Raw genomic sequence first — 72,089 nt, 5'->3', positions numbered from 1 at the left:
ATAACTCTATAAAAAGAGGGAAATAAATTAGTTTCAGCCTTATTCTTTGTAGTTGACTCTAGAGCTCTTCACATTCTGTCAAAACAGATTAATGTTGCAGCTTCACAACATTGAATAAAGCAAATTATACACTTTATAAAGAATATATTATGAAGTAGTCTTATTAAAACTGCAGGAAGCCTCAAGACAAGATAAAGAGCTCAGTACAATGACTTTAACCTGCTCCTCTAATACACAAAAGATGTTCCTGGGTTGATTTAAATGGATTTGGAATCAATAAATGTCATTACAGACAGAAAAAATGTTTACCCCATATTTGTCCTCCAGTTGTTCATATTGATCTCTCTCTCTTGATCTCATATGTAATGTTTTTTGGATTTCCTGCTTTTGCTCATCTGCTCTTCTTTTAAAGATTATTTCTTTCTGTTTTCCTGCTTCAAGCTATCAGACTCACATTTACCATTTAGCTTTCAAAAGTGTAATTTGGTGAAATACACGACCAACCCACTCTGCTCCTTGTCCCCACAGGTCATTGCTATTGTGATGGACGTGTTCACTGATGTGGATATATTCAAAGAAGTTGTGGATGCTTCTATACGAGGAGTCCCAGTCTATGTGCTTTTGGATCATTTTCATTTGAAAAGTTTCCTTAAAATGGCTGAAAACCAAGATGTCAAACTTCAGCAGCTTAGAGTAAGTTTAATATGTGAAACATTCATTTAATTTTCTTCACGTATATCTTTTTGTTCCTCATACAAGTTGTATCTTGATGGTGCTTCTATAAATGGAATATCCAAGGATAACAATTAACCAATGAAGCAAAAAATGTTATTTTCTTTACCATTTACAATTATAATTATTCACATTTCCAGATCAGTCGACATACTCTGCTACTCTGGTGTAAATGCTCTGTCTTTTGTAATGTATTAGGGCATCAGAGAACTCTGATTATGTGAAGACCTGTGTCATAGGTGTTCATGGGTGGAGTAAATTTCTGGCAAGGGATTTAAAAAAAAGTGAAACATACCTTTTTAGATTGTCCTTAATTGCATTTTACATGCCAACAACAACACTATGACTCACCAATTTCTTGGCATGACATCTATGAAGAGCACTGGCATACTTTTAACATACTGTGAAATTTAATGACCTGTTCCTTTCACTACTCCGGCAACAGAACATGAGGGTGCGCACTGTGAAAGGTCAGGATTACCTCTGTCGATCAGGAGATAAATTTCATGGAGCCATGGAGCAGAAGTTTGTTTTAGTCGACTGCTGCACAGCAATTTATGGATCATACAGGTAAAATAATGCACTACAACAGGAGATGTGTTTGAGAGCACTGAAGCGCACTAAGTGCACAAAGTGCTTGAGAAAACAATTGCATTTACTCAGACACAAACTGCAGACACAATTTCTTACTGACATTTTGTAATGAAACTTATGACAAAAGCTTTTAAGTCCAACAGTTATTTACAAAAATAACAGTGTTAGGAAAATCATATGATTCATCACAGTTTGTTTTCCATATAAAATTAATATTTGTGCTATCATGTGGTTTTTAGCTTCACTTGGTCTTTTGAGAAGATCAACCTGAGCATGGTTCAGGTCATCACAGGCCACCTTGTGAAATCATACGATGAGGAGTTTCGAACGCTTTACGCTCGGTCAACAGCACCAGCTGACCTGAGTCCCCCAGAAGGTTTATTTCAACACAACAGACGTCATGGGCAACAAAGTTTGCCAAAATCTTATTCTGCTGGTCCCTTTGCCAAAACTGAGCAAAGGGACCAGCTCAAAGAATCCTTGGACACTGTCTATAAAAAAACCTGTGAGAGAAAACTTGGCACATGGGACTTGAAAGAGAGGCTTCTCGAGGAGGAAAGTAACACATTTGAGCCCTTGATTGGGAATGACATTAGTCTTCGAGGTCAGATACCCCAATTCCACCAGTTTCAATCTGCAGAAGCAATGAATTTTTTGAAAAGACACAGCTATGCTGGGGAGGCACAAAATACATACACCCCAAGAAACATCAGACAAAGAGCAAGCAACTGGAATGTCTCTAGAGATGCAGGACATGGACAAAGCAACTATAATACGGATTGCTATTTGCAAGTGCCCCAAATGTACAGAGGTCAAAACATGCGTCAGTCTTACAACGGCAATGACAAACAGTTCCTCTCCATGCAGCAGGACATACCAACATTGGAGAATACATCCAAGTCATTCATGCGCACATGGAGGATAGAATCTTACCTTAAAAACCCAGATGCTCCACTAGCAGAGTCTTGTGACTATTTGGACCAGTTCGAATCCCAGGATAAACCTAACTCCTTCATGCAGGGAAGGATGAGGAACTCTTTTGTGTTCAGGTCCACTATACCAGAACAAATAGAACCACATGGTCACGCAAACACCTCCACAGTTGTTGGCCCCTTAGCAGCACCCAACGCACCTTTGCACTACTCATCGATGCAGTGGAATCCTGCAGTCAGTGCTGAGAACAGAGCAAATACTGATGAGTTCATGTTAAAGAGGCAAAGTCTACAGATTTTGGATGACATTCACAGTAACACGGGCTTTGGTTCTGGTAGAAACTCTTACCACCTTGGATATGCCAGTTTAGGCAGAGCTAAACGTGGACAGGTAATCACAAACCCTGATATGCTGACAGACAGCTGGCACAAAAGGCATAGTGTGGCAGACCCACACTCAAACAATGAGCTGACACATGACTCCTTAGGACACATGTCTGGACCTTTTGCACAAGTAAACAGAAGCACAGCAGAGACCAGTGCACAGAATGGAGGATATGGATTGAATCTGAATGAAGATCAGAGATCTGTCTCCCATTATGATGTAAAGAGCATTGCAGACACTACTAGAACGCACATTTGGCAGAAGCCTCCTTCGAGGACTGTTTCTGCAGCAGCCCTGGACTTAAATAGCAAGGATTTGAAAAATAAAACTAACAGCACAGGCTCTCAGCATTTTCTCAAAAAGAGCTCAAACAAAATAAAATCGTTGTTAAACATACCAGAGAAGAAAGAGGACTCCATCAGAACCACACAGTCACCAAGTCTCACTTCAGCTGGAAGCACGGACACCATAACGGCTGAGGAGGAGGAGGAGAAACCAGCATATGGGGGGCAAAAACTTCACCAAAACAAAACCAGCTCCAGGTTTTCATCAGAGCGGCACAAAAGCAGTGCAGAGGAAGACCATCTAAAATCTTCAAAACCGCGATTCAAAACTGAGGAACTTCCACATTCACTGTCAAGCTCTCCCCCGAAGACCACCACGCCCAAAAAACCCTCCATTCATGACAAAAGCTTGAGATCTGGAGCCGAGAATCGCCTGTACAGCAGATTTGAGCCTTTCTGCTCCTTTGAACGGAAACAGCCTCCACTCACAAATTCAGCACACTTACATTCTCAGGAGAAAACCAAAAGCCTTCCGAAAGGTGAAGCTACTGTTCAGCACAGCGCTGCCCGGGCTGCACGAGGGCACCATGAGAACAAGCTGGAGAAATTCATTCACAGAGTGGGAAACTTGATCCACAAGAACAAGTAGTGATTGCTGCATCACCAGGACACATAAGCTGCACAGGTCATGTATTACTAATGCACATTTGAGTGGCGTAGTGGTGGTCTTTTATGTATTAACTTTGCCAACAGAGTTTACATTTTTAACTTCTACATTTTTATAGCTTTAATCTTAAAAGGAGATCTGGACTTTATGAAAAGTAAAGATAGATGTAAAGTTATTATCACTTTGTCCCTGTAAAGATATTGTGATGGTAAACATAATCAGTGGATGTGTTATCTTATGAACAAATGTTTTGAATAAATATACCAAAGTGTGAATCAAGAAAGTTGATGTGGTTGAGTGTTAGCAGACAACTAATTTGTCACTATAATAGACATAGACTATATATAGAAGATGGGCACATGAAAAGTACAGCCTGTAAGTGCCAAAACATTGGACTGTATCTGATAGGAACCTATTTGGATAGAAAATACAAGCCAGGTTGCATATAATTCTGTGAGAAAATATATAAATTGATTTAGTATGCATATTCCTAAGGAGTCTATGTTATGGTTTATTGTATTTTAATACAGTATAATATTTATTCTAAACTATGGTCCCACTTTGTTTTACATAGATAATACATGAGTGTATGCTTCAGGGCAGTGGTTCTTTACCTTTATTCATGGAGACCCCCAAACTGCATGTATAAAAATAACCTTTCCAGCCTGATATTATGGGGATGTCAGGTGTGATGTTTCTAAAATTCTACTTAATTTATTCTTTAATATTAAAAGTGCTAAAGTCTGCCTATGTAGTACTAGGTCACAGAATAAACTGGAACTGCTTGATCAATCTTTGTGTAACAGCACACTGTGAGAAACATATTACTTATTGTTACATTGAGGACACTTGTTTGTCTCCTGAAGTGAATGTGTTTGTGAAATACACTTTTAATAAGAAAATGCATCTGTCAGCTGTTTGTACAAAGCTGTAGATGTGCTCATGCGGTGGAAACAATCTTGCATCTCCTTTGCATAAAAACCATTTGCATGTAGACATCAACTCTTATAATGTTCTAAATTAATTTGAATAAAACTTTGATCACATTCATTAAATAGTTGTTTTCTATTCTGCAATACCTTAAAACACACAATCAACATATAGCAATACGGCGAGGCTTCATCTTCAGGCTTTAGATAATCCAGTAAATGTGCTAAGATTGTGTACATATGCAAATCTAATTTTTACAAACCTTGTAAAGTGAGGGTCTCCCACACCCCCTGTGGTCTTTGGCGCCCCCTTAGGGTGCAAGGAACTCAGATTAAGAACCACTGTGCTAAGGCATGGCAAATTTGTCAAACTTTGAATACACTTTACCAATAAATTCATTGGGAAATTCTGTTTAAACTTTACACTGGTAGTGCATCTCATACTAATTCTGTGTAGGATCTATATACAATTTTTATTCATTTTAATCATAAGATCAGGCCATTGACAGATTTATGGGTCATTTCTACTGATCCAGGGGTCCACATGCTCACGTAGTTGCACCTTTAACATTGAAATTTGGATTTGAGCCATGTCTGGCTTTGGTAAATGTACCGTCAAGCAACTAAAAATCTTTTTTAGGTCACCTTAAGGTCACCCAAAATCTTAAAAAAAAAAAAAAAAAAAAAGACATAGATAAAAAATAGCATTTGGATTTACATTGATACTTATTTGCTGTGGACACTAGAGGTGTCTAAAGTTCTCAATCAGATCCACAACTTCCGCTAAAATTTTAATTTGTATTCCACAAGTCAGACCTAGATAACACGTCTTTAGTTGGTTAGATTTAATCATTACGATCACAATTTCTTAAAATTAAAGCTTTTGCCTCCTTCCTCGTGCACTGGGTCTGTCTGTGTTTCTAATAAAAATAATTTTTTTTTTAAACATCTATTACGTTCAAAACAAAATGATTTAAAGCAAAATAATGGACTTATGTCAAAATTCCCAAATGTTTAGAGCCTATCAGATTACACATTTGTTCTCTGGTCTGCGGCAGACGGAAATGCAGTATATAACCTGGTTTCTGTGTATAATTCTCATACATAAAAACTATTAATGATGATTATTAATGTCTAGTGAATCCGATTAAGAAATGCACGTTATGAAAATAAATTCACCAGCACAAGAGCAAAGAAAAAGTGATTTCCTTTAGCCAGCCTAATTTGTTAACTGCTTAAACCTTTAATAGTAATAATTAGCTAAACACATATCTTCTGCTGCAACTCATTATTGAAAAAGTAGTAACAAAGTCAGAGTAATTTCATTAAAGACAAAGACTATAATGGAGTAATACAGGTAAAACAAGTGAATAGATTAAAAGTAGAAGACTCAAAATTAGACGTCAACTTAAACGTATATATATACATACTCACATCTTTTTTGTCAATGATAAACCCTTTGAGCTTTCTTACAGCCTCAGTTTTCTATTCTAATATCTCTGAAGTGATTACAGACCTGCAATTTGTGAAGATTAGTTTGAATCCCTGTAGAAATTTAATCCTTCAGAGCTAGAAAAGTGCTTCACAACATGGGTAGATAATAGCAGTGTTTCTATGTCTCTATGTAAATAACATAAATATTCAATAATGCTGTGTGAACAAATTCATTTTTAACATGTGTTCTGTATGAACAAGATAAACAACAATCCTGTATTCTTCAGAGTAAGGTTGGTTGAGTTTTGTCTGTTTCTGATCCTGCAGTTCAAAGCACATGCAGTGTTTATAACAACTGTGGAAATAATAGTGACTACAAATCTTTAGTGGTTAAAACACACACACACACACACACACACACACACACACACACACGCAAGCACGCAAGAACGCAAGATTTTTAATTAAGATTTTACTAAAACAAATGTAACTGAAAAACTAACTTTCAGTGGTTTTCTGCAACAAAATAATGATTCATCCTTTTATATAAGAAAGTCCCAAAATCCCCTTTTTTTCTTTAAAGCAATACATTTTAGCTAAGCCTGCCCTACTTAATAATAATAATAATAATAAAAATAAATAATAATAAAATAATAAAATAATTCAAAACAAATCAAATTAAATTGCTTTTATTTGTCACATCCACATCATGGTATAATGAGCAGTAAAAGGCTTTGTGCACCTGGTCCAGATGCATGAACGCAACAACAGGAAAAAAACAAAAACAAGAAAACAAACAGAATCAGACGTGCAGTGCAAATATAAATATGAATATAAATATGTGCATGTCAGTGTCCATTGAGAATACAGATAGCCTGAGGAAAGAAACTCTTCTTCATCCTTCCTTAACCACTAGTTGAGTTAACTACTAACGATGCAATATATAATCAGGTTCTTGCACAGATCCATACCTGCTGTGTAACTAAACTTCGCGATGGCCAAAATATTATAAAAATATTACCCAAATTGATTGGTGTCATGGTGGCTATGCACATCAGAGTGTTATGTTATTTATAAAACATCTGGTGTCATCCCCACAGTGAGTTAGGAAGGTGGAAGATTTTAGTTTTGTTGCTTAACATATCCACAGGGTGAGTGAGCCTAAAAGATCCTGTGACTTACTCGCTGCCATGTCTGACCTGTCTGCTGGTGACTGAGATATTTCTTCTTGCAGTTTGAGGAAGGATTTCCTGTTAAATGTTAATTTTAAGTATCAGTTTTCTGAAACTCTAATATGGAAACTTGTGCAATGTACCAAATCCTTTTTCACACATTTGCATGATCATCATACATATTCATACCTCATCTGAAGTATCCACTGATGAAAATGGAAAATGGATGCAGCTATTTATTAAAGGCCCCATATTATACATTTTTTAAAAGAATTTCATATGGGTGTCAGAGGTCCAGCAACATTGTTTTCAAAGTATATTACCCCAAATTTAGTCTTGCTCCTTAATTTTAGTTGGTTCACAACTATTAGACAAAAACTGCAGGATTTTAAGGGGTTAAAACATCTCACAAATCTGCTCCTGCTTCGTCTCCTCTATCTTAATACAAGAAGAAATGCATAAGCAATAAACTCTTGAACAAAAGCACTGTCATGTGATACAATGCAGCCTATAAGAAATCATTCTCTTCACTACAGATACTTTTGCTTCAAGAGCATTCTTGGCTGGTGAGACCAAACTGTAGACACACCAGAAGTACATCATCTGCTTCTGTTGGTATGCAAATGTGCCTAATTGCGATGCAGTGCAGCTGTAAAATTCCCTAAAGGGGTGAATAAATGAAACCTGATTGCATTACTATGTAAGAATAGGGCAGGAAAGAGTAAACAGGGCAGGCTGACTATCCCTTGACCACAGAATGTTTTGGAAAATATAGCAGGCAGCTGTTTTGGCAGCAGAGATTAGTTTGAATAGACAATTAATAAAGAGGTCTGCAATAGTCATACAAAGATTAATGTTGTGTTATGAATCCATTTAGAATTAAGATATGAGGAATAAAAATAACAAGAAAATACGTATTCAGTCTTTCATGGCGCTTAAACCAGTTAATTTCAAATAAAACTGGTTCAGCAGACATTTAGACTTCGAAATTGTGCACTCAGTATACCTAAAATATTAAATTCCAATTGCCCACTAAATGTTTTCTCTTTCTTTTTTAATCACTGTCAAACAAATCTGCAAGAAAAACTTGAGGCCCAAAGTTGAGCTTAAAGACCATATTTCTATATTCTGACATGAAACCCCAATCACCCATACAATTATGATCACCACTAAGTAGGTCATCTAATCAAGATAATCTTAGAGCATCCTGGATTTTCTGGTACCAGGACAATAGCAACAGATCACTTAGACTCTAGGATGTGTGATGTGGCCTTTGTGGATCAGGCTTGCTTCCCACAGAATGTATGAGACTAATATCTGGGGAGTTTGGAAGCTGGGTGTTGTTTTTAGCCCTTCTTCAGCAGGTTTTGATAAGTCTGCTGCTAATTTGCTGCTGTAGAACAATGTTGTAGCTGAGAGGTGGGTAAGTATAGTGTCACTCACTTTATCTGACAGTGGTAGATGCATCTCTATTGACAGCTGCTCATTTTGAATGACAGCCACTTGTTTCTCTGCTGTCAGTGTTTTCAAGGCTTCCTTCTTATCTAAAACATCACATCTGAGGTGAAGCCATCAGGTAGAATTTTTTTTTTTTAACCAAGATATGGAACATGCAATTGGACTTATTGGACTTTTAAGTTGCAGTTCTATTTAGATTTTTAATCTGACTACCACACTATAGCATGTTTGGCCCCTGGCTCCACTTAAAGTTTTCTCTGGCACTATTTTGCAAGGATACTGCTGCTGTGCCCGAGACTTAGCACTGCTCACAATGACTGTGATGCACAAAAGACAAATTTATATGTGCAACAAAACAATCCTTTATTACTTTGACATAATTCTGCAAACTAATGTCAAACACCTTGGAAATGCCAGCTTAACACATCTCACATCTGAGTAAATATGTGTCGGCATTCCAACAGCTTTTATTTACAATACTACTGAACCTCACCCGTATCATGTAGCTTGTTTATTTGAATTAGCTGTAGCACACTTCCCAGTATCTAATACAATATGTCATACATGTGGTGCTCTGCAGCAAAGCTCTAAACATCTAACCTAGAACATACTGTGTATCACAAGAACTTAATTTGTCTTCACTGCTATCTCAACAGAAGTGATCATTTTATCAGCTATATCACTTGTGGTCAGGCTACCACAGTAATACTTCAACAAACAAGAGTTGTTGTAGTAATGATGCAGGAAATAATTAAACAATTAAACATGCATATGCAATTTAACCATAAGGTTTTAAGTAGTTGGAATCAAAAGGTTTTAGAATGCAACATTGAGCAACAATACAACAAGCCCATATCTCTTCAACAATTTCTGTTTTAAAATAATTAGACAGTGGAGTTGTGTGGTCAGTTTTTGGCATGGTGGAGGAACAGTTCAAGATGAGATCAAACTAAAACATCTTGAAAGATATTCTTGAAATGTGCACACATAAGATTACATATGGACCACAATATATTACTCAACTGGTGAACTGGATCGGCCTATCTGACACTTCACTAAACTGGTTCAAAATGTACTTAGAGAACAGGAAGTACTTTGTGTCAATAAGCTACTTTATATATGAGCAAACAAGAATTAAATGTGTAGTTTCTCAGAGTTCCATCCTGGGGCCTCTTCTGTTTAACATGTAAAGTTAAAGGAGTCTTTGTGTCATGGTAGACAACCAGCTGACCTTTAAGGACCATGTTGCCGATTTGCTCTCTACAACATCAGGAGGATCAGACCTGACCAAACACACGGCACAGCTCTTGGTCCAGGCTCTGGTCATTTCATGCACTGACTACTGCAACTCCTTACTGGCAGGCCTGCCTGCTTGCTCAAACCTCTGCAGATGATTCAGGATGCAGTCTTCAACCAAAGATCTCACGTCACTCCGCTGCAAATCGCTCTTCACTGGCTTCCTGTTGCAGTGTGCATCGAATTTAAAGCTCTTCTTCTGTCTTACAAAACAATAACCCAACGCTACACTCCCACAAACCATTAGATCAGCTGAAACACTTTATTTAAATAAAGATTAAAGACTAACCTGTTCTCAGCTGCATTTGAGTTTAAATCTGTAGTTTCTTGTAAGTTGGAATTTTAAACTTTTTAATGTTTTTATCTAATGTTCTTTGTCTCTTTTGTTTTTAATTTTAAATTATGCTCATTATTTTCTGATTCAAAATCTCTGAAAAGCAATTTGAATCACCCTGTTGTTGAACTGTGCTATACAATATGCTTACCTTGCCTACTAACACGTATGTTATACTAAATCTGACAAGTGAGGTGTCAAATACAGTATGTGTCAATCAACTTTTAATGTCTATAGCAGCTGCCTGAAGACAAGTTATAGTAAGTCAAAGACACTAAGATATGTTTGTAAAATATGTTTTGAATGGTCAAATTTGACAAAAAGCACATTGTAACAATTGTAATCCCAAAAACTTCTGTACATGATCAATATTGCTCAGACAACAGAAAAAGGCTTCAGACAACTGTGTGAATTTTCACATAAAAAAGGAGGGAAAAAAGAAAAAAAAGGGCTTTAAAATAATTGATTCATGTTGATGTGTTATTCGTGTCTTGTGATAAAAGCAGGGTTGCTGCTGTGAAAATGGGTGTAAGGGTATAACACTAACAAGGATGGAGTAAGACATTTTCCAGGACTTAGTGTAGTTATTAATTATACTATCAGACTGTAAGCCATGCTAGAAAAGCACAGATGTGTAATCAAAAGAAATCTCTTCTTAATTGTTATATGAGCTTAGCTCTAACTTTTAAATATCTCCAAAAAAGCTACAGGAGCCAGTTTGGTTCAACATATCATTAAAACTAAACTCTGGATTGAAAATGACAACAGAAAGCTAAAAGGTCTCTGTGTTTAAAGAAAGTGCTGTTGTGGATTAGTATAGTGGGTTTGCTCGATTTAGAACCTGAAGGTATTATTAATGCTGATTGATGGTGATTATAATTAAAACTGGAGTTGGTATGATTGGCAAGGAAGAGCCCAAAAGGCCGTGTGCTTTAGCACGCTGCTCAATCAGTTATCCTCTTATCATAGTCACTTTAGTTAGGGCGGGCTATAAATCCATAATGGGCACATTGGTAAGCTTCATAAGTCTGAGTGATTATATCACAAGCAACAGTAGATAAAGAAACCCAATCATGCACAGAGGAACAGACTATGAGCCGAGTCTTACAAAGGGTAGATAAATTCCACAGTAAATACGGATAATTAGCAATCTGTGGTTATTAATAATATCAGCATTTCATTATAATATTGTATTTATTCTGTCTAAACTTGTGTTATTTTACAAATGTCATGGTTTTCCTTTCAGTTTTCACTGCCACGCATCAAGCGATGCTTTTTGTGTAACTTCATTGCAGGAATTCAGTAAGTTTGACATAGTTACACAACACAATGAAAAATAAATAGTTAAAGGTGTTAAATGTTACACAGGAAATTAAATAAAACTAGACTCCACCTTATTTTCTCAAAAATCTTACTTTCTGTTATATTTTCCAAAAGAGTATTTAATCTAACATTAATATATAAGTATGTAGAAAAGAATAAATCAGGTTTCTCATTGTGGTGCCTGCCTCTTTTATAGCAACCAATCTATTTTATAACAAAAATAAAATTGTGATGAATTGTGATTTCATAGCTAGAGCTGATCATAAATGCAAATCATTTTTCTACATTTGGTTGCACAAGACTTGAAATCATTTTGTCTCCTGTCTCCATTTGAGTGTGTTGAAGGGAAGCTTATCTGTATTGTGGTGAATACCAATCTTTGGTTGAGGGCTTGTTTCCCAAAAATAATGAATTCTATGGCTTTGTGCTGAGAATGAATTGTATAAAAAGAACAAAGATCTGAAAGATCACAGTTAATTTATCCTCTTTCTCTTATTGAAAATGTTGAGAATACCACAAAGACTTAATTATCTGTTGAATTATAAAAGCAGTAAGAGAACTGAAATCTCTTTTTTGCTGGCTCCCACATAGTGTGACACAAACTCCAGGGTTTACTTCTGGTGCTGCTAGGTTGTGCAAAGAAAAACACTATCATGCAAACTAGCTTTTTCAATAAAATAAAGATTGATTCAAAAATGCAAATATAAAGCATGGTTTTAAATATACACATTTTAGGATTAAGATGGACAACTATTGTTTTCAAACTAAGAAGCTAAAACATGAACAGCATGAAACGGGATATCTCCATCACGGCATCACACTTACAAACAAACAAATTGCACCAAGCAGATGACCACCTTTGTGCCTACTGACGCACAGGGATTCCTTTTAGGGATACAATAACTGAAAAAATACAGTTCTTGGCTTTCCATCAGAAAAATTACCCTGTAAACTATAGCCTAACATTCTAACAACAATGGCAACTAATTTCTTCAGTTCATTATTAACTTTTGTATGAGGGTGAACAAAAGTCAGCCTGAAAAAATAAAACATATGAATTCATTTAAGGTGAACTTCCGCATCTGTCATGGCCTCACTATAAGCTGATTTAGCAGAGCATGTCTCTGGAGGTAAAATCACTTCCCAAATTAAAAAAAATTTAGATCCCAGACTTGTGTAACAATGATGGGGGATTCTAGAGTTTAAGACATTGTGAAAGGAGCTGGTTAGAAGACTTTTATGAGTTTCTTTATGTCCAGTGCACCTGAAGACTTATTTGATACATTAAGGGTCAATTTCTTTGTCTTTCCTGATGTCAAGAACATCCCTTTAAAGACATTTGTATAATTTACAACATGCAACAATTCATTCATTAAAAAGAAAGAACCTGATGTACTGTGACTGCAACTGAGTGATATTTTTAGGCTGTTAAATGGAAGGCTTGAGCTGTTAAACTTCCAGAGATATGCTCCCAAGTTCCTCTCCTTAAGTTCTTGTCAAGTCAGTAATCCATTTTCACCCACAGGTTTAGCAACAAAATTTGCATTTGGAGGTGGAAAGATGTTGGTGGCACAAACCCTTTTTGAAAAAAAAACAAAAAAAAAAAAAAAACTTGGACTTTAACTCCTGCATTGGACTGTGCTTTGGATATTTTTTACTATCATTCAGTTTTCTGTTATTGCATGGCTCCCATGGGGAGACCAGAGTTCAAATCGCACAGGGGACAAATATTAACACCTTCTAGTTAGTCCATAGGCAAGACCCTTAATGCTTCTGCCTATCCACCTTCAGATGTAAGTCGCTTTGGAGAAAAGTGTCTGCTGAATGAACTTGATTAAAGGCAACTGGACTTCAATTTCTTGATTCATGAAGACATTTTACCTATCATCTGAAAGATTTAATTATTTTTAACTTGTGTGAATGTTTCTTTAATACTTATAAATTAAACCCCCCCCAACTGAAGAAGCCTTCAGTTCAGTGGTCCATTCAAGCCAGGTTGGCAAATGACATCTGGTCTACTCCTGGCCCACACTTGTCAGTGCTGTGGTGTTAATTAATTAATCTTCAATAGAATGAAGAAAGGACTTCCGTATCCTATAGAACTAAATTTGAGGGTGTTTTTAAGAAGTAGGCCTAGTTTAATAATTCATTATCTCAGCCTTTTGTGACATCAGTTATGTTTCATAGCCAGCTTACACAGACAGCTGATTCTTGGTGTTATCTGGCTGTGGATAGTGAAAATTATCGGCCGAATTAATCACAGGAATGTTTTAAAAATAAAAAATGTCATAGCTTCGAGAGCTGGAAAATGTAAAAGAACCAATGTGAATTTGCTCTGATTAACAAAATTGTAGTTAACTCTTAAACTTGCCCCGTTATTAATGTGGAGAACAGCAGTGCAACTTAACTGAAGCGGCAGAGGTTAAACTTTGTTACTAAAATAAAACAAAAGATGAAGATGAATACAATCCATTCATTTCTGCTTCTCATTTCGAGCAACTCTCTTAGTTCTATATTATTGCTCTTTCTTCTGTTTTCAGCATTCAAGTAAATATGGGCCACCTATTGGATATATACAATACCCATAGGATATTTTGATGATGGTCATTATGTTCTTGACCAACAGCCGGCTTCTGCACAAACTTCCGCTTGATCAACAATACTAAAGACACAGGACACAGTGGAAAAGATGGCAATGGGCAGTTCATTCACCATCAAAAGAGACTAAATCATGACTCAAGATAAATCCGGATGCAACATTGGCTTTCAGTGAGCATACAAAGAATTATAATGATCCACATGAGATGAATGAAGAGAGTATCAAAGGACTGATTTCAGTCCAGGGATATTGTATATTACACCACACTCTGATCTCATCAAAAAGATAACCTAGTTGTAATACAAACAATATTCAGGGCAGTGCCTATATTGTTTAGGAAGTGTAATGTAATGCAATGAACCTCTTTGAAATTGTGTTGCGCCCTTGAAAGGGATAGCAGAGAAAAGGGAAGAAATTATTATGAAAGTGATAAGGTGATGTTTCCTCAGTGATGGACTTTACTTGAATGAAACATAACTAAAAACTGAGCACACTGCACAACAGGTTAGTTATGCTAGGACACTTACCCTCTTTGCTACATACAGCATTTCCTTCAGACAGTTCTTCTTTGCTTATACATATTTAGTTGCTATCTGACATATAATGGCATTTCCACCATAAACTGATGCATAAAAGGCACATTTGTTATGCATAAAAATTCTGCATAATTCAGAATTTTAAGTGCATGCTTATATTTTCTTGGGGGATGGTCACTCTACTTGAGTATCCCACTAGAAGCATATAATAAGAATTGACACACTATAGATCCCATGCCACATGTCAGTAGTGAGTGACCACAAAATGTTATCGAATGGCTATTCCTTATTAAGTCATGGCCATGGATAACTTGCACAAGGGAACAAGATAATTACTTTGTGGTCGTGTGTTAGTTATCCATGAGACTTTATGTCTATAGCATGCATGTTTATGAGTAATAATGATTAAACTGTAGTTGATTTTAATGTTGGTATGAATTATAATGTTGTAACTCAGCTTACTGGGTATACCTAGATGAATAGTTTACTACAAAACGACAAACCAAAACAGAAGGTACGCCATTCATTGGCAGCTCGACAGTGACAATAGTCAAGCTCGTGGTCCATCAGTAACCAGTGGTTATCTTGTAATCTTAGTTGTTTCCTCGCATTAATAATCTGTGGCCACAGTTTATTTCTTCTTCCACTGCATGAGTAATCCATAGCCACAACTTGGTTTTCTCGTTCCCTCGTCCCCAGTAATCTGTGACCATGAGTTAATATTTTTTTCTATCAATTTCACCAGAGGGGCTCCATATTTGATCATTTTCAGCTCTAAACCTACTTTATATCTTTGAGTATCCAAATTGCAGTAGTGGAATCAGGTGTACTTGAGCTGAACCAAATCTCCACCAGCTGGAACCAGCAAGACTTACACAGTTACACTTACCTTCCGCATGCTGTCAGATCATAGACTCTATGGCTTGTATGCAATACTGTGCTCAGTTAGAGCTTTTTCCTCATAATTTCTCTACTTAATTATTTTCCTCTTCAAATCCTGAGCTTCTTTATCCTTGTAGATCTGCCTAGTGAAACTCCAAAACCTGGCTTTGTCTCTCTAGAGTAGGGGTGGCCAAAGTCGGTCCTCGAGAGCCACAATCCTGCAGAGAGAATCACAGCCAATTTGCTCTGGCATCCTGCTTTTTCTTCCTTCATCAGATCTCTGTCCTTCTCTTAGTTCTGAAGCCCCAGCTTCTTCCACTGCATTACTTGCCATTCACTGCAACAGCTCAGCTAAAGTCAACTCACCTCTGCAGTACCCAGACTCTAGCCTGAACCCAGCCTGCTCAACGCTGTGCTTGCTGCAATAAATCACTACTGTGTGCAACCAGTCTTTTCCCCTGCTGACTACAACTGCTGCTTAAATATACCATTATTATCTATAAACAGCACATTTGGTGTTAGTAGTGTTTGAAAAATTGATTCCTTGTTGATAATAAACAACAGTCATTAACCTAAAAAAGAAACAAAGAGGAAATACAGACTGCTTCCTGTGAAAGACATTTGAGGCAGAAACACCATTTACCACAGACAAAGGAATCCATTGGCAACAATGCTGACAGGCACAAAAAAAGGCAAGTGAATTTGTTTTAGAAAAAATAAATATGAATAGTGAATACTCACATCCCCTCACATTTAGCTTTACAACATTGCAGTCATGACTATTTTGGGGCTTTTTCTAGTACATTTAGTGAGTAATTTGCTGTCAGGGCTGCTAAAGTACATCAGACCAAAGTAGTCAGAAGACCTCTGAGACATCACTGAGACAAAACACAGAATAACAGAATACATTGACATGGCGCAAGTTTTTTGTTGTTGATATAAATTTTTGGCAGGTTCTCCATGGGCCCACTTTTTCTCAGAACTGCTGTCTTGATGTAGATGATCAGCTCCAGGTTATATTCCATAACCAACTGATGAACAGATGGAAGCACATGAGCCATTTCCCTGCAACACAAAGCTGTTAGCTGTCAAGTGAATTTAGATAATGCCTCTCGATGACAAGAAAAATAGCAGTTATCTTGCATAGTAAAATAAATGCAGCATTTTCATAAACAAAGCTTAGACTGTTCAGAAGTCTTTTCACTCTAGCCCATACTTAGAAAATATTGGTGCAGATGGAATAGTTTAATTTATTTGAGTGATGTGCAATCTCTCTGCAAAAGCTGCAGCAAAGGTTTATTTAGTGTATTTGCATTGGCCTTTGTGGTGATAGTTGCATTAATCACTCAGCTGGAAGAAGGAGTAGACCGGTTTTTGATGCAGTTCAAATAATAAGCAGATATCTTCCTTTCCTTTGAGTGAGATTCAAATGTCTTACAATAAGCATATATATATATATATATATATATATATATATATATATATATATTACGATGCAAGTAAACCTGAAGCAAGCAACCCTGCAGCATGGGCTCAACACGCGGTAAATCTGTGCAATCAGCCCGCCACACGTGCATAATTATGAAACCTGAGCCTGTAGTCGACGTAAGTTGCTACCTGTTGAGAAAACAGCATAACTCCTGCAACTGGCACAGAATTTTTGTACCTGCTGTCTTAAATGATCCAAGGCTGACAAATGCAAGTGCTTCGGCTCAGTTTAACACAACAAAATAAAAATCTTTAAAATAACTTAAGAAAAAAACTTTTTATTTTGTTCATGCTGTTAAGTAAAATTATTTCTACACATAATTTCACCTGTTCACCTTAAAAACAAACACACAGAAACCGTAAAGCAGACACACACATCCAGCTGTAAGCGCCAGCTCCTTGGGGGTGTGGGGGTCTGCAGGCACATCAGCTGCGTTGCTTTGACCCTGCAGTGGCGGGAGGCAGAGGGGAAATCTTCAAGTTGACGAGGTTTGTGGGGCGCGTTATTTCCATTCACGGTGTTCGCTCTGGTCGGTAATAAGCGCAACCAGCTGTCTGCGGTTACTGCAAATATAAGATTAAGGACAGTAGTTGTGCAACCAGCCACCACATCGCAGCATGTCAGGGACCACTGGGAATTTGGATTGCGACGACTGTTCATCAGCTGGACATGTGGCCAATATCACGGACCTAAACGCGCACTCCATGGACGCGGACGACGAACTTCTGAGATACATCTGGGGAGAATACTTACACCCCAAGCAGTATGAATGGGTTCTAATTGTGGCTTACATTATTGTCTTTTTTGTCTCACTCATCGGAAACTCGCTTGGTAAGTTACTTTTTTTTTCTTCTTTTTTATTTCAAAGGAATAAAAATAAATAAATAAATAAATGGGTTCAATTTAAAGAACGTTTTGGGAGAATTAGTTGATATATTGTCATAGAGGGTGATGGAAAATTGGGAGGGAGTGCAGATTTTCTTTGATGTCAAAATCTCAGCAGTGTGTCTCGCATTGGAGAGGCATCAAGGAGGACACATAGAGCAGCACAGATGTGTCTAAACATGCCATGTGTACTATACAAATCACTGTACTTAGCTTAGTTTGCACCGTGAGCATACACCAGCTTCCTGTCACTAAGACTTTTTTTGTTTTGTTTTGTTTTGTTTTTAATAATAATAACGTCTTCCACTTTGCTCTTCCTCTCCTTAACTGCTCCATTTCCTTGCTCCTAATACTTGGTTTAACAGAGAATCTGGGGAGACTTCTGACTTATTTAAATGAACTAAAGAATTATCTATTCTTTATCTGCAAGGTGAGTCAAAGTGTCCATGGAGCTTCGATTTTAATAGACAGTGTTGTTGTCAAGCAGTTGTTAAATATTTGACTTGCCCCTCTTCTTTTTTGTACCTGTGGGGATTACCACTTTATGATCTGAGTCCGCAACACTGCATGCAGAATTTTTCTCCTTCTGGTACGTGTGAAGGAGTAAAACATGCTGAAAAATATCCTCAAATAATTCTTCTCAAACATTTAATTGATCTTTTTCATAAGATTGAGTGATTGTTCAATCAATGACAATCCTTCTTGTCAGAATTTTTTCAGCTCATTATTCAAAGATTCTTATCACTTTTAATGTGTGGAAACCGGCTTTTGACCTAAAACAGAGTCAATAATTCAATTTAATTATAGATGTTTTTGCATCTTCTCTTTTATAAAAGAAGAACTGCAGTCATAAACAGGAGTCATGGAGAATATGTTTCATTCTTTTTCCATCTCCTTTATGTCACACACATTGTGTTGTCTAAATGATGTTTGTACAACTCTATGCAATAATTTACCTCACTCTTGATGCTGCTGTATGTTCAGCAAATCTTACCAATGAAAAAAGTGTCCAAAATAGCATGGGCATGAAAAAGTTGTGATTGCAACAATCAGATACTGTCAGTCTCCTGTAATTTCCAGTCTGAATTTCTAGAGTTTGATGTCTCAGTGAAATAAGCAGTTAAGATCTTTCAGATTTAGTCTTCAAAACGCAGAACACATGTAATACAGGCTTGATATTTATACTTAAATCTGAGTAACTTACAAAACTGCTTTGCATAGAGCATGTAATAGATAATTAGAAAATGGGCTAAGTAATTAGAACAATTCAGATGTTGTCCAGACCAACTTTTCTTTGTATTTGCTGGTGACTTTTGCATTTAAAAGACATTGAGGGATTTAGAATGGCCATTACTGCCAGGGTTGACAGTTTGTCATTATAACTGTCTCTTGTCAGGGAGGAAGCATAGTGGAAAAAATTGCAAATGGCAACTGGAGGACTTTTAAAATAATCTTAGCTTCTCTTTGTCCTTGGGTTTCATATTTGTCTTGGCTCTTGAAGACATATAGAAAAAATCAAAACTGACATTAGAGATTCAACTCAGTCTTTAATACAAGTTTTCACTGAACTTCATCCAATAAGGTCTACAACACGGTCCTTAATTCAACCATTAAAAATTATTTTTAAAATCCATTCTTGAGATCTTTGCTTAGAAATCTATTGATACCTGCAAAACATTTACTAAGTCAATGCAGCCTCAATGGGGGAACAAGCCAGTATCCTTCTTGTGCCTGTTTCAAGCCTGTAGGTAAATACCTAGTGTTGCATCGGGAAGGATATATGGCATAAAACTTATGCAAAATCAATATGTGAATCATGGGATAAAACTTGTGCATCACTGTGTATACCGAATGACCTCAAGCCTATAAAACAGAGACGATGCTTTTGATCAGGGAGTGATACAGGCGTGTAAAGATTTGCTTTAGATTACTTCAAATTAAATTAATGTATAAAATGAGGTACACTTCTTCGCATCTTCTTACATTTCAGTGCAAAATAAATAAATAATAATAATAATTTTTTGAAAACCAACCATATAAAGTAAAAGGGAATTGAGATTTAAAAACAAATTAAGTCCAATCACTTAACCTCATGGTGAGTTGATAATTATTCCATGGTGACAAACTTGAATTCATGATAAATCATGCATTAATTCATATTTGAGCTATGCATGACTTATTGACTTATGAGATTTATTATTAGGTGTTACTGTGTGAGGAAGCTGTGAATAGAATAGAATAGAATTGAATAGAATAGAATAGACTTTTATTGTCATTGTAACATGTGACATATACAGTGAAATTAAAGAGTGCCCATCAGTCAAAGTGCAGAGCAGCAACATAAAATTTAACATTTAACCCAAAAATTTTGAATAAAAACAGCTAATTAAAAAAAACATAACAAAAACAACTAATTTTCCAAGCTGTGGTTAGTTACTTACATTTTCCTCTTGATTTTTTTTCAGCTGCTTCTCTGCTCAAAAAGCACCACTTGTCAGTGGGTGACAGGTCTGAACTACAAGCAGCTCAGTTTGGTACTGGGACGCTTTCACTCTGTGAAAAATGTGCAGAATGTGGTTCTTTAAAAAACAAACACCAAACAAAAAAAGCCTGTCCTTTGAAAGGTTTTCTTTGAACAATAAGATATGTGGCTCTGAAACTTGTTTGAGATGTTTGGCGGTAGTGATGCTGTCCTTTACTGAAACTGAATGCTGAAAAACCTGATTGTTCCTCTGTTTTATAGCATGAAAAATTTGGCCAAGTATTATTTCCACAAAAACTAAAACTGATTTTTTTCAGACCACATACTGCAAGTTTTCCACCTTTCCTGTGATTGAAGTATTGATATGAGCAGTGCATGAAATGACTGTCAATGTGAAATGAGTGTTTTGTGAGACAACTGAGCCTTATCTGCTTTAGTAGAAAACCTGGTGAATATAATGGAGCTTTTAGCAGCTCAGGAACCAACCATTTCTCTCAGGAATGGTGGGGGCAGAGCACAGATCTAAAAATGTCAGTGTACAAAAATGTACAATATCATCCTTTTTTTTTTTTTTTTTTTTAAACTTTATCCAGTATTTTATAATTTCTAGTGTCAGTCGAGAGAGAAGGTACACCATGGACCTGTAGCCATGCCACCAGGGACAAAGGACACAAGGAACACTCACACCTATGGCCAATTTAAAATCAGCAGTCAACCTAATATACATGTTTTTGGACTGTGGGAATAATTCAGAGCATTTAGAAATTCCAAAATGGTCACAGGGAGAACATGCACACTCCATACAGAGAAGTGCCAGCCAAGGCTAAAATGAGGAATCTTATTGCTGAGGGGCAACAGTGCTAACCACCTCATCTCATGCAGATGACACCAATGAATACATAGAAAATAACACTTACTGTACAGCTTCATTAATAAATAATGGATAGAACTTTACTTTGTTACATGGACTTAACTTCACAAAATATTTCCTGACATTTAATTTATTAGGCAGAAGGTACTGTTTTGCTTTGTCTTTGTGGAGACATGCAGTAATGATCATGCTTGTTTTATTAACTGGAACAGTGGCTGCCATCTTTTATCAGAAGGCTTTGTGTTTCATACATATCCCATCAAGCATTTCTTTGGGTCATGGGACACAATCTGCATTTACAAGCTACCTGAGTTGAAATTCAGGTGCAATACATAAAACCTATTTCAAAATATTGCAGATGCAAAGGAAAGATTTATAAGACTCATAGCACCTCAAGATTCGTGCCTCGAGTTGTTAGTAATGATTTTGTATCTCTAACGTCAAAGAAAGAGACAGTAACCGTAATAAAGATTTCTTACCTTACTGGGACTCTTCTGTTAACTGTACCTTTGGCTACAGACATACAGATATGAGACCCATATTTTTTCTGATGACTTCGGATAAATGCTGCTGCTACCTTAATTATATGTGATGGATATGAAAGTGCTCATGTTAGTCACAAAGTTGAGTTACAAGCTTTTAAGCTTATGCTCATATTTACACATTGTTTCCAATTATTAGGATCTCCTGAGGTACAAACCAAGCCAACAGAAAGACAATCTCCAGGAATTCCCACAAGGTCTCCAGAAAGACAAATTCAATTACAGCAGGACTCTCAGTGCTCACCAAACAGGATTTTCTTTTTTTTTTTCTTTAGATGGAAGAGAAAATTAACAAGAAAAAGTAGTGAAAACTGGTGAAAGCAGCTTTTATGAATTTAGCATCTTTCATGTATTTTATTTCTCTGTGCTCATTTGTTCATTCATTCATTATCTGTACCAGTTCGTTTATTACAAGTCGCGGGTAAGCTGGAGCCTGTCCCAGCATTTTTTTAGGTGAGGGGCAGGGTACACCCTGGAAAGGTCACAGTCCATCACAGGACAAACAAAGACAAAGATTTTAAATGCAAAATAGTCAGAATTTTTTTGACACTGTAAATCCATGTTGTGTACTTGTTTCTTCTTAGAATTGAAAGGGGAATCGATAAAGAACCTGATTGATAGGCAGACAAATGCCAGTGGCATCAATGAAATGGGAGGGGGAAGAGTAACTGATAACAAATAGATAGATAAATAGATAATGTGGTTTTCCATCTGTCTTAGACTCTGTTAGGGTACAGAGAGATTTTAGAGAGGTTTAGATGTTTTATTTAGGTCAGTCATGCATATTAACTGAAATCTGAGGGGACTTTTTAAGAAAAAAAAAAAAAAAATGCAATGGACAGAGAGAAGGGAAGTGGAAAGTATGCTTTTACTGTGAGTGTTTTATAGGTCTGTCAAATTTTCACAGCCAAGTGTGAAGCAGCTGAGATGAGAACCAGCACCTCCAAATCCAAGACCATGGTTCTCAGCTAGAAAAGGGTGGAGTGCTTCCTCCAGGTCAGGAAGGAAGTCTTGCCCCAAGTGGAGGAGTATCTCGGGGTCTTGTTCACGAGTGAGGGAAGGATGGAGCGAGACAGCAACAGGCGAGCTGGTGCAGCATCTGCAGTGATGCGAACTCTTATTTACCGGTTGATCTACATTCCTACCCTCACCCTCACACCTATGAGCTGTGGGTAGTGACTGAAAAAACAAGATTGTGAATACAAGGGGCCAAAATGAGTTTTTTTCTACAGGGTGGCCGGGCTCTCCCTTACAGATAAGTTGAGAAGCTTGGTGAGCCAGGGGCGATTCAGAGTAAAGTCGCTGCATTGAATTTACTCCCAGCCTCTGCACCGAGAGGAGCCAGATGACGTGGCTCAGATATATGGTCAGGATGCCTCCTGGACGCCTCCATGGTGAGGTGTTCCCGGGTGAGGTGACCCCGGACAATCTCCAGTGTCCGGAGAGACCCCGGGGAAGACCCAGGACACACCGGAGGGCCTACATCTCGGCTGGCCTGGGAATGCCTCGGGATCACCCTGGATGGGCTGTTGAAAGTCTGGGCTTCCCTGCTTAGGCAGCTGCCCCCTTGACCTCCCGTGGTAGAAAATGGATGGATGGATCCATCTATGCATGGATGAGTTGTGGGGCGAAAGTCTTGGCTTTCACTTAAAATGCCTTAACCCTTATATAATGTCTGTGTACATTGCAAAAGTGGTCTTTTTCTTGATCTCCTACCATCTTTATCTTATTCTTCCCAACTTTAGCTGGGGAGTCTGGCTCAGAGTCAGACATTGAGAATAATTCACGAGTCTTGTTTTGCTGAACCATTTAATAAATTAAATAATAAGGAAGAATAGGGAAGAACATGCATGCTTCCTATTCAGAAAGCAAATTTATTTATTTATTTTTTTGTAATTTAAAATCCCCTTGGAGCTTGGAGCTATGGCTTCCTGCTCAATGTCAGCAACAGAAGATATTCGAAAGTCACAGGAAATCATAAGTTAATTTTTTATACCAATATATGTAATATAAGATTTTAGACTTACACTTTATCATCCCTGAAGGGAATTTTATTTCCCACAGACTAAGCCTCTGAACTCCCATCACCAAATAAGCAATACTGCACAGAGCACAATATAACAAAACCAACCCATGGCATCCTCAGTGGGGCCTTGTTTAGAGCAGCTATGACTGCAGGCATGAGGCTTTTTTTGAAAGGAGCCTTCCTGCACCACAATGTCCTATATTTACACCCCGAAGGCAATGGGTTAAGGTATTCATTTAGTGGTAGAGTCCTCTATTATTGCAATGAGATTGCAATCGGTGTAGTAGCCTTTTTCCTTACAGTTTTGTGATCTTTTGGAACTTGTACAAATACCGGTTTCTGACAAGTATTGTTGCAACACTGCCTCATATACTGGCAGTATCAAGTAGGATTGAGTAATTGCTGCTAACCAGAAGCAGACAAATTTAATACTAGATCATTGCATTGCCTTTGTTATTGTTGTAACAAAACAAATTATAATGTAATTTGTCTTAAAGAAATTACAGTTGAAAAATAGTTTAAAACAGCTTCAAGGACTGAAACATAAATGTGCTTTTCACAGATGAGCTTTTAGAGGTGTCCTGTATTGCATATATTTATGATCTGAATATCTTTTGAGAAATGTGATGTCCCTTAAGTTTACACAAAGCAAATAAATATTTCCTGAAGAAGAGAGGACACAGAGGGGAAGTTAGTCTGTGACATTTACCTTCAATATAACATTGCAACAGGTTATTTGGAAATGATGGTGCTGTTTTTTTTTTTTTTTTTGGACTTGTTGAATGCACAATACTTATAGGAATCGAAACACATGTAAAAAGACTAGTCAAACTTAAATAATAAATAAATAAATACAGTTATAGTACAGTCTTAATATATCATCATATGACAAAGGGTTGTGCTAAATGCTGAGATAAGTTGTATATTTATTGTCATAACTATATATCTAGATTCTTCTATTTATATTTTTTGCTTGTTGCACTCGACCATTGCTGAATAACCTTCCACAAGCCACATCTGTCACCCAAACCCACTCTTGAGATTCCTCTGCTTTTGCTGCTTTTGATACAGTGGACCAAAACATCCTATTAGACCAACTGGAAAATTGGGTGTGAATTTCAGGTCCAGTTCTGAACTGGTTTGAATCCTCCTTGAAACACAGGGACTACTTTGTATAACTTGCTAACTATAAATCTACTCAAACAGAGATGAACGGTAGAGGTAACCTAGTGGTTACAGAGGTGGGGCTTGGGTCTGAAGGATTACTGATGCAGCCCCATAGTGGAAAGTCTTTAGGTCATTTTGTATTTGAATTATTTTTAATGAATGGATATGGATCTGTTTGTACTAATTAATTCTTAACATGCTTTTTTCAACCAATGTTGCTCAAAATGAAAATTGTTTTTGTTTCCTTCTACATCCCCAGAGCAGCTATCCTGTTTTGGAATTAGGTCTTTGATACATAGAAGCTTTGGTGAGATCTCTCAGGAGCTGCTGCTTTTGTGTTAAGAGACAAGTGAAAGTTCAGACACAAAAGAAAAGTAAGATATGTTTTATTTATTTATTTATTTGTGTGTGTGTGTGTGTGTGTGTGTGTGTGTGTGTGTGTGTGTGTGTGTGTGTGTGTGATCTTAAATTGTTAAAATGTTGTGGTTGAGGGAGGTCAGTCCAGCATTCTGGTCAGGTCACAAATGTAAGTCGCTTTGGATAAAAGCGTCTGCTAAATGACTGTGGAATAGGTCTGAGTATTACAAAATACCTTTTCTGATTATTTTACAATGCTGATCTTCTGTAGAACAAATACACAGCTCCACATAACCTTGCAGCTGTGTGAAACATGAACCTGATGGTTTCAACTGAGGTCTAAAGGTTGCTCAATAGCACCCTTGACTCAGAAAGCTTTCTAGTAGTCTGAACACATATACATATATATTTCTAAGTTGTTTATGTGAGGTAATTTCATGATTTATAAGATGTAAATGCAAAAAAAAGAGCACATATCATGAATGACCTGAAAACTGCTTCCCTATAATTTAGAAGGATGACCGACTTCTTGTAACACTCATCAAAGCACGTGGGCCCATATTATTTAGGATAATTGCTCTTTCGAAGATATCTTAGTTTAAAAATCAACATTTGCATGAAGCAGTTTATTGTGTTGACTTGTAGTAGTACACTACCAGTCTGAACACACTTACCCACTGGATTGATTTGGTAAGTGTGCCCAAACCTTTGACTGGTCGCAGATATGTATTATTATAAGCATTATAAGAATGACAAATACAATGTAGACCAAATGTAAACTGTCCACAATGAACAGGTCTGGAACAGCTTTTAGTTTTAAGAATCTGGATCAGATGGCAAAAAAAAAAAAATAAATAAAAAATACTCTGTAAAGTGTGAAGATGGCTAGTGACTTAAATGTGTCACCATTTTAAATCATGGATGTATGGAGCTTCTCATGCTGCACATGTGTTAAATGCATTAAAAATATTGATGCAATTAATTGCATAAATGAGTTACCAACGTTAATGCATTTTTTTTTGGCAGCCCTAGTTATAATATAAATATTTTTGCCTTCATATAGCTGATTTCCTGATTTCTGTTTTTGTATTCTTTTTCAATGTATTCCATTCCTGTTGATATTATACGTTACGTTCTAAAAATAACCCACAATAGGCGAAATCCATAAAGTAGTCAGCCTTTTTTTTTTTTTTTAACAATTATTAAAGATGTTTTAAGACTGTAAAACCCCTCACTACACACATTATACATTTTTCTCTCTTGTTTAAACACACTCAAAGTTTGTAGAAAAATAAGTCCAGTATTATAGAATGAGAACTGGGGACACAGAAAACAATCCGGTGTAAAAAAAAAAAAAAAAAAAAAAAGCAAAGCAAAGAAATCCGCGAAACCGCGAGGCTGTGAAAGGCGAACTGTGTTGTAGCGAGGGACCATTGTATTGTGAAAAAAATATTTTCAGGATCAGTATTGTATTCTGAACTGTGTGGCCTTTGCTCAGTGTATTCAAATCCTTAAAAACAGAAATCTTTCACTGTTGTGAAGGTTAGTGAGTGATTAGCTCCGGTCATCATAAGAAATTGACATTGACATCAGTTCATGATTATGCATCTATTTCATTGTAGAGTTAGTAGTTATAGATGGTTAATTCATTTAATTTTCTATGTTGTACTGCTGTAAGCTGATCCTGGTAATCAGTTTTTCATACCTTAGAGAAGCAATGTCAATGACATTATGTTTTTTCTTTTCCATTTCACCACATTAATAAAGTCCTCTTTAATGTTAGCGCAAACTGTTGGAGACTTCTATAACATCTGACTGCTTGAAATTGTTGTGCTCTTTTGTATAAATACATCAGCCTTTATGTCGCCCACATCCTTTTGTGTGAATTGTGGACTTAATTTGATTTCTTGCAGCTCCCTTATCAATGCATTCACTTTTGCATTGAGTCCATGATTATTTTAAAAAACCTTTGAAGGTTTCCTGTTGTTGATTTAGACATGCAGAAATCTTGTCTCTTTGTTGCTGTTCACCTGTATATTGTTCTTCCAATTTGATCTCCTTGGTTTTCATGGAATATTTCTCATTTGAAAGAGGGCTGTGATTGGCTGTGAATATGCACCGGACCTGCCTAGAGCCTCCTGGTGCCATGGGGCAGGGGCGCTGAGCAACACAGGATGATTACAAGCAGACCTTTGCTGGCACTGCTGCCAAAGCGCAGGCTGCACAGAGGGCCAGCGCCCACAGGTCCAACCAGAGAAATAATTAAATTTTCTAGATATCAGAAGATTATCTAGCAACAACCATATAGCATCATATATGTTTTCCCCCACTAATCTAATGCCTTCACCTGTGAGTCTAAAGATCTGGAGATAAATTAAACTTCATGTGTTGCTACACGAGGGAGACAATGACGTGGAGTATTGGTAGTCAAATCAATTTCTCTTGATATTGTTGGGTGAAATCACTGAAATCACCTTTAAGTAAAACAAAATAGAGGGAGGCCACCAGAAATAATGATTGTGATGTTATTACAAATGACATTACATGATTGGAGATACTATACAACAGAATAGCTGGATAGAATAGAAAGCTGGACTTCAAGGACTTGATAAGTGATCTTGCCAGGTAGAAAACTCCACGTTGGGCTCTTGGTGAAAAAGGCTGAGCAAGGGCCAGTGATTGTGAATGGGTTTGCAAGAGCTTGACTCAGCAATAATGTACCTTTACTACTCCTTGATATCATATTACACAAAGTTCTACCTTTTAAAATGTTATTATTTAATTTTAAAGACGGCTCCCAGCCATTGTTTGGCTGCAAATCTCCATAGTAGTTTGCTTGTGACCATATTATATTCAGTTCATATAATACAATATACCATGTGAGGTCCTGGTATTTTCTGTTTCTGAGCCTTTCTGAGATGAATGTTTTAGATATTTTTTTATTTTTATTCATTATTTTTTTTGTTGCCTCTTATTCAGTGATAATGTTCAATGATAATGTTCACAATACAATGAATCATAAAAAAAAAAAAAAAAATGAGCTGTCATTTAATTTTTGATGGTGTTTTAGCTAAGATTTGATTTGTTGCTCCACAGATTATAATGCATTTTATTTTCATTGAAAAAGAGGTTATTTTGTATTTAAGTTTTGTATTTTAAGTAATTGATCTTGAGATAATTTCTGTTTAAGTATTTAAAAAAGAGAGAGATAGGTTTTAGAATATTTTAGAGTATTCATCTTGCAGCAAATAACTGAATCTAAATGAACTTCATTGTATTTTTTGTGCTTCCCCTACCAAGTAGCCTGTCATGTTTTTCTTTTCATGAATATAGGTATGTTTGATGGTCAAAATATCATTAAAATGGCTAATGTTATGTTTACCACTATCAACATTTTTAGGAGAGGGCCAACTTAAGTTTCTTTTCATGGGGCCCAAAATCTCTGGCAGCCCCCTGGATATAGACTAACAGCTCTTTGGATACGATAGAGCAGAGACGTTGGTGAATACTGTAAACGTCCGAACCTCAGTTTTGTTGGTGGGGTGGAGGGTAAGCTTGTGGAGCCTCGTTATTTCCTGATATTTAGTATACCACATATTTTTTCAAACATGCTCTCTTTCTGTCCGGTGGTGGGGGTGTGCACACCTGTCTGCAAATCAGGGTGGAGGAGAATTGTGAGCGTGCGACCATGGACAGTCTGAAATGACATACATTCATTGAAATAAGGCAACAGGCCGTTCAGTTTTTCAACTCTGTCTATGGGCATGGATGGAAGAAATGTTCAGAGACGCAGCCTGATGTTGATGAAGTTACCTCTGATTTGTGATATACAGAAAAGGCAAATCCACTCCTCTTTGGGGACCCAGGTCACATTAGACCAGGTCCTGCTGAAAAAACTACCTCTTAAATGAATCATAAGTCTTATGTTGTTCAAATCTGGACTGAATTATTCTACAGAGCATGAAGATCCATTAACACACAGTTCAGTTTATAATTGTGAAACCTTTTATTCTGTTTGTGAAAATGCAAATAGGGGGTAGTTTTCTTGGGAGGGGTGGGGGAACTTGGGATGTTCATATCTTAACTAAATTATTCTGTGTTATTCTATGGAGCTAGTAGATTCATTAAAACACAGTGTCTGATATATGAAACCTTTATTCTCTTTATGAAAACACATACAGGGCCCATTTATTTGTTTATGTGTTGTTTGTGTCTGGACCACAATAGCCCTCCCCACTAAAAAAAAAAAAAAAAAAAAAGTTAAGGCTTGGGATCATTTTTTGCTTCAACCCATTGTACCAAAGTCTTTATGGAGTCAGAGCTTTCTCAAACAACATACCATATTTCTATAACAAATCTTTTCCAAATGTACAATGATTGTGTCAGTCATAAAGTCAGTAGATGGGAGCGACTGACCATCTCAAGTTTGACTTGTTTCAGCTCAGTGACAAATCAAGTTTTTAATCCTGAGGTATAACTGTGGATTATTAATATGCAGTAAAACCTGCAGTGGTTGTAGAGTTGAGAAAACCTCTTTTTTTTTTAATCACCTGAAGATACTAAAATAGATTTGTTTGACATAAGAAGCAGGCACACATACATGAATGAATGAATGAGTGAATGAATGAATGAATGAATGAATGAATGAATGAATAATCCTTACAAATTACAGTTGTCTCATAACATAATAGCCCCTTTGCTATAAAGATTAATTTCACCCTCACAAATGCATTGCATCATGCTAAACAAAACAAAATGGTGAATGTCAGCAAATGAAAATATATTCACATTTTCAGCTCAAAGTCCCAAGGAAGTTTTCTTTGGCACAGACAACAGGGCAAAATGACTTGGTGCGCTAATAATAATACAGGGAAAAGAAAATGAGCAGCACATTTTCAACTCATTACTGCTGTGTGTATCTGCTGCATTGTATGATGTGTTGTGTGGTACATGTTTCTGGGCATGACTTAAGATTGCTGTATATTGCTTATTTAAACATTAGGTCAACCCTTTCAGTTGTAATCAGATTCATCAAATCAAATAAAATGTTATTTATAAATCACTTGTCATACAAACAGCATCACAAAGTGCTTTACATAATAAAAATGCAGTCAAACATACCAATGCAGTCATTTTTAAAATTCTCTGGGAAGACTGGAGAGCAAGGTATTACAATAATTTATTCATGCACCAACACCTCTGTTCTGTCAAAAGAGAGAGATGGGTGGATTTTTGCTTTGCTTTGAAGATGATAAAATCCTGTTTTTGTTACATTTTCTAACATGAATAAAATTCAGCTGAGAGTCAAAAAGGAAACACAGATTTCTCACACACTGAGAAGGTTTAACACTTTGCAGTTTGATAAAATTACCTCTCTCTTCAAGACACATAATCCTCAGTTCAGTTTCAGTTTTATTCTGGTTGATTGGCTGTGAAGATGCACCTGACCCACCTAGAGCCTCCTGGCACTGCGGCAGGGGCGTTGAGCAACACAGGATAAGCTGTGCCATGCCACGTGTGGCACAACACATCTTTGTTATGCCGTCATCACTCCTGAGACCCGTAACACATGCTTCCTAATGACATCCCCTAGTGGCAACATGTATTAACTACCTGAGAGGTAGTTAGCACCTTCTATAATTTTACTTGAAAATGGTAAGTTGGATACAGGTATATAATTATCAAGAATGTTTGGATTTATATTACTTTCTTCACAAGAGGACCTGTCACAGCTGCTGTGAAGGTAGATGGGAAAATACCCATCTGAAGAGAGTAATTTACTATGTTCATGTCCTAAAGGGTCTAGAGACCTTACTATGAAACAAAGATGGGCTTATATCTTATTTGGCACAACTCTAACAGAAACTTAGCCATTGAGCTGACAAAGCCTTCTGGGCACTTTAGGAGGGGAGGGGCCTTAAAAGGCAGGAACTGAAATGAGCATCTTGAGCAGAAGGTGAAAAATGTCACACTTACAATTTGAGAAGATCAACCATGTTTTTTTTTTCTTTCAACATCAAAGCATGTTAACTTCTTCCAGAAGACTCTTTCAAAATAAATTATGAAACTTCAAATGAGCCATGTGGGACTTTTAAGATGAACATCAAATAAAGTGCCAAAGGTGAGTTTTATAGCAGCAACAAAGTGAAAATATTTTCTCAGATTATTTTGAATGACAGTTTCATCTTGAATTTACCCTGATCAGCATATCTAATTTTATCCTGAAGAGTTTGATATAAGTTCTTGTGAGGTACAGCAAGCTGACCAGATAATAGGTAAATATGGATTGCAGTAAAAAAAAAAAAAAAAAAAAACCTTAGGCAGCTCCAGTTCTTAATGAAACAACACCCCCTCATTTTAGTTTTATGAATAAATGTCGAAACGGGAGGGAAAGGGGAGGAGAAGCTGCCTTATTTAAAGATTCATTCCAGTGTAAAGAGATTTCATTAGCTGATTTTACTTCTTTTGAATATCTTAGTTTTATCTTAAGGGGCATTCCTAAAATCCTATTTCTAATCATCTACAGACGTCCAGGACATTGTGTAAATTTTATTGATGAATTTTCTGAATTATTGTCGGTTATCTCTACTGATTTTAACCATTTCATCTTAATTGGGGATTTAAACATTCAACATGAATAACATGACGGATGGTAATGTCAGGGAATTTTCTTCCATATTGGACATGTTTGGTTTGTGGCAACATGTAAAAGAACCGACCCACATTTGAGGTCACATTCTGGACCTGGTTATTTCAAAAGGTGTTGATATTTCTTCTGTTGTGGTCACTGACTTGGCCTTGTCTGACCATTTTTGTATTTTGTTTGATTTACTGATCAATCAGAATGTCCAACCAACCTGCTCCTCGGTTAGGAAGAGGTACATTAATGAAAGAACAAGTACTAAGTTTGTGGATGCCATAACTATGTTACCACAACCAGTACAGAGTCAGCTGATGGACTCCTGGATCATTTCAATCTGAAAATCTTGAATGTAATGGATGCTGTTGCACCGAGCACTTTGAGCAAACAGAAAACACCGTGGAGAAACACCACTGTGGTTACCAGCCTAAAAAGAGAATGCAGAAAAACTGAGCGGAAATGGCGGAAAAATAAACTTCAGATTCACTATGCGCTTTACAAACAAAGCCTGTGTAACTATAACAATGAGCTGTGCAAGGCCAGAGAGCTGCATGTATCTGAAATGATTAACAAGAACGTCAACAATTCTCGCACTCTGTTTGTGATGATTGAAAAACTTACAAATCCTCCTAAACAGATAAGCCCAGAGCTCCTTTCCACTGAGAAATGCAACCAATTTGCCAACTTTTTTAGCCAAAAAATTTAAACAATTAGGCAAAATATTAATTCCACACAGTCACACAAGAAAACTAGTCTGTGTCTAAAACCCGGAAATAATTCTGATGTTATGTCGCAATTTAAAATGGTTGATTTAAAAATCCTACAAGAAACAGTTTGGCATTTGAAATCAACAACATGCACTCTGGACATGATACCGTCCGACTTTTTAAAAACAGTTCTAACCTCAGTAGAAAGTGATCTCCTACTGATAGTTAACAGCTCACTGGCATCAGGCATTTTTTCCAAGTCACTAAAGATAGCTGCTATTAAGCCACTCCTAAAGAAAAGGACTCTAGACGCCTCTATAATGAACAACTATAGACCTGTCTCTAACCTCTCTTTTATTTCCAAGATTATTGAGAAAGTCGTATTTCACCAGCTTAATGACGTTTTAAATGAAAGTGGAAATCTTGATAAATTTCAGTCCGGCTTCCGACCTCATCACAGCACTGAAACAGCTCTGGTCAAAGTGTTAAATGACATTAGGTTGAATACTGGTTCTGGTCAAGTATCAGTCCTGGTTCTGTTGGATCTCAGTGCTGCCATGACACTGCAGATCATAGAATCCTGTTGCACAGGCTGGAAAACTGGGTTGGACTTTCTGGAGCGGTCCTTAACTGGTTCAGGTCCTATTTAGAAGCTATGAATCTGAGCAAGTGGCAATGATTTGATGAGCCCCCCAGGGGTCAGTTCTTGGACCTCTTCTGTTCAACTTATGCTCCCTTTGGGTCAAATATTACAGAACTATAGAATTAATTATCAAAGTTATGCTGATGATACACAACTTTATGTGTCTCTGTCACCAGATGACTGCAATCCAATAGACTTATTGTCAGTGTCTGGAGTAAATAAACACCTGGATGAAGAATTTTCTACAATTAAATGAAGACAAAACTGAGATTATTCTGTTTGGTAGCAAAGAGAAGAGGGTCAGCATTGGCAAATATCTGGAGACTCGGGCTCTTAAAATCACTGACCAAGTTCTTAACCTTGGAGTGTTGATAGACTCAGACCTGACTTTCAGCAGCCACATCAAAGCTCTCAGTAAGACAGCTTTTTAACAGTTCAGAAACATCAACAGAATTAAAAGTTTAGTCTCCAAGAAAGACCAAACGAAACTCATCCATGCATTCATCTCCAGTAGGCTGGATTACTGTAATGGTCTTTTAACAGGACTTCCTAAAAAGAACATTAAACATCTGCAGCTTATCCAAAACACTGCTGCTAGAGTTTTAACCAGGACTAAGAGATCTGAACACATCACACCAGTTTTGAAATCTTTACACTGGCTTCCAGTCAGTCACAGAATAGATTTTAAAACCCTTCTGATTGTTTACAAATCTCAGAATGGTTTAGGCCCAGAATACATCTGTGATATGTTCAGAGAATATAAACCTAGCAGAGCTCTTAGATCCAAAGACTCTGGTCAACTAGTCCAAACCAGAGTCCAGACTAAACATGGAGAAGCAGCATTTAGCTGTTATGCTGCAAACAAGTGGAACAAACTGCCAGTGGAGATTAAACTTTCACCAAATGTAGACATTTTTAAATCCAGGTTCAAAACATTTCTTTTCTCATGCGCCTATGCATGAAATCTGCATGTTAACTCTTTTTACTTACCTTGCTTTTAATCATTTTAATGTAATTTAATATTTTATTGTGATTATGTGTTGATGCCTTTTACTATTTCTAAATATCTGTAATGCCTTTGTTTTATGTAAAGCACTTTGAATTGTCCTGTACATGAAATGTGCTATACAAATAAACTGTCTTGCCTTGTTTGTGTTGCAAAAAAGTTGTAAAATAGGTGAATGCTTTGGAATTTAAGAAGCAGCATCTGTCATGTGGTCAGCCATGGAAATGGCAGGCAAACCTGTTATATACACATATTTTATATGTTAAAGACCTGAAGGTTGGGGTTGGACAGGTAGTCTCACACCTGGCCTCTATATAGAGGTCAAATTTGTTGGGCTGCTGGACGTGCAGTCATCCAATGGATAGCTATGTCAAGGAGGGTGGTTTTAACGTAGGGAACAGATCTAGCAACAAAAGCCATCTGGTGATGGACTGGGTGGGAGACACCGTTGACCAGCATGATACATTTAAAATCTAACCAAGCAATCTTTAACACTTGATGTATAATGTTAAAGCTACATGCTATTCTTTTTATTGCATTTATTTAACATTTTGTTGTCCCACATGTTTTTTAAACATACCATAAGAATGCATGTGAGTGTGAGTGGTTTTAGTCATGTGATGGACTCGTGACCTGTCCAGGGTATATCCTGCCTTTTGCCAGATAGTAACTGGGATACTCGGATAGACTCCAGCGCCATTAAGCTGGTATAGAAAATCGACAGATAGACCTACAAGGCCAGTGAATCAAGAATAAAGAATAAAAAATGAACATTGTTGCTTTGGTTTGACATTCTCTTCAGCTGGGCTTTCCAAAAAAGGCAGTGTTACAAGTGTGTGGTTATTGTGACAGCCCTTTCTAACAACAGGACATTTCTATTGTATACTAATTTGTAGTTAAATAAATGGAGTCAGAGGGCCAAAAAAGTGAAGTAAACAAACACTAGCTTATTATTATAGTCAATGATTACAGTTAAGTGTGGCATGTTGACAGTGGGTTCCCTATGTGCACTGACAAACCAACAAACGAACTGAAAGAGGTGTTGATCTGATGTTGTGTGATTTTTTTCTTGTTTGTTTGTTGTTGGCAGTAGTTAATATTAAGCCTGTCATCTGCTATCTTATGGCGTATTTGTATACAAAAATTAGTTTTTGTAATTCCTTTTTTATTGCTGAGTGAAAATATCTGTCCTGTGCTTACAGATCCTCCCCACTGAATCACCTGCAGCAGACACATTTAATAGAGGAACATTTTGATCTCACAGAAATGTATTTGACAGGCTTTGTCCATTCAAAGCACTTCTATGAAACACAGACTGGAATGTGCTTAAGTTTTTCCATGCAGCTCCACTTAAATTTTCTGTGATGTGTACGCTCATCTGTTTGCTCATCCAGACTGAAATTAAATGACTTTGAGTCTCTCTATGTTTTGACATCTAAAAAGGAAACCAGGATATGATTCAGCAGTGAGAGTGACTTGAGTGAACAATGGCAAATCTGAGACTAGTCATTCAAAATCAATCACTTCCATGACCAGAAGCCTATCACACAAAAGTAGGATTCAGATATCCAGGGTAAATTACTAAACCTGGGTACACACAAAGATTATTGGGCTGTTTTTGTCCCGATTTTGCCCCTTCCCGACCAAGGACAGCAAATGCCTGATTATCTTAAGTCTTATAAGATTATCTATCAAATTATCATTTGGTCTGAGTGTTAAGAGCAAATTCGTCCCGACAATCAGCTCCGAAACGGGTCGTGACCGACAATTGAAAGTATTGAACATGTTCAATATTTACGACCAAAAATCTTCACGTGTGTGAGGAAAGCCGATGACTCCTGAATTGTGACTGTAGATTGCGATGTGGAAGGGAATGTAACCAATCAGAGTGCAAGCTGGCTGGGGAACAAGGAAGGATATAAAGTCCGTGTTCACGTTGTCTCCAGTCTGTTATTTTTTTTCAGTTATGGATTCTGTTATTAGTAGTTGCAAGACCATCATCACTTCATTACTTATGTTTTCTGCCCTGCTGGGTGTTGTGCTTTCCGGTTGTTGTTTCTTCTTCTTCGTTTTTATTAGATCACATTTGATCACGCAAGATTTCTGGCTTGGAGAACTAGATTCTAGATCGGTTGCGGGACAGCATCGTTATGTGTGTGTTGTTCTGTGTTGAGATTATCGGGGTACACCACACACAGTATGATCAACACCTTTTAATTGCCTGATTTTTATCTTCATGTGTGGAGTCTCTAACAGATTAAAAAAAAAATCTCTACAGATTTAAAAAATCCTTATGTGTGTACTAGCGTTAATCTAAAACAAGAGTGTCCAGGCTTAATTAGTTGTGCAAAGAGCGAACCAGGATGAGTAGACATGGGCTCATCAAACCAGGTGAAACCAATCCTGGATCAGTACAAGCTCGCCGCTTCCTCAAATAGAGCCCCACAATCTATCACTCAATCACTAATCTAACACAGCAACGAGACCGGCGTGTGATACTTCTCTCCATTAAAGCAGGAAATCCTCCTGAAGTGTATGAAGAAGTCGAGGACCAAACAAAAAATGAAACACTGCCACAGTTATAAAACAAAGAGAGAAAGCGTGCCATCTGAGCCACTGTGTCTCAAGGTTGCGAGGTAAAGGTGAGGACCCAAATGCATGCTGATGAAGCGGCAGGAGGCAGACAGAATGCAGAAACAAGGTTTTAGAGGTAAATACGGACACAGATGAACTGGGAAACACAACAGGTACATGACATGAAGACTACAATAAATTGGCATGGTAAAAAAAAAACAAGCTGTATATACATACAGTTGGATGGACTAATGAGTAATAGGTGAAGTGAATGAGCAAATCAAAGCAGGAGTACTAATGAAGAGAAAGCAGAAAGCAAAACAGAATACACAAGGGAAAGAACTACAAAATAATACAAGAAAACAGAACTAAACATGACAATACTTACAAATACTTAGACCATGACAGGGTTTCTATACAGTGTGTAAACAGGCCTGCAGGGAGACTACTGCATCCATTCATTTGTCTGTTAATTTGTTGTGTATGGATCTGTCCTGCATTTATTTCAGCGTGCAGACATGAGGGGTGGATTATACAGATCTTTTGAATGCTTATTTATTATTGTGTTGTTTAATATGCTTTCATGAGGAATTTTTCATCTTCTAGGTTAATAACTTTGATCCTTATTTAATAATGAAACATCATGTTACTCTTTGATGTGCATTTATGTTTATATAGGAGATGCATATTATATATATAACCTATGGGAAATCGTCTAAAATGTCTAAAACTGATGATCACAAGTAAATAATGACAGTGGCTCTAGTTTAATGTTTTAACTATGTGTAGTGAGCAGTGGAATGAAAATTGTGGTTTCCATTTGTGGTGACTGCTGACTGTAATAAGGGGTGAGATTATATAGATCCTGGAATTTAGCCTGGTCTGGAGCAGGCTCGCTCCACAGGACAAATCTCGTGGTAACTTATGTCATAACATATCACACTTTCCACTATCCTGCTTTTATGCAATCAGATCACGGATGAGTTGAGCCAGGATGACCGAGATTTCCTGGCTTAATCCCTTATCTTGATTTTGTGCAAAAGGCCCCAGATGAAATGGCAGAGACACCAAAAAAGACAGGGGTTGCGTTGTTATTCCCACATCTCTGTCCTGTTATGTTTCAGTTTCTAGCAAAGTGCAGCAGCAGGCAATGGGCCGCATTCACCAATAACCTATTACAAATTTTTTTTTTCTTAATCATTTTTTAAGTTGAATTTTAAAAGCTTTTTTTTTTTTTTTTTTTTACAAAAACCCTCCTACAGATTCATGAACATGTTTGTAGACTGTGGAATTGTTTGTATCTTTTATTGGTGAATACCAATCTCTCCTAAGTTCAAAAGGACGGCCAGTTGGCTGTACGCAAACAGACAGAGGAGAATCAGGTGAGGAAAAATAACATGCAGAATGACAAACTGATGAATGAAAACAACAAATAATAATAAAGCTTTGCAACAAGCCTGATTTTCATGATTTTTAAAGTGTTTACATTGATCATTGAACTTAGACAGCAGCATGAAGTCTGGTCCCATGAGCGCATCAAGATTCAAATGCTCGTGGAGTCATGACTAAAAGGGAAAGTGGTACACTGTAGAATAATATTTCATTACATAGCCTACTTTACCTTATACCAGGGCCCGACTGGGACCCAAATTCAAGCCGGGAGTCCTACACTCACTCAGGCCACCCCAACACATATACTGCATGCATATGCTCACACTTGTGCAAGTGTACATACACACACATGGACGTAATAATCACCTAAGCTCATTATTCTAGACCAACATTCACATAAAACTACAAATCACCAGCCCAGTGTTTCTCTCTTCTCGTCAAAAGGTTCAATACAAAAGTCAAACCAGTACTCTTCTGTTGAGATAAATAACATGATTGTTTCATTTTGTCTGCAAATCATTTAGATGCAAATTTACCATAGTACATTTAATACACCAACAGCGATATTCACAACTAAAAATATGGTCAACAGCAAGTTCACCTGATGTGATTTACATAACATTAGAAAATTAAAAAGTCTTCTCAACTTAGGACACTGTCCAACTTTAGGAGGGGTTCCCAAACGTTATCATGCAGCAGCCCATCTATGGAGATATGTTTGGCTCAGCAGGACCCACCAAACATTTCATGCAGGAAAATAAGCCATGTCATTACCATGGGAACAGAAACACATCCACACACACACTCTATATGGAGTTTTAACTAAAACCTCAGACATCAAAATTACCCAACAAGCATAAAATGCTGCAGCCCCATTATTTACATCCAGATTAACACACTGACACACTGATTAAATCAAAGGTTCTCTCATCAGCATTTAACCTGGACTAATGAAATGTTCTCCACACTCACAGCTGTGCAGCTATTTGTGTGTTGGACAGGGACAGATGTGGACACTGTATATGGACAGGGGCAGATGTGGACAGTGTATATGGACAGGGACAGATGTGGACAGTATATATGGACAGAATGTTAAGCAGCCAAAGTATTAAAATATCCACCTGTTAGTTACAACACAAATAATTCACAAATTATTTTATCCAGATTATACCAGGAAACCCCAAATATAACCTAGTGTATATAAACGGTTTGTAGTTGTGTGTTTGGGCTGATGTGGTTTAACAATAAAACAACAAACCAGTGCAACATCTCCAGTAGAATGAAGTTTAGGCAGGAGGTAGTACCCTACCAGCTCATTATTACAGCTACATAAAAGGGCTCATGGAGAATCTCAACCAGTGATCTTCAGATAAAAGTTTGCCCCCAAACAACACGCTGTTCCCCCCCTGTATCTGACATTTATTAAACGTTAACTCACTTGACATCGTGGGTGACTGGACACCCCTGCTGGTGGAGGATCTAAAAATATCAGATATTTTCCAGCATTTCCTACCTCCTCATCAAGCGCCTTGTTCTTTTTTTTTAAAATAAGTTCTCTTTCTGCTCCCCCTTTCCTCTTTTTTTCCAAGTCCATCAGCAGGCTACCAGCACTACGTTCTCTGCTGTTCCGCCTCCACGCCTCTCATGATTAGTTCTTGTGTTGAAAATAAAACTTGACTGCTGATATTTTTAATCAATCGCCAATTGGTGAAGGTGAAAACTTACAAACACAAATCATTTTACTGGTGGGCGGGTGCCAGTTTCTTTCTCTCTCCCTCTTTTTCTCTCTCTTTTTCTCCAGTTAGGCCACTTAAGAGCCCAGGCCACCGGGAATAGTTCCGCTGCTCCCGACGGCCAGTCCAGGCCTGCCTCATACAGTTTGTAAAGTAACTTTCCACCTGCTGTGGCATCGTTTTAAGATGCAGTTCACTTACAGAGTGAGTGGTGCATCTGATGAATCCTCCAGCTGAGTCTGATAGGTGTTATTAACCAGGAAATAACCTTGATTTCTTAATAAAAGTAATTACGTAATGAAAAGACACAGTTGAAGTGAAGTTTAATGATTAAAGACCCCATTCAGCAGGTTAATCTGGGGGTCACTGGTGACTTGGACATTTGATATATATGATATATATTATATAACCTGTGATATTTGTGTGGTTGAGGGAACAGATCTGGCGTGTGTGCAGTCTTTTGCACTGATGGTGTTAGGAATGCCAGCAATAGAATTAGATCCGTCTTGACTGACTTGTTCTTGAATGAATGAAATGAATCAAAATTAGTTTAATTTTAATATGCTATAAAGAATTTGTACTCAGTACTCTTTTCTCACTCTATACTGCTGTGTAACATACAATGGAACTTCTAATATGGTCATTTCTTTGATTTGAAAATTCAATAAAAAGATCATTGATTAGTTTAATTTTCCTTTGAGAGAAATTATAACGTTTGGGTCTGTAATATTATTATTTAACTTAAATAACAAAGTGCTTTATATGTCAAATTTAAAAAACATCAATGCATGATTTTTAAATCATTCATTTGCATTTTATTGCATGAAATAAGTATTTGATCACCTACCAACCAGTAAGAATTCTGGCTCTCACAGACCTGTAAGTTTGTCTTTAAGAAGCCTTCCCATCCTCCACCCATTACCTGTATTAACTGAACCTCTTTGAACTCATTACCTGTATAATATAGACACCTGTCCATACAATCAATCAGACTCCAACCTCTCCACCATGGGCAAGACCAAAGAGCTATTTAAGGCACCAGGGACAGATATGTAAAACTGGACAAGGCTGGACAGAGATTCCCAACCCTGTTGCTAAAGGCATACTATCCTGCAGGTATTAAATGTTTCCTTGCTGACAAGCTCTGCATAAGTCTGCTATTAAGTCAGGTCAGGAAGACACCAAAAGTCTGCAGGACAGTGGGCTTTGAGGACCGGAGTTGGGGATCCCAGGGCTATGGAATAACAGGTAAACAGCTTGGTGAAAACGCAACAACTGTTGCAATTATTAGAAAATGGAATGAACTCAAGTCCCCTTGGACTGGGGCTCCATGCAACATCTCACCTCTTGGGGTATTGATGCTTGGGGGGGTGCTTTTCTGCAAAGGGGACAGGACGTCTGCACCATATTGGGGGAGGATGGATGGGGCCAAGTCATATCTTTTGCGGAAAACTTCCTTCCCTCAGTAAATGCAATGAAGATGGGTCGTGGCTGGGTTTTCCAGCATAACAATAGCCCAAAACACAGAGCTAGGGCAACTAAGGAGTGGCTTCCTAAGAAAGATTTGAAAGTCCTAGAGTGGCCTAGCCAGTCTCCAGACCTGAACCCAATGGAAAATCTTTGGAGGGAGCTAAAAGTCCCATGTTGCCCAGCAACATCCCTGAAACCAAAAAAGATCTGGAGGAGATCTGTATGGAGGAGAGGGCCAAAATCCCAGCTGCAGTGTGTGCAAACCTGGCCAAGAACTACAGGAAACATCTAAGCTATAATTGGAAACAAAGGTTTCTGTACCAGCTATTAAGTTCTATTTTCTATTGTATCAAATACTTATTTTGTGCAATATAATGCAAATTAATCATACAATGTGATTTTTTTTTTTTAGATTCTGTCTCTTGACGTGTACCTATGATGAAAATTACAGACCTTTCCATTCTTTGTATGTGGGAAAACTTGCAAAATCTTTGTATCGGTGTATCTGCCATCTTATTGAGGTTAAAGAGGTTATACATTTATTTGAATAGTGGGAAAGAATGTGGGATGTGGTTCATGCTGCTATCCACCATTTAAAACTGAAATACCTCTTTGCAATCAACTCCCACTTCTCCTCTTGCTGCTTCGCCTGCAACTGTCTGCTGCCCTGGATGAGGGATTATTTGTTCATTGCTGCTAGTGTGTGGTCATCAGTGTTGGGGAGTACTGCGTACTGTAACAGCGTTACTTTAGTCAGAAACTAATACTCTAATGCATTACTCTTTAAATAAAGTAACTCAGTTACCCTTACCCCAAGTATGTGACTCCATTACTAGCTAAATTAATACACTTTTGCCAGCAGCTGTAAGCTTCTTTTTGTTTACAGCAATGATACAGCATGACATGGACGGTGCTGCCAAGTCTTGTTGTTGGGCTTACTTTTCTCTGTAGTAGGTTGTCAGTTGCGGGTAGTGTAGTTGCTTACTTGGGCTTCCTCTTCTCCCTTTATGAAGCCCTCCTGTTTCTCTCATAGCTGTCCATAAAGCAATAACACCCAGATGTGTAACGGAAATAATCTTTTTTTTCAGAAACTAGTGTCCCCGTTTCCTTGGTTACCTCGGCCGTCTGAACTGGTGTGCCGCTACCCACACACACATGCACGTCACTTGACAGAGAGACAGTGACAGTGACCTGTGCACTAACTAAAGAAATATGTAAATAAAATACAAATAATAAAGAGCCTACAGTTTATTTCTATTTTTAATTTCAAATAATTGGCTGATCTGACTTAAATAAATTAGTGTTGAAAAATTCAGTTTGAGTTTGTTTTATATTTTATACAAAACTGTAATTAGGTTATAAGAATAATAATAGAATTTTTAAGAATGTTCTTTTCCAAAAGTAAGTAAAAAGTTACTTTTAACAGCAATACGTTACTTTTTGTGGAGGTAATCAACAAGGTAACTGAGTTACTTTTTGAATGAAGTAACTATTAAATATAACTAGTAATCGGTAACTTGCAGAAGGTGTAAATGCAAAGGCTTAATTCCTGTGTGCAAAAAGAATGATTTTATAAATAAAGGTTTTCTTTTCTTCTTCTTCTTTGCCTGTTATCACTGTAGTCCCAAACCTAAATAAAATGTGGTAAATGTTTTAAGAAATTTGAGCTTTTTTAAACAATAAGAGGCAAATTTCAATATTTCAAAACCAAACCTTATGAACAAAATTAAACAGCATAACATACTGATTAAAAGCAAAGCCCCTTAGCTTTCTTATTCCTAATTGTAAATGACTAGTGAGAATAGGTACTTGGCCAGCTGTTGCTTGCATCAGTGCACATCCTTTCATCCTTCAGAGAATTAATGGAATCAGTCACTCCTTCCTGAGTAGGTTTGAGAGATGGTGCATGTTTTATGACAGTGCCTGCAACATCTTTGTTCATATAACTGCATTGGGAGCTTTCATTATGAGCGAAAATATGTATCCAGGTTACAGTATACTGTAATAATTTTTTTTAAATCATGAAACATAATCTTGGTTCAAACAAACAATGCAAGTGACACCCATATAATTTTGTGAGTAACATTAGGTTTAACACAAATTGGAAAATTATGTCATAGCATATTATGGCACCTTCTCAAAGCAATATTTTAATTGGATGGTATCCTCTCTTTGATGTTACACAGCCTAGTTCTAACACAGAGTCATATTTTCCATCCTCCTTATATAATCTGTTGCAGATCCATAGTATCACATGCACATTTTATCTTTGTGATACTGTCATAATAACAGGGCTTCAAGGAAATGTGAAAAAGTAAACATGTCTTTATACATCCCTATATGGCAGCAGTTATACAAGCCCTTTTTTGTATAAATTGAATCCACAGAGTACAGAGAAACTTTAAGTGCCACAAAAACAGAGTTTCAATAAGGACAGTCACACACTTGCAACACACTTCATGACCTAAGATGATCATGACTTTTTTTTTTTCATTTATTTCAGTGACATAAGTAATAAAAGCAGAGATGTTATAAACTAGAAGTAATGTCCATCAATGTTACTAATCATATATTGCTAGATATTTCTGAACAAAAAGAACTGTATTTTGACTGGGGAGTCTCTTAACGAGGAGTGGCTATCCTTTTTATTCATCCTTAAAATGGCAAACGGCATCCCCATCGCATACCCAAGTTACATGTGCAATGTTTTGCAGACTAATTATATACCACACATGATATCTTCTGTGAAATGTGCAGTCATTCAGGTGCCCTGCAGTACTTGGTAATAACACGTTGATAAATTCAACTGTGAGGTCTGAGTTTTGTAGCATAACCTTGAATGCTTATGCAAATGTTTGGATAATTTGAAACCAACCTGATCCAGTCAAACTTAGACATGGAGATGTTTTCCGGTGGTACTGCTTCAGATACATGAAAATAGTTAACACAAGTTATAAAAGGTGCTGCCTATTGTGTGAACAATACTTTGCTAATAAAATTTGATTTGAAATAGAAGCTGAGCCACCAAAATTGTTTTTGATGGTCTAATTAGTGCTTACCTGTGATAATGCAACACACAGCAATATACCTTTCACCTAATATATTCAGATGAGCTTGTCCTAATGTCATTATGTTTGTAGTCTAGAAATTAAAGAGATCTTCCACCAAGTGATAGTTTGGGGTTTCTTGATGCCCCGATCAGTATCCGAGTGTATGCATGGTGAGGATAAATGCTAGATTGACAGGATACACAGTCTTCGTGATTGATTGTAGTTTGCATTGTAAAGCACTAAGTAGCCAAAAAGACAGATGGTGTAATAATTCAGTCCATTTGCCTATTTAGCCATGCTCGCAAAAGCTTAAAAGGAAATATTGTAGGTGCTGGCGAGTTGGATTTACAAGTGAAACATTTTTACAGCTAATTTCTAAATAGTTCAGAGACAATGCATATCATCCTCCCTCCTTCTGCTCCATTCTCTCCATTCACCCTACAAACATGCAGTGAAGTTAATGACTGTTGAGGCACTGACCTTTGGAGTCAGATTTACAATTGTAAGAACTAAATATCTATTCAACTGGCAGCATGCATATTGACAACTGGTAATGTTTCAGCATCCCTCTCTCACAAATTCAGTTTTGATCTGCAGGTAAATTCTTCGTTATTTTTAAAACTTGAAATTGTGGTGATTTAAATTCAATTCAGTTTTAAGGTAAATTTTTTATGTTTTTTAGTCTTTTTTTGTTTGTTATAGTCTCATCTATTTTTTTTTTATTTATTTTTTTTAGAAAACACACATCAGCCTTATCTTCATTTGTGTATGAAATTCATGCGTCTACCCTGCTCCAAGAAAAAAAATCTGTTACGTGGTTGTAAAAGTCCTCCCTATTTTCTTGTGGTTTTAAAAGTCTCTTAGTCTCTAAAGAGATAAGGCCCAAAAAATAAAGTAATTTTTGAGGTGTCTTTTTCCCCTTTATGTTTGTTTTCGGTCTTTTCATTTTAGTTTACAAATGTAACCCTCCATCTGGGCAGTCAAACAAAGCAGAGCATAAAATAAACAAACCACTGTGGTGCACATGACTGGCTGACTTTAGCTAACACTTTTGGCACAGAGTGGCAGCAACAAGCACTCTCCAGTTCTCGTGCGGCAAAGTTCTGTGTGCCTCACCTTATGACTTTTCTGCACAGTTTATTGTCTGAGCAGCAAGAATAATTATGTCACACACTTAGATAAAAGACACTACACAGTAGAAAGTCATGGTGTATAATCAATCTTTCTGTAACCTGCAACATGCTGAGAAACAGAAACAGGCATGCGCCTTACAACCCAGTGCCTCATCTTACTCATTACCTTGACCTTGCTGTCAATAATCAGCAATATGGAGGAAACCTGGTCAGGCCTTTGTCAGAAACGTCCCTCAACTCTTGCACTCACCTGCTACAGCTATATATAATTCAAGATTGTGCAGGCTGACTTAAAATGACTCTCTTTGTGGTGTATGGCGAGGAACACAAACAAACCCTGCTTGTATAAAGTCACCCTGCTGCATTGAAGTTCAACTTGCATCCTGTTTACTACAAAGAAATCTGCTGTTAAAAGAGAACAAATATAGACTAGCTGGATTAAACTGAAACGTTGAAATTGCTGAAAGCGTTCTTCAATGAGAGTCGTTGGTCAGGCTCAGGTTGTTCAGTAACATTACTGCATTTGCATATTTTTTTTATTGTAGGATATTGAAAGTAAGGCTTATGGCAAGTGCAAGAGAGTAAACATCAAAATAGTGATTGTTTGTTTGTCTTTCACACTGTTATAACATAAATCAGATCCTGTGTAGCTTAATAGCCAAGAAATGACTCCACTAAAAACATGTTTTTTGACTTTGGATCTTTGATCCTTTAGTCATGAAACCAAAACAAAAAGAAAATAGGATTCAGTGTATGCGGTCTCATTTCTTTAGATCTTTTTTGTCAAAAAGATATTTCAAATGTTTTGTTTTGTTTTTCTTTGTTTTGGGTATGAACATAACATGGTGAGCCTCTTTTGATTCTGCATCACTCTCAGTTTGTTTTGCAGTGTGGAAAAACCGTCACATGCGCACAGTGACTAACTACTTCATAGTCAATCTTTCCCTTGCTGATGTCTTGGTGACCATCATCTGCTTGCCTGCGAGTCTTGTGGTTGACATCACAGAGACATGGTTCTTTGGAAACACTCTTTGCAAGATTGTCCCTTATCTCCAGGTAAGATATGAAACATGATGTCATTTCAAAGTCAAAACAACTGTAAAAACGTTATAAATATATTCTTAGACTCACATTTCTATCATTCTTGCACTTTTCTTACTTTGTATCAATCAGGAATGAAACATGTTTTTTTGTATTTCAAGGGATGAACACTGTGGGAGACCTTTGATGTTAGTCTATGACGTTTAAATGCCTTTGACAAGTCATAACCCTTTGGCTGTTCTGTCTTTTTTTAACTTAAAACTATGTGGCTAAAAACACATCTTCCATTTTATATGATGTTATTGCTCACATTAAACAGCACAGATAGCTGTACGTCTATACTATCATGTACAAATCAAGACATACAGCAGAGTTTATCAAATTGAGTTTTATTTCAACTCAGACCACGGGAAAAAAATTGTGTTTACAACATTAACTGATGAGTCATTTCCTCAAAACTCACAATGGTCACAGAAATAACTTGAATAACTGACAAAAGTAATAATAAATAAAAATTCTATGAAATTTACAAATGAAAGTCAGACATTGCTTTTCAACCATGCTTCAACAGAATTATTTTAAAAAGTAAACTCAAGAAACAGGCCTGGACAAAAATTATGGTACCCTTAATTTAATATTCTGTTGCACAACCTTTTGAGGCAATCACTGCAATCAAACCATTCCTGTAACTGTCTATGAGACTTCTGCACCTCTCAGCAGGTATTTTGGCCCACTCCTCATAAGCAAACTGCTCCAGTTGTCTCAGGTTTGAAGGGTGCCTTTTCCAGATGGCATGTTTCAGCTCCTTCCAAAGATGCTCAATAGGATTTAGGTCAGGGCTCAAAGAAGGCCACTTTAGAATAGTCCAGTGTTTTCCTCTTAGCCGTTCTTGGGTGTTTTTAGCTGTGTTTTGGGTCATTTTCCTGTTGCAAAACTCATGACCTCCGACTGAGACCAAGCTTTCTGACACTGGCCAGCACATTTTTCTCTAGTATCCCTTGATAGTCTTGAGATTTCATTGTACCCTGCACAGATTCAAGACACCCTGTGCCAGATGCTGCAAAGCAGCCCCAGAACATAACAGAGCCTCCTCCATGTTTCACAGTAGGTGTTCTTTTCTTGATATGCTTCATTTTTCCATCTGTAAACATAGAGCTGATGTGCTTTGGCAAAAAGTTCCATTTTTGTCTCATCTGTCCATAAGACATTCTCCCAGAAGCTTTGCGGCTTGTCAACATGTGGTGTGGCTTTTTTATGATTTGTTTTCAGCAATGGTGTCCTCCTTGGTCATCTCCCATTAAGTCCACTTTGGCTCAAACAACGACAGATGGTGCAATCTGATACTGATGTTCCTTGAGCTTGAAGTTCACCTTTAATCTCTTTAGACGTTTTTTTGGGTTCTTTTGTACCATTCGTATTATCCGTCTCTTTGATTTGTAATCAATTTTCCTCCTGTGGCCATGTCCAGGGAGGTTGGCTACAGTCCCATGGATCTTAAATTTCTGAATAATATGTGCAACTGTAGTCACAGGAACATTAAGCTGCTTGGAGATGGTCCTATACCCTTTACCTTTAACATGCTTGTCTATAATTTTCTTCCTAATCTCCTGGGACAACCCGTTTCTTTGCTTCCTCTGATTCATGCTGAGTGTGGTACACACCATGTGACCAAACAGCACAGTGACTACCTGTAGCCCTATATATAGGTCCACTGACTGATTACAAGATTGTAGTCACATTGTTGGTCACATTGTCTTTTCTAGGGGTGCCATTATTTTTGTCTGGGCCTGTTTCATGAGATTATTTTTTAAAAATAATTCTGTTGAAGCATGGTTGAAAAGCAACGTCTGACTTTAATTGGTTAAATTTAATAGAATTTTTATTTATTATTACTTTTGTCAGATTCAACTTATTTCCGTGACCATTGTGAGTTTTTCTTTCATTAACCAAAGGTTACCAATAATTTTGTCCACGTCTGTATATTGAACTTCAGAGAATTGAATGATGAAGGATCTTCTTTGAAGGTCTGCATGGTCACATTCATCCTGTTTTTTAATATGTGTTGTATGCTTTGTATTGTCATTCCTGCTGCTGCAATACTTGCCTCCTGCTGCCTTGAACAACAGGAGAATGCAAGTCCCTGTTGGCAAATGACTTCATGTGGTATTTTGATAAGTTACCCATGCTGTGTTGTCCCTGCTTGTTGAAGGTCTGTCATTTCTCAGATGAGTTTAGGCAGTGACAAAAAAAGAAACAAAAAAAAAAAAAAAAAAAAAAAAAAGAAGAAAAACAAATCCACTTACAGTATATTTCAAATGGCTTGTAACAGGTTTCATTCATGATTTCTTAACATGCATACAGCTGAAGGATGATCACGTTACAGTTTCTTCTGTTACGTGATCAAGTGGCAACCTCTACTGGTAAAATGTGAAGCCTATGCAGAAGTGCAAAAAATTGCAGTTCACCCCTCATCCGCTAGGGGCTGGCTCCAAAACAGAATCAATCTCCATAGACTCCCTTGTTAAAAAAGGCCAACTTCACGGCAACATGTTTAAAGTCTGGTACAAAAATCCATTTTAAGATTAAATAGGTCAAGTTTATCATCATGACAACTGTAAGGGAGGTGAATTTTTTTCTAACTCATCCGTTTGGATGTTATTTAATCTTGAAATTCGGCAAATTAGGGGCGCGTTCTTTTGATTGACAGGTATCCAGTATCCGCTGCAAGAAGGGAGAGTGCAGCACAACCTCGGTTTTTAACCGGCTAATAGCGTGCCTTAGCTTTAGCCTGTCTACGTCTGTTAGCTGGTTAGCTACCATTAGCTCCGGGTTAGCTCTTAGCTACAGGCAGCCTGGAGTTTGATGGGAGTCAATCATTCACCACCACCTTCACAGTCTCCCTCTCAGCACCACCTCTTTGCCCGTTTTTGGATTTTCCGGGAATGACAACACGCATGACGCTGCCAAGATGGCGGTGGTGGGAACTGCCCAATGAGCTTCAATTCAGCTTTTCAGAAACCTACGGGTGATGTCACGGAGGCTCTGTCCATATTTTATATACAGTCTATGTGCGGAATGTTGTTATATCTTATCACAGTTAAGAATACTGTTCATCAGGAGCTCTAATAACTTTTTTATTCATCCATCCATCCATCCATTTTCTGCCACTTATCCAGAGTTGGGTCGCGGGGGCAGCTGCCTAAGCAGGGAAACCCAGACTTCCCTCTCCCCGGCCACATTCACCAGCTCATCCGGAGAAATCCCAAGGCGTTCCCAGACCAGCCGAGAGATGTAGTCCGTCCAGCATGTCCTGGGTCTTCCCAGGGGCCTCTTTCCGGTGGGACGTGCCTGAACACCTCACCAGGGAGGTGTCCAGGAGGCATTCTAACCAGATGCCTGAGCCACCTCATCTGGCTCCTCTCGATGTGGAGGAGTAGCAACTCTACTCTGAGCCCCTCCCGGATCACCAAGCTTCTCACCCTATCTCTAAGGGAGAGCCCGGCCACCCTGCGGAGAAAACTCATTTCGGCAGCTTGTATACACGATCTTGTTCTTTTGGTCACTACACACAGCTCGCGACCATAGCTGAGGGTAGGAACGTAGATCGACCGGTAAATCGAGAGCTTTGCCTTTTGGCTCAGCTCCTTCTTCACCACGACAGATGCAGAGTCCGTATCACTGCAGAAGCCGCACGATCCGCCTGTCGATCTCCCACTTCATCCTTCCATGGCCTCAAACTTGGAGGTGCTGATTCTCATCCCAGCCGCTTCACACTTTGCTGCGAATCGCTCCAGTGAGAGCTGAAGATCACGGCCCGATGAAGCCAACAGAACCACATCATCCACAAAGAGCGGAGACCCAATCTTGAGGCCACGGAACCAGATCCCATCAACACTTCAGCTGCGCCTAGAAATTCTGTCCATAAAAGTTATTAACAGAATTGGTGTCAAATGGCAGCCTTGGCGGAGTCCAACCCGCACTGGAAACGATTCTGATTTACTGCCGGCAATGTGGACCAAGCTCTGACACCAGTTGTACAGGGACCGGACAGCTCGTACAAGCGGGTCCGGCACTCCATACTCCCAGAGTACCCCCCACAAGAGTCCCTGGGGGACACGGTCGAATGCCTTCTCCAAGCCCATAAAGCACATGTAGATTGGTTGGGCAAACTCCCATGCCCCCTCAAAGACCCGGAAGAGGGTGTAGAGCTGGTCCACTGTCCACATCTGCGGCTGGCCGCCACGACAATAGAGGCACAGAACACAGCCCATTTGGACTCAATGTCCCCCACCTCGCCCGGGACATGGTTGAAGCTCTGCCGAAGATGGGAGTTGAAACTCTTTCTGACAGGGGACTTTGCCAGATGTTCCCAGCAGACCCTCACAACACGCTTGGGTCTGCCAGGCCTGACTGGCATCCTCCCCCACCATCTGAACCAACTCCCCACCAGGTGGTGATCAGTTGACAGCTCCGCCCCTTTCTTCACCTGAGTGTCCAAGACATGACTACAAAGTCGATCATCGAACTGCGGCCAAGAGTGTCCTGGTGCCAAGTGCACATGTGGACATTCTTATGCCTGAACAAGGTGTTCGTTATGGACAATCCATGACAAGCACAGAAGTCCAGCAACAAAACACCACTTGGATTCAGATCGGGGGGCCGTTCCTCCCAATCACACCACTCCAGGGCTCGCTGTCATTGCCCACGTGAGTATTGAAGTCGAGGGAGTCCCTGGAAGGAGTGCTCTTAAACACCCCCTCCAAAGACTCCAAAAAGGGTGGGTACTCTGAACTGCTATTTGGTGCATAAGCACAAACAACAGTCAGGACTGGTCCCCCCACCTGAGGGCGGAGGGAGGCTACCCTTTTGTCCACGTGGGTAAACCCCAACATACAGGCGCCAAGTCGGGAGGCAATGAGCATGCCTACACCAACTCGGCGCCTCTCACAGGGAGCAACTCCAGAATGAAAGAGGGTCCAGCCCCTCTCAAGGACAGTGGTTCCAGAGCCCAAGCCGTGCGTCGAGGTGAGTCCAACTATATCTAGCCGGAACTGTTCAACCTTGCGCACCAGCTCGGGCTCCTTCCCTGCCAGAGAGGTGACATTCCACATCCCAAGAGCTAGCTTTTTCAGCCAAGGATCAGACCGCCAGGGTCCCCGCCTCTAGCAGCCGCCCAGCTCATACTGCACTCGACCCCTATGGCCCCTCCTGCAGGTGGTGAGCCCACGGGAGGGGAGGCCCATGTCACCCTTTCGGGCTGAGCCCGACCAGGCCCCAAAGGCCCGGCCACCAAGCGCTCGCCTCCGTGCCCCACCTCCAGGCCTGACTCCAGAGGGGGGCCCCGGTGACCCACGTCCGGGCAAGCTTGGTCCTTGCTTCCTCCTCATCATAGGGGTGATTTGAGCCGTGATTTGGTGCCTCCCCTAGACACCTGTTTACCATGGGTGACCCTACCAGGGGCATGAGCCCCCGACAACATAGCCGCTAGGATCGTCAGGACTTACAAACTCCTCCACCACAATAAGGTGGCGGCTCAGGGAGGAGTCTAATAACTTTTATTTATGTGAAAAAAAAAATGATAGTTTTTAAGTTTCCATAAGGAGGTTTCTGCTGGTTTTGAAAGAGATTTAAGGGACAAGGACAATGTTCGGTAGCGGTTTCCTTAGCATTACATCATTTTTATGAATTTAATTATATTAATATAGTTATTATATCATAAATGTGTAATGATCTAAAGACAATCCTCAGAATGTATTAAAATGAGCTGCTGAGAGCAATGCGGTAAAAATCAGGGTGTAACTAAATTTTTTGTTGGTGCACCGAAATTAAAAAGTTAGGCACACTAGTGCAACCAATGCTAGAAATAAGTCTGTAGTCACAGAGATGAAAATCATTACTTAAGCAGAGCTCTCTCCATTTTCCTCTTGTGGATGTCCATCAGAAATGCTGTTTTGCTTAATTAAATCTTTCCCCTCCTTGTGGGTTAAGAAACCTACTTGTGCTTAAATAAACAGTGAAATGTGTCATAACATTTACTTTGTAAATCTTTTCAGCAGTACCTTAGACCTACTTCATCAATAAAAGGAGACCCAGCCATTATCAGTTTTCTATATGCAGAAGTCTCATCTACTTTAAGATGTTAACAATCTTATTGGAATTATCTTTTTATGCCTAAACTGAGCCAACATCACCAATCAGAACGTGTCTTTCCCATCACCTTTAAGTTGTGTAAATACAGCCCCCTCACCTCCAGTCACAAGGATTCAAATCCTATAAGCATCTGCAGAGCAAAAATGTTTTCAGGGAGCTCGTTAAGAACTGTTAAAGCAGTAAACAGTCAATGTAAATTCTGGAAGATCAAAACAAAATTCTGAGATTATTGCTCAAAGGATCGCTAAAAAGTTATATCAAAATTTCTGAAAGGCTGCAGACAACTTTCAGAAAGATTGACCTGAGTAGTGGTGCAATGTTATGCTATGGGCTGATGATGCAACCAGTGGTACATTTAATTGGTAGAGGAAAGTATGAATTCTATTTTATCCAAAACTGGGCATGAAAAAAGGTTGGCTTCTGCTGCAGAATAATGATTTTTAAAACACCTCTAAATCCTCAGTGAACTACCTTTTAAAGAGCTGGCATAGCCCTGCAAAAGGTTTTATGCAGTGCAGTGCAGTATTGTAGTTATTTTATTGCAGTGTACAGTTATTTCTGGTCAGTTGTTTCTGTATACAGGTTTCCCTGTTGCTCTAATGTTTGCATCATGGTCAACAAACTCAGCCGTGTCATAATCCTGAACAAATCTCAAACCAAATGTTAAATGACCATTAGCACATTGCTGGTTTTCTGTCAGCCAGGGAGTATACACTGCCTGGTCAATGAGAATACAGTAACAATAACAAAATAATGACATCATTTAGCAAATTCTAGTGATTTTTAGGATTGCCAGTAGTTACTTTCTTACTGAGGAGTGCATTGACTCATAAAAAGGGACTGACAAGCTGGCAAATCAGGTTCGCTACTTAAAGGCTGCGCCTGGAAGTGGCGTAAAACTAGTAGCTTGATGATTTTATGAGTTCAAAAAATTCTCAGACAACTTGGACTAATTAAAAAGTCACACAAATGCTATAATGCTGGAATCGAGGAAGGATAAGTCATCTGAATCTGAAGGATAAGATAGAAAAATATTTAGTGATAAGCTGAAGCTGGATGTATCAAAACTGGAACTTAGACTGGGTCCACAGGGCAGGGAAGCAGGGGTCGTCCCAAAAACCACAACCCATAACTGTCAGGTTTACATGACCGATGGACAAACAGACAGTCATGGAAAAAAAATCAAGCTTCTAAAAGGATTTGGCATCAACGAGTATTTCCCTGAGGCCATCTGACTGAAGAAAAAAGAGCAGCTCACAGCAATGCAATCTTCAAAGGAGAGAGGTGGTGTTGCACAAATTGACTTTAATGACACTTTATTTATACAGCATTTTTGGTTGTCATTGGTTTTAGTCAGAAGTTTTATATCTTTCATTGGGTATTTTAACATACTTTATGGAAAGTGTGAATCCTAATGTTGATACACAAATTTTTAATCCTTTTGATTGTTACTGATGAGTTTTTTGCAGTTTGATCATCATACTGACATAGATTTTTTTTTCTCTTATTATTGTGCAGGTTTTACAATAAAGCCTAGTTTAACAATACATGTGTCTATGCTATCAAATACTTTTTACCTTTTATTTAAACATAAGTATTATGTAATTTTGACTTATTTGTCCATTAGTTATTATTACTAAAACATTAGTTTTGAGTTTTTGTTCTTCGAGTTGGATAATATACCTGGTGGTGGGGTATCAGTGTTCATTCTTTGTGATCATGGATCACCCTTGGCCTTTATTCCTAGAGATTATCACATTATCTCTTTTTTGTTAACCCACCAGATAGTCAAACACAAAGTGATTTAATTGGTTTATTGAAGTCATCATTAGCTGGTTATGACAACATACCAGCCTTTCTTATGAAGGAAGTTACACAGGTAATTTTGCAGCCTCTCCAGCATAAACTGTGGTAGATAAAAATTTGCTGAACAAACTGGTTTCCATCTCGAATAACCCAGACCATCCTCTCCACCACCAGACAGCAGCGCTCCTTCTCTAACAGACTGAGATGCTCTGCTATCGTACAGACTGATGCAGGAAATCTTTCCTACCACATTTTTTATCACTCTTCAATAACTCTCTGGCAGACAGGGAAGAGCCTGGTTAGATAGCAGGCTTTACCTGCTGCTTTTATCCACTTGCCATTTTATTGTACTTTCTTAAATTTTCTATGTTGGTTCACACATTGATTTTTCTTAAATTTATTTGTTTCTGCACATCCTTATTTAAATTTTCTATATACTTCTATATCCTATTCCTCTATATCTATCTATTTATCAGTTACTGAAAGCTAGTATTTTGGGTCAGGACATGAAAGTGCTGACCCTATACCCTATATTCCCATATTTAAAGCAGAGGATCCCAGCTGCTTTACGTAATATTGACCCATGCTTTGTTTTCCCAAAGCATTGGAAAAATACTTTATTAAAGGATTGTTGAACATTTAGAAACAAATTCAGTTGTCCACAAAGATCAATATGGATTTTGCAAACATTATTCTATATACAGTACATACAGTATGTGGCTCTCCTACATCTAATGGACAAAATTGTTTCTTTTCAAAGCTCTCTACACAGTTGATCGTTCTGTTTTATTGGGAAAGCTTTATAAATATGATTTTCATGATTTTATTTATTCAAATGGTTAAGTAATTATATTTCAAATAGAAGGCAGTTTGTGTGAATGAATGTGACTAACATGGCTTCATTACTCTGTGCACATCCTGCAGGTTTCTATTTTGGGACCTTTATTATTTATCTACATTAATGATCTCTCCAATTTATTTAAAAAAAAATCTTTTCCCAATTATGTTTGCTGATGATACAATACTATTTCTCTCTCACTTAGATTAGGCTACTTTAAAACTAGTTTAGCTGAGCATGTAACATGGTTAAAATTGATAAATAAATTATCTATAAATATTTTTAAAAACTCCAATTATATGATTTTTAGTGGCAAAACTCTACCAATAGATGTATTTAAAAATTTAACTTGATTCAAGTGAACTTTCTCAAACACCATCAAGAAAAGGTTTTTTGGGAGTCATTGTTGACGAGAACTTAAGCTGGAGAGAACATGTAGATTGGGTTAGTTCTAAAGTTAATAAATCAATTGGAATAATAAAGAAGATCAGCTACCTGATCACCACAAATTGTCAGCTCATTCTTTATTATAGCTTTATTTATTCCTGTCTCTCTCACTGTATAATAATTTGGGAAAATACTTTTTCAACCACTCTTCACAAAATCTTGGTCCTACAGAAACACAAAAATGGAGTCACAAGGGACTCACCTGCTCCATCCATTCCTTCATTTAAGAACCTAAAATTCTCCCTGTTTAAAATATAAATACTTTTCACATTTGTGTTTTTTTTTTTTTTTTTTTTTTTTTTTTCGATTGAAAGTATTCATTCAAAGTAAAGATTTCTGGTCATTTTTGTCAAGTTTCCTAGTTATTTAAAAGGTCCATTCTAACGTAACTCAACAATCAGCAGATCTTCATCTTCAGTTTTAAATAGGATTAATCGGGGTTATATTGTGGATTAATATTACTCATTTAGCAAACGAGTGTCATAATGTTGAATGTTTTAAGAGATGTTTGTGATTACTGATTTATAATATTTATATATCTATGTTTTCATTTTAACATCACTTTGATTTGACAATTTTTGATGTCTAGTTTTATATTTTTTTGAAAGATCTAATTACAGTTGTTTTGTTATTGGTAGAGGCTTGTTATAAGCATGTTCTGGCTTTTTTTTTTTTTTTTTTTGTTTTGTTTGTTTTGTCTCTTCCTGTGTTGTATCATCTGTCTTTTATTTCTATCAACTGTATATTTTAAATATGCAAAACAAAATGAATACCGAACCTCAACATACTCAGGGTGGTGAGACAGTAGATGAAGAAATCACTTTTAACAAGAGAAAACCCCTAGCAGAACCAGAAATGAGCTGAATTGGTTTGTTTACCCTTGAAGGATTCTTTTAAATTTGCTGGCAAAGGCATTGCTAGACATGTCAAAGACATTGACCTTTGTATTTATTTTCCAAAGAAAATCATCACAGGTTTCATGAAAGATTTAATAATTCATGGACTCATTACAATTTCAAACATTTGCACTGGAAACGTAACATGCAACAGGCCTAACATTGGTTCAATTTCTCCTGAGTGCTTAGCATGGAGAAGCAGGTATATAACTTAGGTAGTGGCTAGAGTAGTCTCTCCTCTATTAATGACACATGAAAGGTGAATATTTTAAATGATCCTTGTTTTGTCTTTTAGAATACCTTAGTATAAAAAAAACTATTTGACAGAAAATTCTGGTTTTTGTGTCATTATAGCACCCAAGAAAATGAGATAAGAAGCTATAAGATCTGTTTTCTGATGTCTGAGTTTAAAGCACTGAAAACAGCATTCCAAGAATTTTTTTGCTGCTCTCTAATTTGTTTTTCTTTATATATTTCCACAGACCATCTCCGTCTCTGTTTCAGTACTAACACTGAGTTGCATTGCTCAAGACCGTTGGTACGCTATCTGTCACCCGCTTATGTTCAAGAGCACGGCCAAGAGGGCTCGCAAGAGTATTGTTGCCATCTGGCTTGTGTCGTGCATCATCATGATTCCACAGGCCATTGTCATGGAGTGCAGCAGCCTGCTACCTGAACTCACAAACAAGACAAGTCTGTTCACGGTGTGCGATGAGCATTGGGGAGGTTAGTTTTTACAAGTCTTGTGAAATGTGAAAAAAAAAAAACAAAAAAAAAAACTGTGTGCTGACTCTATGCATTGTGTTAGCTAAATTGATGAACACTAACAAGGCAGTTTTTCTGGTGGTTTTCAGATGAGACAGTCAGGATGACTCTGTAACTAAAATGTGCTGAGAGGAACCAAGCCTCACAAAGCAGCTCGGATGTTACTCTAACAAATAACCACATAATAAATGTTGAAGCCATAATGTGTTTTTTTTTATTCTAAACCCTTCCCAATGAAAACTGTATGACCAGACCTAAATAGGCACTCTTGTCAAGTCTTAATATTTGGCCAAATAAAGTTTGAACTGGGTACTCTTATCACACAGTCTTTTCAGTTCCACCACAAATTTCTGGGTTGCTCAGAATAAAAACACCTACTGAGTCGTTAGAGCAGTTCTGGTATATGATGAGCTAGAACTTGTGTCCATATATAAGGATGACAGGATTGATGATTATCTTTAAGATCACCATTTCATCTGTCAGGGAGATGTGAGCCATAGGCCTGTGTGTGATGTGTCTCATGTGACATGTAACAAAAAGTTCAGTTGATTTTTTTTCTCTTTGAAAAATGAAGATTGTAAAACAATTTGTGAGCATTTTTCTGTTTCCGTTTCCTTGCTGCAACAGGAGTGAATGGTGGACAAAGTGTGGTTTCAGAGGGGTGGACTGCACTCTGATGCGAGGAGAGAGTTATGGCCAAGGATTAGAACAATTAATATTGGTGTCACCAGATGGAATCTGTATACAAAAATTTAAGTGTGCACAAAAAATTTGCACATAATTGTTACAATATAAAACTGTAGACCAATATAACTCGTACCTTTTATTGTTAGACTGAAGTATTCAATTGGCAAAGGTTTTAAAGAGGCGTTACGTAATTTTCTGAACTCCGGTCTCGTTTGATGGCACAGCAACATCTATTGTGTCTAGTTTTGGTGCCTCACTTTTCTTCCAGTATGCTGTGTGATGTTGCAGCAGAGTTTCACTTTATGCACTGTATCCTGTGCTAGCATGCAGACATATACACACTGGCTGTTTCAAACATGCACTGTGGCTGAATCATCAAAAACACACAAGAAAACATTATCAGAAGTGAGGGAAAAAAAATAGAGAAAGGGACAAAGCAAAAGATAAGACTGACTTTTACTGGATGAAGAGAGCTCAAAGGAGGATTCAAAACAGATGCTGAATTAGCTGTCGATACAGGGTGCATCGCTGAGAAAATCTGCTAAAGTTCTGTGGTGTCTATCTTTAAAATCTGCCATCTGTTACAGTGACTGCATACCTTTCAAACATAGCTATTTAAATAAGTACAAAGATCAATGAGCTCTGTAATACAACCTGTTGCGTTTTATTTTTTCTTTGTTACAGCACACAAACATACTAAAAATTTTCTGGACCAATTATGGACAACCTGATTTTAAATAATTATTGAGAAGAATTACAGTAGTGTAACCAGATGTAATGTCTTTAGATACTCATAATTATCTCCCCCAGTCCTCAATTTAGAGCAATGTAGGAGTCAATTATTAATCATCAGTAGTAACCAAGAGATTACTAATTCATGAAGTACACTCTTGTGTACTGTATCGTAAACTTTTTATTCTTTTTTACAGCTGAGATTTACCCGAAGATGTATCACACCTGCTTTTTCATTGTCACATACTTTGCACCATTGTGTTTGATGGTCCTGGCGTATATACAGATATGCCACAAGCTGTGGTTTCAACAGGTGCGTATTCCAGTATTTTGTTTGTTAAAAAATGACTCATCGGGGGCCTGTACTATACAAAGCAAGGTAAAAATGGCCAGGCTGCTTTCAGAATCTGACTATGAGAATTGATGTCAGAGTCATGCTATCACCAGATGGCCAGATAAAATTGACTAACTAAAGATTAACATATTTAGAAACTAAATCAGAAGAAAAACAAACTATAAGCCAAATCAAATATTGGGCACTGAAATTTAGAATACTGGCTAAAAGCAGCACAGCTTCCTCTATGGAGAGAAAATTGACTCAATATTACTGTATGTGATACATAATTCTTGAACTGTGTAAGCTAATTTGTGTGTAACTTTAGGCACTTGTATGAGTAATACATGATTTGTAAAACTGTTCTGTGATGTACAGTGTCTTTCCCACTTTAAAATAACTGTAAAAAAATCTGATGAAAATCGAGATGACCCAGCTTTCTGCCAGCAGTTAAAAGCACCCTCCACGCATGAACCTGTGTGTCTCAAAACCCCTTGTGCACGTATAAACTGAGCTGTGAGTAAATGCAGTTTTGGCTGTGCATACCAGGTGATTTATGCACGCGTGTTTAATGATTTCGACGTGTAGAAGCATTTTTGAACACAAAACTATTGGACAAAATAATAATGCTTGTGCATTTTTGTAACTGACAAAATTATATGTGCATATGTAAGTTTATTGTGTGTGTGTGTATGTGTTTGTAATTTCTAGTAATTTGATTGTGCAATTGAATACACGTTTACAAGTACCCAAAGGTACACATAAGTTAGTTCACACACAATGTATTACAGACACACGATGATATTGAGTAGATTTTCTCTCCATATCAATGTCTCACTACAGGAGAGAGAAATGTTCCTTCTTTTGTTTACACACCAAGGTTTTCTTTTAATTTCTCGAGTGAATTGATTGTATGTAACCCTGGTAAGAACCACCTTAATGGTACTGAAAACTCCGGGCTAAAGCTGATTTGGCCTTGCTAAGCCCTAATTCCTGCTTCATGGTCCCACAAACCTATGTTTAACATTAATCTCACTGGGAATTGAGGGTCCTTTGATTTACACTTTTTTTGATCTATGCACTTATTTAATCAACAGATTCCTGGAAACACTTCAGCGATTCAGAGGAAGTGGAGGTCTATCCAGTGCTCCACTCCGAGTACAGGACAGGGAGAATCCGTGAGGGTTAGGACCAGCACAGTTTGTGCTGAAATAAAACAAGTCAGAGCCAGACGCAAAACAGCTCGCATGTTAATGGTGGTCCTCTTTGTGTTTGCTGTTTGCTACTTACCGATCAGCGTGCTCAATGTTATGAAAAGGTAATAATCTGTTTGGCTCTGCTGCTCACTGGATTAAAACCCAAAGAGATCAGTGTAAACTCCACAATAGAGGCTGGTTTAGATCAGAGTTTGTCTTACATCTTACAAGACTGATGCTGTATATTTTAACCAATGAATTGTTGTTTGATGTTTATATTTCAAAATTTTTTTTCACCTTTAGAGTCTTCGGTACCTTCAAGAACACAAATGACAGAGAGACAGTGTATGCATGGTTTACTTTCTCGCATTGGCTTATATATGCCAACAGTGCAGCAAATCCCATCATCTATAACTTCCTGAGTGGTGAGTTTTTTGTCTCTTTGATTTCATCCAGAAAAAGTAAGTTCATCACTGCCCTCTAGTGATGAGTTTGGCATCAACCATATACTGTATGTTTCTAGTCTAAGGCAGTGATTCACTGGGGGCTGGGGGGACTAGTTCGTAATGCAGCAATTCATTTTTGCCAGCTGCCACAAAAACATCAAGAAGAATAACTGTGGAAATGCAACAGAGATCAGAATTACCAGACCAAACCATTCAATACCAACCTGGACTCAGTGGTGGAAACAAGGCTTAATGCACTTCTCAGACGCTTTTTGGGCTACAAACAACAAATCACGCTTCCAGACGGAAAATGAGCGAGATGGAGAGAAATAGAGAAAATGGTCACTGGGATGAAAGAAGGCAGAAATCTTTTTCATAGGTTTGCAGAAAATGTGTCAAAAGACATTTTCTCATTACATCCCCCTAATCAGCAAGCTACACCAGTTTTTTTTTTTTTTTTTTAAGATGAAACTTTTAAGCTTGGTCACCACAAGTAGAAAATGCTGCTAAATAAAAATACATACTAGCCCTGATATAGAACGGATTATGAATGATGTTAAATTGGCCCATCTCAGCCTCGAACTTGGAAAGCTGAATAAATTAAACCTCCAGCTTTGAGCAGTCCTGCAAGAGTCCAGTTATTTTCAACCTGAATCTAGGTGCACTGTTATGATAATTACTATGTGATCCATTACCCGTGGTTATCTACCCCCAAATCTGGACCCAATCCACTGACATATATAACCCGTGACCCGAACTGTGACGTGCATTTTACACAGTAATGATCTTTGGAGGTGAACGTGCTCTTGACATAGTTAATAAACTTTCACTCTGCCAAATCATTTTATGTTTTTGAAATGCGAACAGCGGCGTTATTTTAAAGCGGTTATGTCAGATCCTGGTTGTCTTCTGGTGAATGTTTTGTTCCACTCTCCACCATTTCGCTTCAAAAATATGAGCTGCCATTGCTCGCTGGTTGAAGCCTTTTATAGGGAGAGGGCCGAAGGCTCTGAGAGGAGAGAGGAGGTGGTGATTCACATGAACATACATCAACGTGTGGCCGGACCGGCTGGTGAACGCGCGGCTGGGATCAACACATAGACACAGTGTGTAACGTTGTGCTATACTCCACATGAAAATCCACCTCTAGTTCTTCACATAGCCATTTTTAATTCCTATAATCTAGAAATAATACATTTTTGCTTATTGCACCTTTAAAGAAAAAAATATATATTGTGGAGTGGGCGGGGCTTGCTAGATAAAGTTTGAAAACCACTGGTGTAAGGTGAGGTAAGAACTATCAGATGTTCACAATTGCATTAAAGTTTTGAAGCTCTCATACTGAAACATCTTTTTGTGTTTCCAGGAAAATTCCGGGAGGAGTTTAAATCTGCCTTCTCTTGCAGTTTTTCCAGCCAACAGCACAATCAGACAGAAAGGATGAGGACCAGAGCGAGCTCGGACAGCCGGAGGTCCATGTCAACTCAAGTTAACAACGTGGACAACTTGTCACGAATATCAGATCAGATGGTGTAATCTTGCAGTCTAGTTTGGGAGTTCACACGTCACATTCAGAGGACGCAGTGATCATTAAGGAAAATGTGTGAGCATAATAAATAAAAAAAGAAGAAATGCCGGGGTGGGGGGGGTCTGAATGATTGTTTGATTTTTAAGCGGAACTTCAAAGATGAAGATGAGCTTTTGAAAACTGACCACTGTTTTCTGTTACAATAGGTAAAATTGCATAAAATGTCCATTTATGGTAAATGACACATTTAGATGTTTGGTGTTTAATTCCTAATAATGTCTGTATATTATTGCAAACTGTGAAGTGGCAGAATTTGATCCACAGATATATAACAACCTATTTTTACTGTGAGATTATTGTTGTTTCAGCAGTCAGAACCATTTCTGATTTTCATAGTTTATGTTAATCGGTTGCATGGCTTTCTACGGCAGAGAAAATGCTGAACAGAATAGTCTTTTGTGTGTGTGTGTGTGTGTGTGTGTGTGTGTGTGTGTGCATATGTGTGAAGAAATGGAAAGGCAATATTTATTGACATCCTGATCATCCTTGTGATTGCTGCCTACAGGAAGTATATTTTTACATGTAAAAAAAAATAAACAGAATTGCAACAACCAAAAAACAACAATAAAAGAAAGAAAGAAAAAGAAAGAAAGAAAGAAAGAAAGAAAGTTTTTTAAAAGGCCAGTTAATTCAGGCTACACATAGCAAAGGAAAAAGATTCACATATACGACAACAAAAAACAAACAGCAAAAAAAGAGGGGAATAAAATCAAAAATTGAAAACCAAACAATTTTCCATAACTGAACACAGAACATTCCACAAATTCCTCCAACCTGTTTGTAAGTTTATAGAAATCAAATTCCAGCCTGAGTCGAGCTGCCAGTAACCTGGTGAAGACCAGGAGAACCTCCTCTGACCCTTGACCTTTGATCCTGTTCCTTCTGGTCTTCCAAATGGCTAACTTAGCCTCACCGAAAATGAAATTTAACAGTGAGTGAACGGATTTTTTACACACCGAGTACCGAGGACCAAAAACGAAATAACTGAAAGAGAACTGTTCTCCAAACCCCTGAGCCAAATCCCTCAAAAGCTCAAACAAACCCATCAGCCGTAAACACTGAACAAAAAGATGGTGAACCATTTCTAATTGGAAACAAAAAGGACACCTGGGCCCTGTGTTAGGATCAAGGTGTGCCAGGTACCTGTTAGTGGCTATGGCTCCGTGCACAACCCTCCAATGAAGTTCACCAGACCGTTTATCAATGGGGTGTTTGTACAGGGACCGCCAGCAGGCTTTAGGGGGCACCCCAGATCCAAAAAACTCAGTCCACCTCGACCCCCTGACAGCCACCAGAGAGCGTAGGTTTGAAACCTTCATGCTAATGAGGTAGACTCAATCAAACTCACCCAGCTTTCCAAGCAGGGGCTCCTCAAACAACCAGAACCCAGGAGAACAGACAGGCTCCCGCTCAAAAGACCTGCCATGCCTGCAACACTGACCGGTAGAAAGGTGTCAAGCCCGTCAGATCCAAAGACTGTGGTTGGAGCAGGAACAAATGTTTGTCGTAGCCGAAGCCCCCCACTTTCCTCAGCAACAACAGGCGGTGTCCATCCATGGAGATCCAAAACTATAGAGCAGTCTCTGGGCTGTCTGTAGTCTGAAGGCTGTCACAAGAGAGACAATGTCAATCAGGCCCTGTCCCCCCTGCTGGACCGGGACATACAGGACCGCTGCTCTCAGCGATGCCCAGACCAGAAAAAGTGTTCTCTGTACGTCCTCAAGCAGGCCTTCCGGTGGTGGCAGCACGATCAATTTGTGCCAAAAGGTTGAGGCGACCAAATTATTAGCCACTAGAACCCTACCCCTGTAGGACAGCTGAGGCAGCAACCACTTCCAGCTGGCCAACCTAGCACACACTCTCTCCATGACACCTTCCCAATTCTTTTTCTGAAAACCCTCACTCCCCAAAGAAACACCCAAAATCTTCAACCCCTGGTTCCCCCAACTGAGGTGTTAAGGTAGCATAGGAATGGGATTGTCAGCCCACTGTCCAACCAGTACAGCCTCACTCTTGCTCCAGTTGACCTTGGCTGAAGAAGCCTGAGCATACAAGTCCAGACTGCTCTTAAGATAATGCACATCCCTCTGATTCCTGACCAGCACCGTGACGTCAACAGCATAAGCAGAAACAACCAGAGAAGGGCGGTGAGACAAAACTCCAGAACAAGCACAAGGAATGTTATAATCAAAACAAGTCAGAAAGTGACTACAAATTAAGGTACTCGAGCAAAACACAAACATACAGACTAGCCCTGCTCTTGTTTCTCTGTTTGTACTATGTAACAAAAGGAGGCATGAGAGAGGAGTAGAGCCAGCTATATGAAAAAAGCTGCCAAAGAATCAGAGCAGGTGCAATCCTGTCTACCTCCAAGAATCTGCTGAAAACATCATTTCTTCTGAGCACCTAAACTATACATTTCAGGTTATCATTTGCATTGTACAGCTGTTCCTGCTCTTTTTCTGCTTTGTCATTTGAACAGATTTAAATTAATTTAGTACTTAATATGTAGGCCAGGGTTTCATGTCACAGAAGCTTGAATGTTATACTTCATTTGTAAGCTGCTTTGGACTAAAGTGATTGCTGAATTGGCTAAATGTTATGTAATGTACTGTAAATGTAATGTTATCACACATAACCCAGTTGTTGCAGGTACACACACGCACACACACACACACACACACACACACACACACATATATATATATATATATATATATATATATATATATATATATATATATATATATTCTTTTAACTGAAACTTGGAAGCCTCCTCGCTCTTCGCTCTGACAGAGAAATGTGAGGAATAAATATTGCAAGGGAAATGGAGGCAATTAAAACACTTTCAACAAAAGGAAAATTATCTCAAGACAAAATAACTTCAACAAATACCCACACTATTACAATTATCATCCATTACAACAGTTGTCTAGCTGGTTATAAGAATAAATGGACCCACACAGATATTAATCATCAGTGTAATCAGCACCTCTGTTAAAGTGCTCCAAATTAATTATATTATGTTTTTAACTGGTGTTTGCCGGAAGGTGTTTGCTTTCCAAGGTGTTTGTTTTCATGCTAATTTATTCTTGATACACTTAAAGCTACAGTAAAGGATTTTAAACCTAACATTGTTCTGGTCCTGTCTGTTTGATTGACCAGTCTGATAATTGACTTGAATGAGTTAATTTTAGTTCTTGCTTCTTCTTTGGCAACATTTGGAAAACATAATTTTCTCCCTTTACTCAGTCCAGGTCCTTGTTGTTGGTCAGATTAATAATTTTATATCTTTAAAAGTATTATGTGTATTGTGACTTTATGGTTTGTGTGCACTTTATGCCTCTTCCCTTGTTATTTAAGTCCATTTGATTTAATTGTGCAGCACGATCAATGTTTGTTCATTTTTCATGTGCTTAATAAATAACTGAACTTGACTGTATGAATTCCTTCTGATAAAACTTATTCAGTGTTGATTTCATGTCTCTGCAATTGAAACTGGGCATTAAAAAAAGTTTGGAAAATAAGATGTTTGTAACTTTGTACTCGTGGTGTACAGTTAAGGAATAAAAATCACAGAGCCCTACATTACAATTCATAACTTGCACCATGGGCATGTCCTCAGCATTCATATTAAAGCTTCTTGTAAAGTCCTGCACGAGTATAATTATCTTTTCACCAGCTTCCACAGTATTAGTTACGAGCTACTGCATTTGAATTAGTATTTTACTGTATCTCTAAACCCCCTTGTCAGTTAACTTAATTATCTTTCATTTGTTAAATAATTACTTAATTAATAACTTCTTGAACTCATGACAGTGAATCACACACACATCGTACACTCAGTATGATTTGAATTTTAAATTTACAGGAGTCTCACTGTGAAATGCAGTTAATGAAATCAAATAAACCATGTGAACACACTTCTGACACTCACTGACACACAGTATTATCTCTCCACCTCTCCCTGTTTTAATCTTTTAGATTAAACCACTGATGGACTGACAGCTAATTGATACGCTTGAGACTGCATTTATTTTCTTTGAAGTAGACAAATGATTGCACAGTCTTTCTCACTTTCTTGCACAAATGCTCAGAAAATACCCACAAAACAACAATAACAAAGGTTTAGAAGTAAAATGTATAACCAGGGGTTAGAAAACATCCACCATATATTTTTTTGTTTTGTTTTATTTTGTTTTTTGAGAAGTTGAAAGAAAGTAAAGTGAGGACCTTCTTCTAGATTTAGAAGTGACCCTGACACTCTTCAGGAATTCTTGTATTTAGTAAGCATATTCAGGAATTACAGCAGACTCTGTGAACAACTTACACCACAAATGGAGAAGAAATTATATGACATTAATCTACAAGAAGGAAAGAAGTAGAAAATTCAATAATTCTCCCGTGAGTAAATATAAGGCAACAGTAAGGAAGACAAAGAGAAAACTTCAGGAAGACTCAAAAGAAGCCAAAAGGAATTCCAGCCTTGGTCTTGATCAAGAAAAATAAGTAAACAATAAACAATGTAATAATAAACAACTGCAAAGCTGATTAGAAGCGTGGATCTGCATCATAAATGAGAGAGTGAATGTGGGGAGCAAAAGGGGAATGCATCAGTGATGCAAAAATGCTCATTAAAAAGCTTAATGGCACATATAATATTAATTTATCTGATAATAGGGAGATAAAATTCCATAAACAGACTTTTATTGAACATCTCACAGTCACTCCACAGTTGCCCATTAAGTATAAAAGATGTTGTTTTGTGTCTGTTTTATTGCTGTGTGTAATTTTATAACGTAGTGCAGGGTACAGCCTCCAGTAAATGTGTTACATCTTGTTGACTGTGGGTGGTGTATCAGAGGGACAGGAAGAGAGCTTCAGTTGTCCACTGACAGGCAACTAACATGCAGGTCATACATCTGGAGGCAGCAGTCATTTTTGGTGAGTAAGATTTTTAAATTAAAGCTTTATTAAACTACATTTCATGGACTTTAGAATAAAACCAATCAAATCAGCATCTTCTTTATAAGCTCAAGACAAATAATACAAAAATCTAAAAGACAGATTGCTAAATAAGTCATTGCATTGTGTATTTCAGGGGTTCTTATTCCTCAGATATCCAGCATCAGTATTTCATCTCCAGCTTCTGACTGTTTTGCTGCGGTGGATACCTGCATGTCAGATTTATGCAGGCATGAACGGGCATTTTATGCTGGCAACTGCGAGGGTAAAAAAAAATTGAGATTGTTGTTAGTGCCAATTGAAATGCATTGTTATCCTTTAACATTTTAAAATGGCACGATAAGCATGATTTCTCATGTTGCTTTCAGGTTCAATAAACACTACCTGGTGAAAGAAAGCTTTCATGTTATAAGTGAAGCCTGAGGCAAAGCTTATCTTATGAAATTAATTTAAAGTATCAGTGCTTTAATTTTAGAAGCATGTTTCATAGTAGAGCTCACATTTTCTGCATATATAAACAGCTTTTATGAGAGAAAGCACCAGAGCAGCAGGCACATAGAGCAGATAACACCTGTTGCACAAATAAAACCTAACCAGCTTATAGAAAATCCTGTTTTTCTACCTCTCTGTTTACGTATGTGATATTCAAGATGAAGGGTGCCAAATAAAGGGCTTAGAGATCTGTAACATGACCATCCAGACTGCACTGGACCAATTTCCATCTTTGCGAGGATGTGTGTGCGCCTGGGAGGAGCAGCTCTGTGACTCTATACAAGTCCTAGCCTCACAATGCACCAGAATGACAGGTGCAGAACCCTTTGTTGTGTCTGGGATGAGCGTTTATGTGTGAAATTGCATTTTTGTTTACTAAAGGTGATCTGATTTATGAGCCAAGACTGCTGTACCACTGAATGACTGTGATGAAAATTAGCTTTAATGGGCTTTGTTGCTGAAGACCTAATCTAGTTTCCTATTATTCAAACAGCAGTTCAGCAGAAGAGGAGCACCATGATGGACCGGCAATCAAGTAATTTTAGAAACAATGGTAATGATTTTTTCATTATGACAGTTTAATCTGAGAAGACAAGTCATTTAGGAAAATTAAGTTTCTGCATCCTTAAAACTTATTCAACTTTTTTTAAACAGCAAATGATGGTGCAGGATCCTGCGTGGATCGAATTGGGGTTTGTGTCAGTGATTCTGTTTGCAACCGACACCTCGCGCCGCTTCTTCAAGCGTGTATGACAGAGCAGTGTGACAGTGATCACTGTCAGCAAGAAATTCAGCAATTCTATAGCAACATGCCACAAAACACTGCTGAGATGCTGGTGATGTGCGAGTGTGAGGCTTCAGATCAGAGCTGTCTGCTAATGAAAACTGGTCTACAGAGCGGTGCGTGTGGAGATGAGACCAGAATCTGCCAAGAAAGACTTGACCAGTGCACTGAGGACAGTAGTTGCAGGTATGCTGTTTTCCAGTAATCTACTATGACCAAAGATACTGCTATATTATGAAATGTCATAGCAAACAGCTCCAGCATCTGGTGGATGCAGGTGGAGGACAACCAAAAAGCATGCAGAAATATCTTTTCAGGTTAGAAGGCAAGAGGAAAAGGTGTCTTGATTAAACAGCATACATCGAACTAATAGGGAAACAAGGAAGGAGGTCAGCAGCTCATTTATGATGATCAAAAACAAAATGACTAGGCAGCCCTGCATTTTGAATACATTGTTCATGATATCTTCTTTTTCTAAATCCTCTTCCTGCAATTCAAAGGTGCCAATTATTCTGACAAAAACGGTGTATATGTTTGACTGAGTCAACTAGATGGTGCAGGAAAGAGAACCCTTCTCTGAAAGCTGTTGTCTGGTCTTAGTTAGGACACCGACAATGGTGTGTTAATGAGCTCTTGTAGTCCTTTCTCTTAACAAGGAAGGGTTAGGTTCAAACTATGGCTAAAGAGGTTTTAAGATCCAGCCTTCAGCTATCAGTCATTAAAGAATGATTTTGTAGTTCATAACAAGAAGCAGGAGAAGTTTGTGAAATCTGTTTATGGTGGAATTGAGTTCTTATCTGCAGGTGAGCACTGAAGACAAGCAGGGGCTGAGGAAATCTAATAACACATGGCTGTATTTGAACTTTTATCCAAAAATTTCAGTTAGCTGTCTTTTCCCTCTTTAACACATAGATGGCAGCGAGCTTCCATGTTAAATCAAAGGAGCTTGCCCGACCAGCTGTAGGAATTTGGGTTCTTATTTAGAACTAGAGTGAAGAGAGTGTTGATTTACACATACTGCGGATGCTTTGTTGATTGAAAAAGTAGATTCTTGGGCCATAATTAAACAAAATATTTCATACTAGGTTGTGGGCTCAGGCACATCTTACCCTCTGAAACCAACAACTGATTTTTTTAGGGTAGTTTTTTTTACTTTTTTTAAAAAAATCTGTCTTTATTATGAAAAATGTTTTTTAATTTGATTTACTTTTTTTGTTTTTGCAGTGGAGTTTGTAAAAGCAAAAATCATAACAATAGGAGCAACAATTCAGTAATAATCCAATATGTAGTCATCCTTTAGTTTCATCCTGCAGAGGGTTTCAGAGGGTTGAAGACTTTCCAAGCTGACAGCAGGCATGAAGAGAGACAATTATGCATGTCCACACAGATCCCAGAAAACTGATTTTATTATTATTGATTTATTTATTACTAAAAATATTGCACTTATACTTTAAATAATCGTTAATATTGTCTTTTACTGCATTTGGTCTGAGAAAGGTTGTATTGAGAATTTGCCACTTCTACCTGAGAATTTTTTATAATATAAAAATCTTATTATAAAGTGAGTATGGTATTGTCTCATAATATCAATAAATTCTTCATTGCTTTCTTGACTGATTCATCAGGGACCTGTTGAAAACCCTCCGAGCCAAATGCTGGAGCCCAGAAGAAGCACAATGCCATGAGACGAATCCCCAAAGAGACGAATGTTTGATGCTGAAGCATCCAGATCTCATTCTTGGCACACATTCGGAATGTAAAAGGGCCTTCTTGGCGACTTTAGGCACAGTGCTTCACCATCCTTGTACATGCGAAGGAATGCATAATGATCATCTTCTGACATGCAGGATGATTCAACAAGTATTTCATAACAGATCATACTTTAGTAAGAAGGATCTAAATTTCTAAAACAGTTATTTTAATGATAAAAATTAATTATTGTTACAATTACTTAGATACATTTTTATATGTATTTCAGTAACAGAGAGAGAAAGCAGTGGTCCTAAACCTCCTGAAACCAATGAGCCTGAGCCTGCTCACACATGGCCATATGGTAATTTCCCCTTTAAAATTTAGCCTCTTATTTGATGTCATCACATCAGTTTTGATTACAGTTTATTAAACATGATGTTTTATCTTTGCAGATAATCTCTTGTATGCCTTTGTAGCTGTGCTGTTTGCTGGAGTTGTTATAATTATGCCCTTGGCTATTATCAGTAAGATCTGGTAAGTAAACCAACATGAAGTAAATGCAACAATTTAATGTTACTGTGAAATGAGATTTTCTAAATGCTATTTATTTTACTTGTAGGTTGTTAAAAAAAAGAGACCATATCAAACTTTGCCATCCACAGGGGAGAAATTGTGCTGTTCTTCTCTGATATGCTTCTTGTTTTATACACACACACACACACACACACACACACACACACACACACACACACACACACACACACACACACACACACACACACATATATAGCTTTTAAATGTCATGTTGATTAGAAAAGCTTAAAAATATTTTAGCCAGCAAGACTAAGTTGTGGATTCTTTTAAAAACAACACCTTAATCAAAACCAAAGTGCATTAAGTATGAATAAACTGCAGCAAATGAGTATTCATCACTTATGAAAAACTACCTGTTGGCTCAAGTTACCTTTGTGCTTTTTGAGATAGGGTTCCTTCTAATCTTTTGCAGATCACCTCCTCTTCTTTTGTCTACAGTAAATAAATAATTCTTTCTGGTTCTGGCTCCTTGCTTAAAGCTGTCACACAAAGTTAACTTCAAATTAAAAATGCCATTTCTCATATTACATTTATGTACATCTGACACTTAAAAAACGATGATTGGGAACTCACAAGATTCAAATGTGAAGTGAATGTATTCATCCATCCATTATCCATGGACCCTCCCAGCTACCATTGGCAGAGAAACAAGGTACTCCCTGGTTAGCTTCCCAGTCCATCACAACCCGATATGCTCACACTAACTCAATTTAGAATATCTTGATAGGATAGCATGGTTATATCATGCATGTTTTTGGACTTTGGGGGAATGCTCTGGAGAGAATTCATACTGGTATCCAAACACTAAAGATCACACAGAAAGGCTCCAGTCACGATTTAAATCAAGGGATAAATATCTGCTTGTAATATTGCTAATTGCTGCACCACGGTGCAGACAAAACAGTGACTAAC

At 37.9% G+C, this 72,089-nt stretch overlaps 3 protein-coding genes across 3 annotated transcripts in view; all 3 read left to right on the top strand.

The window, feature by feature from the left end:
• fam83b (family with sequence similarity 83 member B) overlaps positions 1 to 6,112 on the top strand; it is an 8,233-nt gene extending 2,121 nt beyond the window's left edge. Inside the window, exons 3-5 of the mRNA XM_042009450.1 lie at positions 529 to 693; positions 1,178 to 1,302; positions 1,566 to 6,112. Coding sequence (XP_041865384.1) covers positions 529 to 693; positions 1,178 to 1,302; positions 1,566 to 3,576 — 2,301 coding nt within the window. The 3' untranslated portion in view covers positions 3,577 to 6,112. The remainder of the gene's footprint in view (positions 1 to 528; positions 694 to 1,177; positions 1,303 to 1,565) is intronic.
• Positions 6,113 to 17,663: 11,551 nt separating this feature from the next.
• Positions 17,664 to 63,150, top strand: hcrtr2 (hypocretin (orexin) receptor 2). Its single transcript, XM_042010572.1, has 7 exons — positions 17,664 to 17,877; positions 46,602 to 46,780; positions 57,385 to 57,628; positions 59,284 to 59,399; positions 60,518 to 60,738; positions 60,920 to 61,041; positions 62,429 to 63,150. Exons 1-7 carry the CDS (start codon positions 17,664 to 17,666, stop codon positions 62,596 to 62,598), a joined length of 1,266 nt encoding a protein of 421 aa, XP_041866506.1. The 3' UTR covers positions 62,599 to 63,150.
• Positions 63,151 to 67,557: 4,407 nt separating this feature from the next.
• Positions 67,558 to 72,089, top strand: part of gfral (GDNF family receptor alpha like) — a 4,601-nt gene continuing 69 nt past the window's right edge. The window contains exons 1-9 of the mRNA XM_042011118.1: positions 67,558 to 67,594; positions 67,752 to 67,880; positions 68,266 to 68,421; positions 68,601 to 68,660; positions 68,762 to 69,077; positions 70,517 to 70,776; positions 70,870 to 70,944; positions 71,036 to 71,117; positions 71,203 to 72,089. The exon at positions 71,203 to 72,089 is cut by the window's right edge and continues 69 nt beyond it. Of these exons, the coding sequence (XP_041867052.1) occupies positions 67,558 to 67,594; positions 67,752 to 67,880; positions 68,266 to 68,421; positions 68,601 to 68,660; positions 68,762 to 69,077; positions 70,517 to 70,776; positions 70,870 to 70,944; positions 71,036 to 71,117; positions 71,203 to 71,272 (1,185 nt within the window). The 3' untranslated portion in view covers positions 71,273 to 72,089. The remainder of the gene's footprint in view (positions 67,595 to 67,751; positions 67,881 to 68,265; positions 68,422 to 68,600; positions 68,661 to 68,761; positions 69,078 to 70,516; positions 70,777 to 70,869; positions 70,945 to 71,035; positions 71,118 to 71,202) is intronic.

This window comes from Melanotaenia boesemani, chromosome 16, assembly GCF_017639745.1.
Source record: "Melanotaenia boesemani isolate fMelBoe1 chromosome 16, fMelBoe1.pri, whole genome shotgun sequence".
Lineage (NCBI taxonomy): Eukaryota > Metazoa > Chordata > Actinopteri > Atheriniformes > Melanotaeniidae > Melanotaenia > Melanotaenia boesemani.
Note: the sequence above shows the minus strand (reverse complement) of the source record. Positions and strands in the feature narration are given on the sequence as shown.

Excerpts from the sequence above, each read along its gene's own strand:
- hcrtr2 (XM_042010572.1), top strand. The coding sequence starts at position 17,664 with ATGTCAGGGACCACTGGGAATTTGGATTGCGACGACTGTTCATCAGCT. Across the intron at positions 17,878-46,601 it reads ACTCATCGGAAACTCGCTTG|TTTGTTTTGCAGTGTGGAAA; the intron begins GTAAGTTACTTT and ends CATCACTCTCAG. Across the intron at positions 59,400-60,517 it reads ACAAGCTGTGGTTTCAACAG|ATTCCTGGAAACACTTCAGC; the intron begins GTGCGTATTCCA and ends TTTAATCAACAG.